This window comes from Esox lucius, chromosome 5 (assembly GCF_011004845.1).
Source record: "Esox lucius isolate fEsoLuc1 chromosome 5, fEsoLuc1.pri, whole genome shotgun sequence".
NCBI classification, from domain to species: domain Eukaryota; kingdom Metazoa; phylum Chordata; class Actinopteri; order Esociformes; family Esocidae; genus Esox; species Esox lucius.
The window spans coordinates 37,947,406-38,008,353 of NC_047573.1; the positions used below are offsets into that span (position 1 = coordinate 37,947,406).

Consider the following 60,948-nt stretch of genomic DNA (forward strand, 5'->3'; position numbering starts at 1 on the left):
TCTGTTAAATTTCAAATTTCACCACCAACACAAGGGCTGATTGGTGTATATATTTGCTGTGATTCAATACAGAACCATACCCCAACTTAATAGCACTTTCTGTGGCTTGGGAAAAGAAAGGTGCTCAAGTTGAAGTACAATTCAGCATGTTTTGGGAAAATATGTGTCTGCCCGGATCCATGTCGAACGGAACCCATTACAAAAAGGTGTGCTAAAAGTTATACGGTTAAAAAGAAGAGCAATTATACTTCTTTTTCAGTATAATGTGAGGCTTGGAGAAAACTTGCTTTTCAGACCCACAGAAAACACTGAATTGCTACCCGCCCAATAACAGCTACACCAGCTTGATGATTTACTGCATAAATGTCCTGTGAAAGTTCATGGTTTTATTGCTGCTGTGTTAAAAACCACAGTTAAATAAAGGAGTTTATTCATAAAACAATTGTTGACATTCAGTACAGAATAATACCACAACTTAATAGCACTTTCTGTGACTTCATAAAAGAATGGTGCTCAAGTTGAAGTATTATTAAGCACGTTTGGAAAGATTTCTCCCAATGTGTACCTCTGCCTTGTGAGCTGTGACACATACCAACAGTTGACCCAACTTAGAAGCACTTTTTCCATTTCAAAACAGGTAAGTATGCTTAGGTAAGGATCTCGTGCAGTCGTTATTACATGTAAAGAGACAATAAAGAACAAGTAGGTGAAATCACCTCAAAGCTACAAAGTTAACACTACCCCACAGAGTAGCATTCATAAGCATTGATCTCAACTCATGGTTTCAAACACCTGAATGTGTTTTAAACTGAGTTGCAATGACTTTTGAATTATCCAATAATTTGTTGTAGAATAAGTCACTTCAAACTACCCCAACAAGTAGCACTTACTGCATTATATAGACAAGTCAATACTCGTGTTAGGGTACCAATTGTGACATGTTTAGTAGAGGCAAACCCCAAAGAGCAACATGTTGCTGGAGCTAAATCCATGTTTCTATTACAAGAAAAGTAAAAAACAGAGAAACACAGCATGGGAGCAGCTAATGTGTTTTAGCTTTAGGTAATCTACAGCACATCCTTGTGGCAATGCACAGTAATACTACCCCAAAGAGAAGCACTTACTCTTCCAACCTAAAATGAATGCTTCTATTTAAGGTAACATTAAGGTGAAGTTATGGGAAAAGATCCAGATCATGAACAAACAGTTGACCCAACTTAGAAGCACTTTTTCCATTTCAAAACAGGTAAGTATGCTTAGGTAAGGATCTCGTGCAGTCGTTATTACATGTAAAGAGACAATAAAGAACAAGTAGGTGAAATCACCTCAAAGCTACAAAGTTAACACTACCCCACAGAGTAGCATTCATAAGCATTGATCTCAACTCATGGTTTCAAACACCTGAATGTGTTTTAAACTGAGTTGCAATGACTTTTGAATTATCCAATAATTTGTTGTAGAATAAGTCACTTCAAACTACCCCAACAAGTAGCACTTACTGCATTATATAGACAAGTCAATACTCGTGTTAGGGTACCAATTGTGACATGTTTAGTAGAGGCAAAACCCAAAGAGCAACATGTTGCTGGAGCTAAATCCATGTTTCTATTACAAGAAAAGTAAAAAACAGAGAAACACAGCATGGGAGCAGCTAATGTGTTTTAGCTTTAGGTAATCTACAGCACATCCTTGTGGCAATGCACAGTAATACTACCCCAAAGAGAAGCACTTACTCTTCCAACCTAAAATGAATGCTTCTATTTAAGGTAACATTAAGGTGAAGTTATGGGAAAAGATCCAGATCATGAACAAACCTGCTAAAATGCATGTTGAACCTATCCCAACATAAAACATTACTACACACAATACTTTTTCTGTTAAATTTCAATTTTCACCACCAACACAAGGGCTGATTGGTGTATATATTTGCTGTGATTCAATACAGAACCATACCCCAACTTAATAGCACTTTCTGTGGCTTGGGAAAAGAAAGGTGCTCAAGTTGAAGTACAATTCAGCATGTTTTGGGAAAATATGTGTCTGCCCGGATCCATGTCGAACGGAACCCATTACAAAAAGGTGTGCTAAAAGTTATACGGTTAAAAAGAAGAGCAATTATACTTCTTTTTCAGTATAATGTGAGGCTTGGAGAAAACTTGCTTTTCAGACCCGCAGAAAACACTGAATTGCTACCCGCCCAATAACAGCTACACCAGCTTGATGATTTACTGCATAAATGTCCTGTGAAAGTTCATGGTTTTATTGCTGCTGTGTTAAAAACCACAGTTAAATAAAGGAGTTTATTCATAAAACAATTGTTGACTTCTTTTTCGGATGCCTCTGGAACGCCTTCCTGGGAAGGTGTTCCGGGCCCGTCCCACCGGGAGGAGACCCCGGGGAAGACCTAGGACAAGCTGGAGGGACAATGTCTCCCGGCTGGCCTGGGAATGCCTCGGTGTCCCCCCGGAAGAGCTAGAGGAAGTGTCTGGGGAGAGGGAAGTCTGGGCATCCCTGCTTAGACTGCTGCCCCCGCGACCCGGCCCCGGATAAGCGGAAGAAGATGGTATGGTATGGTAATTGTTGACATTCAGTACAGAATAATACCACAACTTAATAGCACTTTCTGTGACTTCATAAAAGAATGGTGCTCAAGTTGAAGTACAATTCAGCATGTTTTGGGAAAATATGTGTCTGCCCGGATCCATGTCCAACGGAACCCATTACAAAAAAGTGTGCTAAAAGTTATACGGTTAAAAAGAAAAGCAATTATACTTCTTTTTCAGTATAATGTGAGGCTTGGAGAAAACTTGCTTTTCAGACCCGTAGAAAACACTGAATTGCTCCCCTCCCAATAACAGCTACACCAGCTTGATGATTTACTGCATAAATGTCCTGTGAAAGTTCATGGTTTTATTGCTGCTGTGTTAAAAACCACAGTTAAATAAAGGAGTTTATTCATAAAACAATTGTTGACATTCAGTACAAAATAGTACCACAATTTGATAGCACTTTCTGTGACTTCATAAAAGAATGGTGCTCAAGTTGAAGTAATATTCAGCACGTTTGGAAAGATTTCTCCCAATGTGTACCTCTGCCTTGTGAGCTGTGACACATACCAAATGTTGACCCAACTTAGAAGCACGGATGGATCTTTGATCTGCGAAACTGTTTGTCTGTTACAGCCAATCGGATATGGCGATGAGTTCTCCAACCAAGAAATGAGGGTGTATCTCAGCAACCGTTCATCTGAAAGTCATCAACCTTGGTATCCATGGTTTGAAGGATTAGTAGACGAGGCATGCAATGTTTGGCACTAATCGTCATCAGTTTAAGCTCCTATAGTCCCCCAACAACCAGTAAAAATATGGATGTGATCGGCCATTGACGGCGCTATAATGTATTGTCAAAGTTGAGGAACTTTGTTGAATGTTGGGGAGGACAGCCTGTCCCTTGGTTAAAACCTACGGTGAGTGAAAAACTTATTTGATCCCCTGCTGATTTTGTGTTTGCCCACTGACCAAAAAATTACAATTCTATAATTTTAATGGTAGGTTTATTTGAACAGTAAGAGACAGATTAACAACAACAAAAACAGAAAAAACATGTCAAACATGTTATAAATTGATATGCATTTTAATGAGTGAAATAAGTATTCAACCCCTCTGGAAAACATGACTTAGTACTTGATGGCAAAACCCTTGTTGGCAATCACAGAGGTCAGATGTTTCTTGTAGTTGGACACCAGGTTTGCACACATCTCAGGAGAGTAGTAATGTATGGTATATTGGACAGGTGGGCGGGACATCCGGTTCGCAGGGTATTACTTCCGGCGTGACGTAGGGACTTCCTGTATGACGTGTGTTAGGACGGAACTTCTGGAATGACGTATTGTGATGGCACTTTCTAAAATCCAAAGTTCTATGAAAATGGTAGGTAAGACAGGAGAAATCAATTGCGCAATAAACAGTTTTAATCTTGCTTGCAAGGAGAAAGTATACAGGTTACAAAGTAACAGTGGATAGTCTCTAAATAAAAACATCATTTCGATAGTATTTATTACATAGGAAAAGGGGTGTGGTAAGATGCTGCCATCTGTTTCATGTCAATCAAACACCTTTCCCTTTGTTCTATCACACAAGTCAAATGCTATCTTCCCCCACCTTATCCTTCCTGCCATAATGTTTACTGTAGTGTTTACCCAAAGGGCCAACTGACCTTACTGCCCCCTGTTGTATCTTCTCCTATCCTGTCCTAAAACCCATTGATCTCCATCTGGACAGATAATAGATGTCCCCTATGCAAATACCAGATCCCACACATTCCTGTACCTATCTTAACAGTGGGACTCAGTCCTTTACTCAGTTAGAATACATTGTATATAGAAATTTCCACAACACGTATGCATGTCCGTTGACTTTGTAATTTATGATTACATTGATGTGTCTGTGTTTGATGTTTTCCAACGACTGATGAGCACCCCGGACGAGTGTTATACCAGGTGTATTATGTTTGATGTTTAAAAAATGGGTCTTAGGGTTCCGGAATGTTTAATTCCCAGGCAATAAATAAGTGTTATATCAGCGGCAAGAAGATTGGTGTTCAACAAATGGGTACCAGGGTCCAGCAATTCTATAAACCCCCCTGGGAATTTATGTTCTGACAAGTGCTACAACAGATGTCCTACAACTGGTGGTTGTTAACCTTTCATGTTTTATGGGATGATTGGCGTGGTCTGTGCATTTAAACCATGGTCCAATTTATATTCTTTACCTTATATGTGTAAGTGCAGCCCAACCGTCATCTTGCTCTTGTGTTTTCTATCTTGTGTTTCTGCTTAATTCACCCCTGCCCAGACTATGTGTGTGTGTTATTAATCTGTCCCCCTCTGTTTCCTGTAAGACACAAGCTTGGTCAGCTCTTTTTCCCCCAGCAACAGCCTAAATAAGAATTCCTGTTTTCTACTAGCAACTTTCAGTTTCAGCTTATGCTACAGACATTCAACATTTTGCTTCAATGCTCACAACAGTTTGACAGCTTATACATTCAGTCTATCCACAATTCCCCCTTTTGATCTCTCCCCAGAGAGATCACCCCAATTCTCCTAGCTCCAGTTCCCCCTGGTCGTGCTCTTCCAGTAGAGGCATCAGCATCCCTGGTGGCGGTCCTGGAGCCTTCTCGATGGCTGTAGAGATCACTCTCATGGCGAGGCCTCTTATACATGGGATACAACAACACACACAAGTAACCATTATAGCACCAAATGTAGATAGCGATAAAAGAACAGACATTATCAAACCTCTCCACTGGCCGAACATCGAGATCATCCATTCCTCCAGCGGATTATCTATCCCAGAATGCTCGTATGCGACCCCTTGACATAGTCCAATTCAATGCCCCCATATTTCCTCAAGCAGGTGTCCTCAGGTGGGGTCGCGAACCTCTTCGCTGGGGGAGTGGAGACCCGATGCCAACCTGGGAAACCTGTAGCAACATACAACACACATATCATTATTCCACTAATGCCCATGTACCACTTCATTCTCTTATCATCTCCCCAGACCTTTCTCTGTAACCCTGTCATCTTGGTACGAGTGTGTCCTATACCCCCTTTTGTAACAGTATTCTTCAGTTCCTTCCCGTAAAAGTCTATTCCCTTGGCGCCGTCCTTTGTCTCCTTCTTTCACTCGTAGTCCCGCAGTATCCTGGGGTCCGCAACGGGCACCGGTCCGGCTGGTTTTGGTCCTCCTTCCGTCCACACTGGGGTGAGCTCCTCCTTCCCGGTTTGGATGAGGTCTGTCAGCGACCACCCTGGCTCCTGCGCTGGTGTGCACTGGCTCCAATGGTACCACGTCTCTCCCTTGCCCCTCTGGCGGACCGCATGGCTCGTTCTCTCCACCACCTGATGAGGACCCGTCCACCTTAGCTCTGACCACTTGATGACCTTGAGCAGCACCCACTCCGCCTGGGGCAGGTTCTTCCTTTCTCCGACTCTGTTGGTGAATCCTGAAACGAGAGTTTGTAATTCATCAAAATACACTCTGTGATCTTTGGGCCATTTTTCCCCTTCCGGGACCGCAGGCCCCACGGCTGGTCCTGGAAACTGTCTCCCTATCAGCAGCTCGTATGGGGTGAAAACGGTGGTCTGGTTTAACGAGCATCGAATCGTCATGAGTGCCAGTGGCAGTGCATCTACCCAGTTCAATTTGGTCTGTGCACATATGTTAGCCAACTTGTTCTTTATATTTTGGTTCATCCTTTCTACCCTTCCTTGGGACTGTGTGTGGTATACTGTGCCAAAAGCATGTTTTAGGCACAATAAGCTCTCTACCTTTTGTAAGTCACTATTCTTATAGTGAGTCCCGTTGTCTGACCTGATTTTTTCTGTGAAGCCGTGTCTGGGAATGCACTGGTTCACTAAACACATGATCACTGTCTGACTGTCCTCCCTCCTAGCCGGCCAGGCCTCTAGCCACCCTGTGAACACATCCACACACACCAACAGATACCGGCAACCCCATACTGGATCCCCCATGTCCGTGTAATCTATCACTATCTCTTGTCCAGGTCTCGTCGTCATGGGGAACGCCCCCATTTCAGGTTTAATCGTCGGTTTTGGATTGTGGTGAGTGCAGATGGTGCATGTCTTAGTGTAGTAGCGTACCATGTCTACCATAAACGGGTGCCACCAGTGGCACAGATTTATTAGCATCTGAACTGGCCCTACATGGCCCAACCCATGGGCTTCTGCAAATGTAATTCCCTGCATGGCTGGTGGAAGTATTACTCTACCGTCTGGCCCTCTCCAGAGCCCTCGCGTCTCTGTTGCTCCTTTCTGTCACCAAATTGTTTTCTCTTGTGGGAATGCCCCCTTTTGATGTCTCACTAGCTCGTCTCTTTCAGGGCCTTCTCCCCACCCCACTTCCTCTTCTGCTCTTACCATCATCACTCACGGAGTGTACCCTGCTGCCTGTATTGCTACTGTGTCTGCTGCTTGATTTCCCTGAGCCACTACACTATTTCAGGTATCATGTCCTTTCCATTTTCTGATTGCTACCTTTTCGGGCAGCTCCAGTGCCTCGGCCAGCTCTCTCATCTCAGCCTCGTGTTTAATCGGTTTGTCCCCTGCTGTTCTAAACCCGGCTTTTAACCACTGTCCTAGCTCCACGTGCACCGCGCCTATGCCGAATCTGTGTAGATGTTTACTCGCTTCCCCTTGGCCTGCCTGAGTGCCTCTATCACTGCTCTCACTTCTGCTCTCTGGGCTGACTGCAGTCCTTGGAGTCTCTCTGCTTTGACTGTGGCTAGACCTTCTGGTGTTAGTTTCACTACCGCAAACGCCGCCCTCAGCCCATCTTGTTCGTGTCTGAAACAGCACCCATCTGTAAAGAGGTCCTCTGCCCCTTGGAGGGGTTCTACCTCCAGATCAGTTCGTGTCTTACTCTCCCTCACTACCTCTTGCGCGCACTTATGTGGCAGCCCTGTCCCCATCCGGTCTGCCATGTTTATCCCCTCGTGTGTGAAAGTCAAATTTGGAGCCCCGAGAATTTTGCTTAGGTGTTGTTGCCTGAGGGAAGTCATGGTGAACATCTGTGAGTTTACATACGCCACTACACTGTGTGTTGTGAGTATCTGAAGTTGATGTCCCATCACTATGTGTGCGCATTTTTGAATGAGTCTCGCCACCCCCGCGGTGTGCTGTGTGCAGGTGGGGTGCCTACGCTTATGTACATGAGGATGTTACTATCTCCCCCTTTTTTCCAAAACAGGACCCAGTTCATGTCTTGTCCTGTTTCAGAAACATCTAGAAAAAAGGGTTTTGTGTAGTCAGGAATTGCCAGATCGGCTGCGGTCACTAGTTGTTGTTTCAGCAGAATAAAGGCTTGGTCGGCCGGGCAAGTCCAATTGATTGTGGCTTTAACTAGTGCTCTAAGTGGCTCTGTGAGCCCTGAGTAGTTGGGGATGTAATTACGACTATACCCCGTGAGCCCCAGGAATGATAGCATTTCCTGAACAGTAGTGGGTTTGGGATGGTGGAGAATGGTTGTGCGGTGTGTCTGTGAAAGCCCCGCTCCCTTCTGCAAGATTACTCTGCCCAGAAAGGAGACCTGTGTTCTTACCAACTGTAGCTTTTCTTTCGACACCTTGAACCCTTTCTCAGCCAGTCTGGTGAGGACCGTCATTGTAGCTTGGATGCAGGTTGCCGCCGTCGGGGCTGCCAGCAGCAGGTCATCTATGTACTGGACCAAAGTTAGCCCTGTCAGCAGTGAGCATCCCTGCAGCGCTTCTCTCAGTACCTGGTTGAATATGCTAGGCGAAAGCGAGAACCCCTGTGGTAGTCTCGTGTATCGCCATTGTCGACCCCTGTGTGAAAGAGAAGATGTCATGAAGTTCATCTGCTAGTGGGAGACAGAAGTTCATCTGGTAGTGGGAGACAGAAAAAAGCATAAGCCAGGTCAAGCCAGGGAGATCCACCGTCTCCACTGAAGTACTGTGACAAAATGCCCTGTTTGTCTGGCTTTTCAGGTATCAATAGTCCCCAGTATATCTCCGCTATTTCAACCTTCACCTGTTGTACCAGGTATTGCCCTTTCCATCTGGTCTCGGCCCCCACACCGCCGACGTCCCGTCCGGTAACGTGACAGTTAGTCCATCTGGAGAACATAAAATAGTAGCTAATTTTATTGGCAAGTCTCTTCCCAATAAGTTCACTGGTGTGTTTGCCGACACCACATACGGATGGCTGAGGGCCTGTTTGCGCAGTATCGTTTTAAGGGGAAATATCACTGGCAATGTCTGTCCCACCCCTTCAAACCCCATAACCTCCACTGTCTTGGAGGATAATAGTCCTGTGGTGGGAGGGGTGGTGATAGTTGAATATGTGGCACCCGTGTCGACCAAGAATGGAAATTCCCTCCCGTCGACATTCAGGGACAGCATCGGGTCTGCCTTGCCCTCGCTGTCCCTTCCCTTCCCTGTGGACCGTCATTCTTGGTCCCACCCTTCCTCATAAGAGAGCGGGTACTGGCCAGTGGTTGGACGGCGTGTGGACTGGGAACCCGGCGCTACACCTTGGCTTGGGTATCCTCTACCCCTCCCAGCGTTCTGTGGGCACTCTTTGGACCAGTGGTTCGGGTCCCCACACGTATGGAACTTGGGCTCCTGGAGCCCCTCTGCCTCTACCCCGCCCCCTCCCGTAACCTCCCCTCGGTCGATAGGGCGCGGTGAATGCCCCCCGGCCACCGTGAGGTTGGGGTGCCCATGGGGGAACAGGGTATAAATCGAGTGTGTCAGGTTCTCCCGAGCCTAGGGCTGCCATCTGTCTATGTTTCTTTTTCCCCTTATTTACTTTCACTTTGGCCTACCCCAGCTGTAATCGCAGCAACTTGTCTTTTATTTCCTCTCTCTGCCTCTCTTTTTCTGACTCCTCGTTCTTAGCTCTCTGCAAATGGTGTACTACATGCCTCTCCCACACATGTGACTCGCTCCTTGGCAAATCTGGGTTAGCCATCAATGCCTCTTTTATTTTCTCAGGAAGTCCCTCTAACACCGCCCTTCTAAACCACTCCTGCTGCAGACCTCCCTTCCCCGGATGGTGCCCTGTGTGTTTGGCCCATGTTTCTTTACATGCTTCTAGATACAGTCTAGGGTGTTGGTCTTTTTCCCAAGGTAACTTGGGTACCGGGGCCACAGCCGGCAAGGGGAATCGTTCCCTCAAGGCTGCGGCTATGCGTCCAACCACCTGACTGAAATGGGTGTCATCAGGGTTCCACCTAGTGGCGGCCCCTTTTTCTATCTCAGTCATAGCCTGGGCGGACATGGCTCGGGCGGCTACTGCCGCTACCTTCCCCTTTTTCCGCTTGTGATCGTGTGTACCTTTTATTTTTAGTCTTTTGAGCCGATTCTACTGCAACATGGTGTAATTCTTGTTCTGGTGGGGGCGAACGCGTCAGAGTATCTACATCTACGTCTCCCTTCCCCCAGTCTCTACTACTGTCTGAGTCTGTGTCTTCGTCTGAGTCAGTCCATCTCCCTACTGCTTTCCCCGTGAGCACTACCCTTCTCTTTTGTGCCCGGTTTCCCCTTTTCTTTTTGTTTTTGGTCTTTCTCACTGTGTCACTCCAATCAGACCCCGACCCCGTGTCCTCGCCTAACCAGCCTTTGCCACTGCCTGACTTCTTCTTCCTGGCTCCTTTCACCTCATTCTGTTTTTTCTCTCCTAGTTTCTTCACTTTCTTACTCCTCTCCTCATACCTCCCATACTCTCTCTCTGCCCTTGCCTTAAACGGCCTCACTTCCTCCTCAGTGTCTGTCTTGCTCTCTGACTTTGTGGTTCTACTTAACTTCCTCTTTTCTTTCTTTCTGAGTTGGGTCTATCCTGTATACAACTGTCAGTACATTTGCCACCAGTATCTCCAATTTCTTCCATCCCCCAGTAACTGGACCCCACCCATCATCATCCAATTCTCTCTCAAACTCCCCGTCCATTTCTCCCTGACTTATTTTACTGTGAGTCCCAGACAATGATTAATGAATGATTAACGGGTCCCTGACCCAGAACTTATCTATGGGTCCCTGACCCAACACTTTATCTATGGGTCCCTGACCCAACACTTTTGGGACTCGAACCCAGAGTATCCTTCAGAATTTGGGGTATCCTCTATTCCCCGGGCCTCTAAACCCAGTACTTTTATGGGGGTTCCCAACTCCCCGTCCATTTCCTTAATAGTGTTTATCTGTCGTGTGAGATCCTAACTCAACCGTTATGTTCGAGGTGTCCCTATATCCTTGGGCCGTTCACCCGACTGATTGTCAAGACTCTTGCTCAAAATCTCCACCATCCCCGTCGGGAAGTGGTGTGGGGTATTCAACCCGAGAACAATTACCAATTGCCTCGACCTCCTGAATTTAAACCAGTACCACGCTACGTTCTCCACAGGTTCACAATTTAGTTCACAGCCAATACGGAGATTTAGATATAACAGGCTCTGCTAACCTTTATCATGAGCCGGCTCGGAACCTGTGAATCTCGTGTAGGTTGTCTGGACTGGGTCGAATTCCTTCTCCTTTATACCATCCTGGACGAGTCCCCAAAATTGTTGAAGTCTAACACTTCCCCGAGTTGGTTTGATGGAAAGGAGAATATCAAACCAGGAGTCAGGTCAATTCCAATACCGTATATTCCGTTTATTACAGAAGCTTCTGGAGACAGAGTGTCGCTGCACAATGTCCGAAGATCAGCAATCACACAAGTATTATTTATACTCCCAATACGCCTAAAAAGCGGGGGGGGGGGGGGGGTATAAATAATACTTGTGCCAATGGCACAAGCATGTGTGCCATTGGTCCAGTTTATGTTCTTTACCTTATATGTGTAAGTGCAGCCAAACCGTCATCTTGCTCTTGTGGTTTCTATCTTGTGTTTCTGCTTAATTCACTTAATCTGTCCCCCTCAGTTTCCTGTTAGACTGACACACAAGCTTGATCAGCTCTTTTTCCCCCAGCAACAGTCTAAATAAGAATTCCTGGTTTCTACTAGCAACTTTCAGTTTCAGCTTATGCTACAGACATTCAACATTTTGCTTCAATGCTCACAACAGTTTGACAGCTTATACGTTCAGTGTATCCACATTGTGAATGCGACCCTTTATGATGACATAGTGGAGACAGTTTTAACACTGCGACTAAAACGTGTGTCAGTCAAGGTTTTGAATGCATCAGCGTCTCATGCACCGCTGACCAATGCTCACGTGGCCGCTGAGAACTTTCTGCATGAGCTCAAGTTGGATCCGAGTGATACAACAACACACACAAGTAACCATTATAGCACCAAATGTAGATAGCGATAAAAGAACAGACATTATCAAACCTCTCCACTGGCCGAACATCGAGATCATCCATTCCTCCAGCGGATTATCTATCCCAGAATGCTCGTATGCGACCCCTTGACATAGTCCAATTCAATCCCCCAAATTTCCTCAAACAGGTGTCCTCAGGTGGGGTTGCGAACCTCTTTGCTGGGGGAATGAAGACCCAATGCCAACCTGGCAAACCTGTAACAACACACAACACACATCATTATTCCACCAATTCCCATATACCATTTAATTCTACTATCATCTCCCCAGACCTTTCTCTGTGACCCTATCATCTTGGTACGAGTGGTAGCCACTCGGTGTCCTATACCACCTTTTGTTACAGTATTCTTCAGTTCCTTCCCTTAAGAGTCTATTCCCCTGGCGCCGTCCTTTGTCTCCTTCACTCGCTCGTAGTCCCGCCGTGTCCTGGGGTCCGCTCCTGGCACCGGTCCGACTGGTGCTGGTCCTCCTTCCGTCCACACTGGGGAAAGCTCCTCCTTCCCGGTTTGGATGAGGTCCGTTAACGACCTTCCTGGCTCCTGCGCTGGTGTACACTGGCTCCAATGGTACCAGGTCTCTCCTTTGTCCCTCAGGCGGACCGCATGGCTCGTTCTCTCCACCACCTGATGAGGACCCGTCCACCTTGGCTCCGACCACTTTCGCTTGATGACCTTCAGCAACACCCACTCCGCCTAGGGCAGGTTCTGGTGCAGCGGGTGCAGGACCCTCCTTTCTCCGACTTTGTTGGTGAATTCTGAAACGAGAGCTCGCAATTCATCAAAATACACTCTGTGATCTTTGGGCCACTTTTCCCCTTCCGGGACCGCAGGCCCCGCGGCTGGTCCTGGAAACTGTCTCCCCGTCAGCAGCTCGTATGGGGTGAACCAGTGGTCTGATTTAACGAGCATCGAATCGTCATGAGTGCCAGTGGCAGTGCATCTACCCAGTTCAATTTAGTCTGTGCACATATCTTAGCCCACTTGTTTTTTAAGTTTTGGTTCATCCTTTCTACCTTTCCCTGGGACTGTGGATGGCACACAGTGCCAAAAGCATGTTTTAGGCCCAATAAGCTCTCTACCTTCTGTAAATCACTGTTCTTAAAGTGAGTCCCATTGTCTGACCTGATTTTCTCTGGACAGCCGTGTCTGGGAATGTACTGGTTCACTAAACACTTGATCACTGTCTGACTGTCCTCCCTTCTTGCCGGCCAGGCTTCTGGCCACCCTGTGAACATATCCACACACACTAACATGTAGCGGCACCCCCGTACAGTTTCCCCCATGTCCGTGTAGTCTATCACTATCTCTTGTCCAGGTCTCGTAGTCATGGGGAACGCCTCCATCTCAAGTTTGATCGTCGGTTTTGGGTTGTGGTGAGTGCAGATGGTGCATGTCCTAGTGTAGTTACGTACCATGTCTACCATAAACGGGTGCCACCAATGGCACAAGTTCCTCAACATCTGTGCTTGCCCTACATGGCCCAACCCATGGGCTTCTGCAAATTTATCTCCCCGCATGGCTGGTGGAAGTATTACTCTACCGTCTGGCCCCCTCCAGAACCCACTCGTCTCTGTTGCTCCTCTCTGTTGCCAAATTGTTTTCTCTTGTGGGGAAGCCCCCTTTTGATGTCTCACTAGCTCGTCTCTCTCAAGGCCTTCTCCCCCTTTTTTCTGAAACAGGACCCCGTTCATGACTTGTCCTGTTTCAGGAACATCTAGAAAAAAAGGGTTTTGTGTAGTCGGGTATGGCCAGATCAGCTGCGGTGGCTAGTTGTTGTTTCAGCAAAATGAAGGCCTGGTCGGCCAGGCAAGTCCAATTGAGAGTGGCTTTAAGTTAACGCATTCCCTGGTCTTTAACTAGCGTTCTAAGTGGCCCTGTGAGCCCTGAATAATTTGGGATGTAATTGCGGCTGTACCCCGTGAGCCCCAGGAATGATAGCATTTCCTGAACAGTAGTGAGTTTAAGATGGTGGAGGATGGTTGTGCTGTGAGCTGGGGAAAGCCCCGCTCCCTTCTGCGAGATAACTCTGCCCAGAAAGGAGACCTGCGTCCTTACCAGCTGTAGCTTGTCTTTTGACACCTTGAACCCTTTCTCTGCCAGTCTGGTGAGGACCGTCATTGTAGCGTGGATGCAGGCGGCCACCGTCGGGGCCACCAGCAGCAGGTCGTCTACATACTGGACCAAAGTTACCCCTGTCGGCAGGCAGCATCCCTGCAGCGCTTCTCTCAGTACCTGGTTGAATATACCAGGGGAAAGCGCGAACCCCTGTGGTAGTCTCGTGTATCGCCATTGTCGACCCCTATGTGTGAAAGAAAAAATATCACGAAGTTCCTCTGCTAGTGGGAGACAGAAAAAAGCATTAGCCAGGTCAATGCAGGTGAACCAATTTTGATACATCTTACAGCTGGGTGAGTACAATATGTTTGGCGCCTGAGTGAGTGTCCAATCAGTACATTCGACCGCCCTTTTAACCATGGGCCCCAGGTCTTTTGCTTGGTGTTTAGGATGCAGGGCCAGTGACACATACGGGACGGACTCCTCCGCCATCATGTACCACTGATCCTGCTCCTCTGTCAACTGTACATCTGCCGCCACCCCTTCAGGGCCTACATATATGAATTTAGACTCGACCTGCCACGTGTCCCCAAACCCCTCTCTATACACCTCATCGCCCTGCCGATCATAAAATAGGGTTACATGTGGGGGGGTCTGGCGGAGGAAAGTACGGCTCGAGGAGGGAGACCCAGGGCCTCCACTTGAAGTTGATGTCCCGTCTGGTAACGTGACAGTTAGTCCATCTGGAGAACATAAGATATTAGCCCCCAGTTTTATCAACAAGTCTCTCCCCAATAAGTCCTTCCCGTCGATATTCAGGGACAGCATAGGGTCTGCCTTTCCCCCACTGTCCCCTCCCCTCCCTGTAGACCGTCATTCCTGGTCCCACCCTCCCTCATAAGAGAGTGGGTATTGTCCAGGTGCACTAGGTGTGTTGGGAACTGGAGCTGCCCCCTGGTTTGGGTATCCTCTGCCCCTTGCAGTGTTCTGTGGGCAGTCTCTGGACCAGTGGTTCGGGTCACCACACGTAAAGCAGGCTCCGTATGGGACTTGGGCTCCTGGAGCCCCTCTGCCTCTACCACGCCCCCTCCCCCTACCATAACCTCCCCTCTGAGTCCCTGGTCGATAGGGCGCGGTGAATGCCCCCCGGCCACTGTGAGTTTGGGGTGCCTATGTGGGAACAGGGTATAAATCGGGTGTGTCAGGTTCTCCTGAGCCTAGGGCTGCCATCTGTCTGTGTTTCTTTTTCCCTTCATTGAATCTCACTTTGGCTTCACCCAGCTGTAAGCGCAACAGGTTCTCTCTCAGTTCCTGTATCTGTTGGTCTTTCTCTGTCTCCTCATCTTTAGCCCTCTGTAAATGATGCACTATGTGTCTTTCCCATACGTGTGATTCGCTACCCGGCAAGTCAGGATTTGCCATCATTGCCTCTTTTATTTTCTCTGGAAGTCCCTCTAAGACCGCCCTTCTAAACCACTCCTGCTGCAGACCCCCCTTCCCCGGGTGGTGCCCTGTGTGTTTGGCCCATGCTTCTTTACATACTTCTAGATACTGTCTAGGGTGTTGCTCTTTTTCCCAAGGTAACTTGGGCATCGGGGCCCCAGCGGGCAAGGGAAATCGTTCCCTCAGGGCCGTGGCTATGCGCCCGACCACCTGACTGAAAGGGGTGTTGTCAGGGCTCCGCCTATCTCAGTCATAGCCTGGGCGGACACGGCTCGGGCGGGTACTGCCCTCCAGTCCCCCAGTGCCAACATTTGACCAGCTGTGAGTTTATCAAATTGTGACAACCATAGTCCACCTCCTTCTCCCATCGGGGGTAATTTATCTACCAGTGCCTGTACGTCTCCCAGCCCCAATGGTTTATATATCAGACATAGAACAATACCTCACAAAGACGCCCAGGAACACAGGAACTAATATAGGCTACCTAACGAGGGAATGGACACCATGTGTGTGCAATAACAAGACATGACAATGCTGTGGGAGGAGGAGCGGCGTGACTAGAATGCTGGTGACAAGGCACGCCGAACACCGCGCCACCACTCCCACGCGAGTTCCTGTTACACCAAAGGACCACATTCCTAAGAAACAAAGGACTGATACCTTTCTTGGTCTACGTAGGAAAACAGATGGTTACCTAGTGATGCTCTGATATTATATAGACATGTGTCACAATCAAAGTAGGGATTTACATTCCAGGCAATAGAAAGACAGACATTACTCAAATGTAACTTAGTTCAAAATTTCCATAACAGTTGTTGAAGAAATAGAAAAGTAAATAATGTGTATGTCAGCTTTATTATTCAAAAATAAAATCATTTATATAACCACATCAATATTTACGTAGTATTTTTCATACAACAATTATTCAAGGTAAAACCTACACTTTGACAATGAATCACAAATGTTAAAAAAGCATAAAATAAAAACACATTAAAATGGAAGCCGTATTGTGGGGTAGGAGGTACAAAGAAAGCTTTGGTTGGTTGATAACCAGTTGCTGAGGGAGTTGCTACATCATCCATTGTGTCGCCAGACATTTGTTTATACAAATTGATTTTACACCTTACAAGCTCATTTGGAATAGTTGTAAAAGGTATGTTGAGACATGCCATAGCCTCTAAAAACACCCCCCACCCCAACGGCCTTCTATTGTCAGCAATTTTATTGTTTGCTGTCACACTTTTAACCAGATCTAACAGGTGCGAACCCTTGATTATATCTCCTTTGAAAATGAATTCACCATTTGAAGTCCATGAAGTCAAATCTTTAGACCTGTGCATTCTATTAAGAATATATTCAACATTATTCCTACGCCTCGCAGGCACATTATCTAAAATGTCATCAACAAGGTTAACATTTCGGTCAACAGTTTGCTTAGTCTCAGTTACGTTTATTACATGCCTTACATAACATCTTCAAAAGTGGTAAATTTCTACGAATGCGTTTAGACATGATCAAACTTTCTTAGGAACGTACACAACAGGCCAATCCCCTGAAAATAACTCTGTTCTAAGGCGGTAGACTTCTGGTGTTGTCAATAAGTAAATAACCATACCATACCATCTTCTTCCGCTTATCCGGGGCCGGGTCGCGGGGGCAGCAGTCTAAGCAGGGATGCCCAGACTTCCCTCTCCCCAGACACTTCCTCCAGCTCTTCCGGGGGGACACCGAGGCGTTCCCAGGCCAGCCGGGAGACATAGTCCCTCCAGCGTGTCCTAGGTCTTCCCTGGGGTCTCCTTTATTAAGTAAATAACCAAAAGCCAAATTCTTCTCCATTGAAGAATTGAGAAAAACCGGTGTATATCTGTCTGTCTAAAATACTAGGCTGCTGATTGTCACAGGGGTTTTTAAACAAGATTAGGTAGTTTGTGTTCAAGTTTATAGTTCTACTAGATTTGCCTTTAACAAACATGTATTGGACAAGGTAAATTGCACTCAGGTTACGGTGGTGTGAATATTGTGTGAAAATTCTCTCCATCTGCAAACTCTCTGATGCCATCTATAAAAGTAATCTCTCTCACCTTCCACAGTTCGTTTTAGAGCGGTTGCTGTGGATACACTGAATGTACACTGTTAGAAATTGGCGGTTTCGTATAGTGGTCAAATAGTGTAGAACCCGTACCAAATCGAAGGAGAAGTTCGCTCAAGTTTATTGGAAAATTACAGCACAGTTGTCATTCGGTGAACGTTCCATTATCTTCTCATTGTAATGTTGTTTACAAACTGATATATACATTGAAGGCATTTCTAACTAGCAAAGACCATGTTTTTAGAAGTCAACCCCCCATGCCATATGGCCATCGTAAACATTCCTCTGGTCATTCAATCACAACCTACAGAGAGATAATCTAAACAGAGAGGTTTCTGTTGTTCTCATTATCTAGGCACATGCACTTCCAATGAAACGTACATTCATATTGTAATTGTAAATGCTCAGATTCCACACTCCCCCCTATCAAAAATGTAAAGAAGAACATTACATGTTTGATAAAACATTACAAGTACAATTCAAATCCTAATGAAAAGAAAAGGCCCATACACTAATGTTACAAATGACTAAAATGAAACAACAAAAGGAGTATCTGACCAATCAGGTCTTATTTTCCCTCAAATGAAGATTAATGTAAACAAGACAATTGACACACCACATTCTTGACACATAACTCAATGCATGACAGTCATCAATCCCGTCCCCACCTCAGATTATAAGGGTTGAGAAACATTGACATCTACAGGTTATTACCAGTGTTAATGGTGTTCAGCAAAAAAAATCAGACTCAACATGACATCATGATTAAAACATTTCCCCCAAAGTCCATTGAACAATCAAACCCCCCTTGTCCGTATCATGATCCATGCGACAATATCAAACAAACGATGTATGCATATCCAGTTGTACCTGTGACAGATTTTACCTTTAAAATAGGGAAAACATCTACCTTTGACAGGGACCACCTATAATAGGGAACAATTCACTGTCCAAAAATACCATGATAGCCATCATAATGTAGATCATTAAGCATCATCACAAATACGCTGAAGTCCAATATTGGGATTGTCACCGTATAGAGTTTCCCACCTGTCTTGCGAGAAACAAACCTTCATACATATGAAATCACCATATCAGTTTATTTAGGAAAGTCTTAGATTGTAAGGAAAGAAGTTAGTTTCCAATCAAGTGTCCTTTAGTATTTGTCTTCAGTTTTCTTTGTCTTGCATCAGTGATGAAAGTTCCAAAATCAGTTATTGCAGTCAGTGTGATGTGGACCCAGCAAATTGCCTGGTTGTCCTAACAAGTCAGTGTAGGTGTATAATGGAACAGTGAGTTTCCAACACTTCACTAATTCAAGATTAACACCACAACAGTGTCTTCCACTGTGTTGGGACCATGTGACCTTTCCAGTCAACTGGCCCGTGGTACTCTGACCTGTAGTATGTGGAGTCCTTCCAGTCAACTGTCAACTGAACAGATTCAACCAGTGTGGTTGTAGAGGTCCTTTTTGAACATGTTGCTGGTACTCACACACTCAGTTTTGTCCAGTCAGTGATGTGATGTATCATCAGAAAAGGGTTTGTGATGTCCTGATCTGTTGAAAGCATAACTGCAAAACAACGATTAGTGTGGTTCAACAGTCCATCGGACCTTCATCCACTGGGTATGGTTCCGTCAGCTCTCAACAATGAAGACAATAGATCAGTCCTGAAACTTGTGGATCTCAGAAGTTCCATCTTCAGAGTGAAGCATACACCCTATTCAGACAAGTTTCCATAAGTCTATGTCAAAGTTCCTTTTCCATCCAGAACTGGCTTGGTTGTTGTTTGACTCCTTGTGCTATATTAATACCCGATAGCAACTAGCAGTGGAATAAGATTGTCAGACTTGACTTTGCTTAGCCAAATCAGAAATGGTTAGATCTATTCTATTTAACCATTAAAATGTTAGACCTTACCTCAAACAAAACAATCTCCAAATAAACCAATTAAAAACATCCTGTAAATGGAAAATGGAAAACATAACAGATGCCAATGCTCTGTTATAACTATGCAAACAGGAAAAACTAAATTTTTTACAAAACTCCTTATACATTTGATTTGCCTTGAGCCTTAAGCTCAACTCTTTCCAATCATAATCAATTATCATATCATACATCCCCCCTGCCTTCACTTCATTAAGTCAATGGAAAGTGACACCATGAGTGAATGCAGAACAATGACAAATACAGCCACAGGAGGCGCCATCCTGAACCTGCACTGGCCATCTTTTCAGGACAGACATGAAAAATAACACCATCAAAGACATCAATGTGCAACACGGTCGCTTGTGAGAAGGAATTATAAACCATATAACCCATTAACAAATTTTACATCATAGCTAAACAGCGCTCAAATTTGACATTACCACAGTACCATCACACAGGTCTATGAAATTGGCTATCATGCATTTATAATATCCTGTAGTTTCTTGGCACATGCCTAACTAAATTGTTTGGCCCCCAGGGGATAAGCTGTGCAACTATATTGTAGGAGTGAAAAAACCCCAGCCCATGTGGAGTGGTTTACCTGTTGCAACCACCAGGGCAATTGTATTAGCATAGCTACAGCATACAAATTTAGCTTTTTTTTTTTACAGGCAACAGCCAAACTACCTCATTGCAAACAAAGTGTCTTGATTAACCTCCTAAAGTTTAGGGAATTCGCAAAGTTAGATACATTTTTATTCCAAATAGTGGCGGTCAGCCAAACCCTAAATAACAACTTTTATGCTTTATCTTTGTTCTATCATCAACAATGGGGGATGACTTTAGGTCTCTACCCTCACTTCAGTTGGTTTCAAAATCATACATTTCAACATTAAAGCTAATGAGAGGAAAATATATTTAGCTTTCACTTAATGTTTGTTTATCCCAAAAGTGTTTATGCTTGTGTTGATAAAATTACCATAGATGAGACCAGACTGAACACTCGAATTTAACCCTTAGTAACAGGGCTACTCTGATGTAATGGGAAAGGTTGCTACTCTGAGCTCCACCCATTTATGGTAAGCCATTAAAAAGGCCAAATGTTTGTTTATGGTCCTCAGACTATCCTATCAATTTAGCCGACATCCTTTGTTAACTGGAGATTTTGATTTAGTGTCCAACCCATCTAATATTTTCGCAGTTTGTAAAAATGTGCTTATCATTATCTATAAAACAACTCAACATTAGGGTGGAAATTAAGAAACTCTTAAGAATGGCAATCCAGTCAGAAAACAGTACTATCCCAGTTATTGTTGGTAAATACAAATAAGAGAAACTATATTATTGAACCAAACTAGGTCATTTAATTTTGTGTGGAGTAAACTCGCTTTAACTGTATTACCCCTTTTTTAAGGCTATGACTATTTTGGATTCAAATTCAGTCCTCATGGGACACAGCGTGTCTCCTTAATGTTAGACTATCACCATGTGGATTCTTCATTATACCACTTATACAATATATAATGAGAGCGAAAACACAATACATCAACCTTTTGTAAGACAACCACAAGACTATTTTACCAGATTAGAAAATCATGGTATCAAATTCTAATTCACCACTAGGTTTCAGACGTACTCACTTGTGCTAGCGAACAGCTCAGCAAGCAACACACAAGTACCACGTGGTGGGCCTTGATTAAGGCCTACCTTCATTGTCGTGAGACCCCCCTTGAGGCCTTACGGTTTTAATCATTATCATCAATGCAGTAAATACGTTTTACTCAAAATTACATACGTACACATGACAAAGCACAACAAAACAGGTTATTTCTTGAATACCTATTAAAAAATGTTCAAGCATGACAGAACAAAACAGGCTATTTCGAATGCCTATTGTAGATGTATTGATTGTATGAGTTAGTGAACTGTTGTAAGCTGTTGTAACCAAGCGTGCCGCACAAGCCCTGAAAAGTGAAGCCAAAACGTCTCGATCGCCCCCTGGTGAGTGGTCCCAGTATAGGTCATAAACCCCGCCCTCCCCATGTTATTCAATGGGACGCGAGACCAACTAAACAATTAAATTACCCTTCAATTATCCTTTTTCCGAAGCTGGTTTCTGTCATTTACTGTAGTTTGTATCACGCTAATGTAAATTCAAGAGTTTGTTTTTAAAATAAGTTGGTTTTTAGTTAGTTATTTAATGCTCTAAAAACGGTGGTGTGACATCGTGATTCACAGCTTTGATTGACAGCTATCTGAGCCAAGGAGCCACTGAAGCGCCATCCTCCTTCGGAGGACTGAGGAGATTGGAGCTTTACATTTAATCTCTAAATTTCTATAATTGATATAATTTCACACGGACATAATGGGTTGTTCTGCAGTACATTGTGCTAACCGATCTGGCATTTCCAATCGATCTTTGAATTTTTTTCGGTAAGTTAAATGTATAAGCTATTTAATTAGTAAATAAATGTAATGGGCTAGCTAACGTTAGCTAAAAGACAACAAGCCTCGTTAATAGCCATGTTAATAGCTAGCAGGGGATTGTTAGCTAGAAGTTACCAATTATTTTTGTATTAGGCCTATTCTAAATTAAGGTTAAACATGATGTAAGTTAGGCTATAACATATCGTCTAGGTTTAACAAGCAAAGGTTGTACTGTACTTGGACTTGCGATTGATTACGGTATGCGCATTCTGCGAGGGAGAGTGAGGGCGGGGCACAGGGGAGGGGCCGTTGATTTCGCGGCTTTACGGCTTTACTTCCTGCTCGCTACTGCGCATAACTACTGCGCAGAACTGGTCCCAAGATCGCTATCTGCGCAGACGCAAGTCCAAGATGTCCGCGCCGTATCGGGACACTGGTGGCTTCATTTTTCACCAATGGAAAAGAGCGAAAGGGCGTCGTCCATTTTATATACAGTCTATGGTTGTAACCAATGAAACAAAATATTAAATGTTTGTAGTATGAGCTGAAACTGAAGGAGCAAGTAGGAGAATAGGAAACCCTGTTCAAGCGGTTGCCGGGGAGAGAAAGATTTAGTATGTCTGTCTTTGGAGAAACAGGACACGGTTAGAGACACACACATAGTCTGACAGACAAGACAGAAACCAGATGGGGGGGCAAGAAGATGTTTGCATTTACCCTTATAAGGAATAGAACTGGAAATGGACCAATAGCATACTGGCTTTGTGAATTTAACGACTCTATCTTTTGGGCGTAGTAGAAGTATAAAATGATCTGTTGAATGTTGATCCTTAGACATTGTGCGGCGACACCTTGTCTCCAAAAGCTTTTGTAATAAACAGAATATGCGGTATGATAATTGACCTGACTCCTGGTGTTTTATTCTCCTTTCCAACAAACCAACTCGGGGAAGTGTTAGACTTCAACACTATTAAAACATGCTATATAACATTCAAATGCTTCTCAAAATACATGTAATATTAAATTAAATAAGCTTGGCTATTACCGAGGAAGGTGATCAGGTTTCCTTGATAAGTTCCAGCTTCAATTAATGTTTAGATACAATACATTTTAGAAAAGGAACATTTAAGAACTCTGAATCAATGATTATGAAAGCTCACATCAGTTTCTAGTATCGTCTATGATTCCAGGATCCCATAAGAGGTACTCCATCTTGAGATTACTGTCGGTCAGCCAGGTGGTCAAACAGAATGAATCTTCGTCCATTTCGATTGTCTCCTTTATTGCCTTTCGACTGTTGTCCTTTCTCGGCCATCTTAACTTTCCTCTGTCTTCTCTCTTCGTCTGTACCACACGCTCCACCTGTCCATATACAACTTCCTCAGAATCCATCTTGTTTAGCCGGAAAACTTTCTTTTTCTTTCTGTCCATTTCGAGTCCAGGCATCGTTGTTAATGATCCTTTTCGTTCTTGATGGTATCCTATTCGCGCCTTGCTTTTTAAAAATGAACGCGTCATGCCAGAGGCTGCACTCTTCTTCCCGTCGTATTTGTAAAACTGGATGGCATTATATTTTACTTGTACAAGTCACTGTATAATCGCCTAAAGCAATTCGCATTGTCAACGAAATACAGTTTAGCTCTAATCTCCAATTTATCCACCCCTAGAGATTTTTGCACATTACACAATGTAATTCGTGGCCTAGTCAGGGAGTAACTAGGTCTTCTCTCCAATTTATCCACCCCTAGAGATATTGTACACGATTGCAATTCGTGGCCTAGTCAGGGAGTAATTAGATCTCCAATCACTGCTATTGAATTACTCGATTTGTTCGTTAAATGGTGTGGATTTCAGACTCACCAACCATTCAGCTGTTCGCAAGAAATAGGAACAAAGACCGACTCGGTTGCGGGTGCACGCAGCCAGCTTCGTCTTAGGACAATTTTTGGTAAAATCTAAATCTCCAACCATACGGCTCACAGCACCAAGTGTTAGAAATCGGCGGTTTCGTATAGTGGTCAAATAGTGTAGAACCCGTACCACATCGAGGGAGAAGTTCCATTATCTTCTCATTGTAATGTTGGTTACAAACTGATATATACACTCACCTAAAGAACATCTGTTCAATTTCTCATTAATGCAATTATCAAATCAACCAATCACATGGCAGTTGCTTCAATGCATTTAAGGGTGTAGTCAACCATGCCACGCTAAAAATTAGTTAAATCACCTTTCTTTCCCATTCTGACATTCAGTTTGGAGTTCAGGAGATTGTCTTGACCAGGACCACACCCCTAAATGCATTGAAGCAACTGCCATGTGATTGGTTGATTAGATAATTGCATTAATGAGAAATTGAACAGGTGTTCCTAATAATCCTTTAGGTGAGTGTATGTCATTTGTTCTTCAGGAATGTGTCCGACTGTCTTTTACGATGTTCCCCAACCCACTTGACAGTAAACACCTAGGGCAGGAAGGATAAGTTGGGGGAGCATAATGTCCAAGAATTTCAGAAAGAGCCACAAATATTCAGATTTCTGTTCTAATAGCCTCTTTGCTTTCATCACACCAAGACGCTACTGCGTTGCATACAGCATCGTTATTACCATGATCCATGTATTCATCCATATTCTCACTCAGTCTCTGTGTGATGTACGGCTCCGACTTGAGTTTGTGCAGAAAGTTCTTAGCTGCCATGTGAACTTGAAACCCAGATGCATTCAAAGCCTTGACCAGCACGTTTCAGTCACAGTGGTAAAACTGTCTCCACAATGTCATCATAATGGGTGTAAAAAAAATTATTAGGCGGGTCCAGACTTGAATGTCTTCTCTGGCTTGGGTGGTCCACTTCACATCGGATGCATGCTTTGTGGAGAATAGCCGCAACAAAGTTTTGTTGCTTTGATGATCTTTATAACCTGCGGTGCTAGGTTCTTCAAACTCCGGTTGGTTGTATTCTTGAGACATGTTTCGTAAAGTCTGCGGGCTGCTTGATAGTCACAGGTGGACTGTCTGTTTTTATGCTGTGTTGAGGAATGTGTTAGCTTAAGGCTGTGCTTCAGGATTGTATGTCAATCTAACAGTGCAGTCACACTCTAACACACCGACATTGTCAGGAAACAGTTCCAATCTAACAGAGTCATACTGCTTCATTCCGTCTATTATTCTAAACAGTGCATCTACGTGTTAATTGTGCCCTGCTTTGGGCCCAAATAAAACACTTTTTGAAAGGTGGTCCATAAACTAGCATTGAAGACCATTTGAAATGTTATGACCCACGGTTAAACATCAAACATCTTGCTAAAGTTATCACACTTATCAGTTGTCTGGGGGTTTATCAATTGCAAAACATCAAACATGAACACAACAATGATATAATATATTACCAAGTCCTCGGACACGCATTTGTCATTCCGGACGTTCTGCCCTAACACACAGGAAGTCAATACGTCACACAGGATGTCCCACCCAACAAAACAGAAGTCCCGCCAACCAAACCAGATGTCCTGCCCACCTAAACACTAGAGACCCAGTGCCATTGGAAGCAATGCATGCCCATGCCATCACACTGCCTCCACAGTGTTTTACAGATTATGTGGTATGCTTCAGATCATGAGCCGTTCCAAGCCTTATCCATACATTTGTCTTCCCATCATTCTGGTACAGGTTGATCTTACTTTGACCTGTCCAAATAATGCTGTTCCAGAACAGCATTGGATGTTTTTTGGCAAAGTCTAATCTGGCCTTTCTATTTTTTAGGCTTGTGAATGGTTTGCATCTTGTGGTGAACCCTCTTTATTTGCTCTTGTGAAGTCTTCTCTTTATGGTAAACTTGGGTAATGATATGCTTACCTCCTAGAGAGTGTTCTTCACTTCTTCACAGCTGGATGTTGTGAAGGGGTGTTTCTTTAGAATGGATCCTACGATCATCCGCCACTGTTGTCTTCTGTATACGTCCAGGCATTTTTGTGTTGCAGAGCTAACCAGTGCACTTTTTTTCTCAAAATGTACGAAGCAGTTGATTTGGCAAATCCTAATGTTCCAGTTATCTCTCTGTGACACTCACAAAAATAGGTTTTGTTGTGATAATTATCTTTTCTTTTATTTCAAGTTAAATACTGTTGAGAGAATGCACAGAAGCATGCTATGACATGCTGTTGCACAGAATGGACACAAGGTGGCAGTACCTTTCAGCCGCGTCACTCTGGGACCCATAGCGAGACGCAGAGGAAGATAAGCTCATATTCCAGTTGAATGGAAAAAGAGCAACAGTTGTTCCGCGTCTCTTATAACGGTGTCATATTTCCAATATTTCCAGGTTTGTTGTACATCGTTTATATGACTACAAAGGGTTATAAGCTAATATGAATCCCCAGTGATGTGTGTTTAATAAGCTAAAGGTACGTTAAGTATGTAAATAGTCAAGTCCAATGATAACGTGAAGTTGAGAGGAAATGGAGGCCGACGGTCAGGCTAATGTTTTCTCTTATCTATTCATAACTGCTCGGGGATATTTCTGAGTTTATTACTGTGGATGTGTAGAGCAACTGTGTGTGTAAGACTATGCATTACGGGTAAGAAATAAAGTTTACAGATAAATAAAAGCAGTTTACAGATGTAGCTTTGAGTGAAACGCACGTGGTAGTATTAGACGCATGTGGTAGTATTAGATTATAACACAGTTTCGGTTCATAGAAATTAAGTGTAAAAGTTATGAGACAAATATGTTTTATATTGAAATTTGTACTCATGTAATGTAAATACAATTTAACTTAATATAACAGAATAAATCCCATTTGCAGTTAAGTGAACACTTACAAAATGTATAGTGAATACAGAAATACTTGCTAATGAGAGATAACAGAGAATTTGGTTTAGAGAGAAAATGTGTGTTTATGGTTTAAGATAAAACTGCGATAAGTTAATTTTGAGGAAATATGTAATAATACATTTATGTGGAAATGTACTTTTGAAGAGAATGTGACTTCATGTTATCCAATTGTGGATGTTACCTGTGTTTCAATACAGAGCAACAAAAGATAGCAGTAATAATTCTTGATTGCAGGTATAAAGTTGTACGGAGCCCCCCTGGGGTCAGCTGAGAAAAAAAAAATCAACTGTGGGCACAGAATTAAAATCCATTCCTTCAGTTTTATGAACTGTGTGCACGGTTTTGCAATCAGTGCGCATTGTTTTGTAATCTGCGTGCAAGTTTTGGTCCAGAATTAAAATCTATTCCCTCAGTTTTATAAACTGTGTGCACGGTTTTGCAATCAGTGCACATGGTTTTGCAATCAGTGCGCACAAATTTGTAAACGTGGCAACATAAAATGCGCGAAAGTGTGTACATTCCAGAGAAGAAGACGGCACGAGTGGCGTACTTTCAGCAGCGTCTGCATCCGACAAGTAAGTCATATTTATCTAGATTTAAGGCTAAATGTAATGCTATATTGTGTATTGGATTATTCGTTTTACTGCTTTCTTAACTTACGTTGCATTTATTGAGCTTTTCACCCACTCCAAAACCTTACAGTTAGCTAGGCTGACGTTCTGTGAGCACCAAAGTAACGGCTGCTGCTACAGCTAGGGAGGAGGTCTTGGTGGGGGTTTTTGTTACCTTAACATAACTGTAATGTCCAGCGAAATGACCAGCAGCTTGCGGGGCCCTGTACCCAGTTTAAAGTAACCCTATATCGGGTAAACTGAATTACCAACTCCCGACAATACAGCGACATATCATGGAGCTGTGTAGCCGCCTAACAATAACATATTTTCGGGTAACTCAACTACCAACTGCTTCTGATTCTTACAGGGCTCTGTAGTCTGGTCTCCTTTTTCGTAAGATTTCATTTGTTACATAATTTTTTCTACCATATCTACAAACATGTTCATGTGAATGCGCTTGCCCAGTAATGAAGATTCCAAGGCAACTTTGAGTGTCTAATTAGTTGAGCAGATTTTCGTGTCTTTATATATTTGTAAGCTAACGTTACGTTGTTTGTATGTGTTTTTTATCTGGCACTCCTGACTGTAGATGAAGTTTCCCATTCGAGATTCTAAAGTGACTGAACTGGGGCAAACATGCACGCACGTGGCGTAGTGCTGCATGGGTCAGCTGGTATGGTTATGTAGCCTTTATTTTTATTAATGTACAATGTCAGTCATGCTCCCAATCATAGCAAAGGTCTGATTTTGATTGGTACCTTCATCCAAATACCTGTTAACATTTTCTAAACAAAACAAACTTTATTCTTAATCAACACAAATACCAAACAGTAGGCTATAATCATTGCTTGAATAAAAAAGCTATAAGCAGGGGCAGACATGTAGGCATAAAAAAGCTACTCACTTTTTATTGGATATGATGGTCTATTACTTGAATTCTGCCCACACACAAAATTATGCAGTATACTGAATTAGGCCTTTAAATAACGGGAAGCAGCAGCACTGACAGTTATGAATTCTAGACTAGACCTCAGACTTTCTATATGGGAAAATGTATGTCAGGACAGGTAGGTCTATTTGAATCTCAGATAGCGTATGGGTGCTAAAATAGACCTTGTGCTAAATAGGACAGAATGAAACCTACAGTAGACTGCCATAGTCTCTAATGATGTCCTAATAAAATTCATGAGCCTTGGCTTTGTCTTACTGGTGTAGCAGCTATTGCATTGTTTATTACCAGATGTGAGGACAGGGCAAAGGTAAATAAAGGAAACTATATATATGGGTTATAAACTATATAACCAATATAACTTAAATCAATTGAACTTGATTCTCACAAGTCTGAGTTTCGATTCAGTTTTAACCATTAGGCCACATACCATTAGTGACATGTTACATATTGAACATAAAATGTATTAGTTCATAATAATTTGATTATGTTTGCCTGGCATTAAATCATTATTCTCCTTTGATAGAATGGACCAGAGTTTCCACATGTTCCTTCGAGAACAGCGGAGGTTAAATGAGACAGTGATCACCACCTTTATCAACGAGAAAGTAAGTTATATGCCCCAGTAAAAACACTAGACCTGTCCAAATAACATAACTTATTACTCGATGCAGTCAGACATTTTACTATTCTCCGTTAAGATAGGACTGCAGCGTGTCAGTGTTCACACTGCATAAATTAGGCAGCAGCCAGTAAATGGTAAGAATCTTGGGAAATCTTGATTCAGGATGCATGTAAATTTTTCAGCTAGGCTTATTTTAAGATGCACAATAAAGCAGGGGTTCACAGACTTTGAGAATTGTATTTTTTCTGCTTAAAATTAACTTTGTATTGGACTCTGGTGGGTGCCGGACCTTTGTTGACGTTAGTGAACTCCATTTATAAGGTAATGTTAGCTAGTTGATCTCACTGTTGAAACTGTAGGCCCAGAAATGTTTGGCCCTCATCCTTTGGGGCTCAGTTTTTTGGGAAAGAAAGACTATTGGTTTATTATATATATAACATTTCATTAATAATATACAGTTAAATTTATAGAATTCTGTTTATGCCATCTTATGTCATTTCATAAACTCCCTTGCCAACACGATATTTCCAGAAGAAGAGCATAAAGCAACAGTTGGTTGTTTATTGTTAAGGCCATATGGTCAAATTAAAATAAATTACAACTTATAACAATAACATAATTATATGGCTGTTTCACAACAACAAGAATCACTCAATGTCAAAATGGTATTTTACAATAACTTTGTATGCACCACAAGGCTGTCAGCATTTAAACATGTTAAAGCCAGATAATGGTTCTAGCTAACAGTAGCCATGTAGTGCCTCACATGCAGCGATGCTTCTTTAGCCTCTTATGTCTGTTTCAGAACACCAGAGAGCAGTGCAGACATTTTAGTGGCACAGAACTTAAGCACTGAAATTACGGTTGCTGTTCGGTCCTATAGATAGATACCAGTCGATTAGGCACCAGTCTGGTGTTATATTAACACCATGTTTCAGTACCCAACCCTAAAATAAACTGTTATTTATTTGCGGGTGTGCTGGTCCACAGCCTATAGTTTGAGAGGCTGTTGTTAGGGAGCTGAAGAAAGGAAAGGTACTCAGGAGAGTGCATGGACGTCTCATCCTTTCTCAAAGTCTCAAATTTCCTAAACAAAAGTTCCAAATCCTTTAAGTAGAAATCATTCCACACACTATTGCAACAGAAAAAGTTGTGGAATGTCTAAGTTTTTAGTCATGTTACAATGTGTTTACACAAATGAGCAAATAGGACTGTGCATAGAATTACCCTGTGCAGCTGCTGCTTCTTATGGAGCTGCTTCAACTACAGGAACAACCTGTGGATCTGATTTCACAACTGGAACTCCCAGAACAAAGGCTAGCACATGTGAACCTACAGTAACTTTCCTCTCAACAGAGAAGGACATTTTTGAAGAGGGTGATTTGATTTCAGTTGATGACGAGATTGTGATTGGATATGGTTCTTTTGAAGATAACACTGTGGACATTGATGATACCCTTCCAATGGACCTGCTCCCAAAAGAAAGTTAATTTACATTCCAGGAACCTTGTCAACCATTTAAGAACACCAAGCTAAGGCTTCACAGGGGAAATGTTTTCCAAGATCTCATTGCTGCCTTCAAGAGTGGTTCTTAGAGATTGAGATGGTCCTACCCAATGGTGTCACAAAAAAAAAGGAGAAGACAATTTGTGGAGTTCTGCGTGATGCTCTAAGTGAGTACTGGGAGACTTTCTTTATAAAATGCACTGCCAGAAACATACTGAAGTTACCCATGACAAGACATGACATGAAAGATGAGTGGGAAAATATAGAGAAAGTCATGGTCCTGGGCTACAACATGGTAAAGTACTTTCCCATATTATTGGCCAAGCCCTTCCTCTCCTACTGTCTTGGAATTGAAATCATGGAGGATGAGCTGTTTGCAGCTTTCTTAGAAATGGTTCCCACTTACGAAAAGGAAATTGCTGAGGAAGCAATGAAAGACTTCAAAAATTGTCAGAGGAAGAGAGGAATGGTTGGATTTCCTCGAGGTCCATGACGTTAAAGTTCTGATCACAGAGGCAAATGTCAGGAAAACCTTAGTTGAAGTAGGACATAAAGAAATTGTGCAGGATCCTGCCTATATTACTGAGTGTTGGAGCAGTGTCATGAAAAGGCTGAAACTGCCCCCAGGAGGATTAGATGAAGTGCTGGCCAGCCTCACTCATACACACAGGAAGGTTGTAGCAATGCTACAACATGAAACTCTTGACAAGAGAGAAAATCAGACTCTTGATTTCCTCAAGAATTTCATTAGAAACTGCAGTGAAGTTCGGCTGAGGAAATTTCTCAGATTCTGCACTGGTACCTATTTAAGATCATTTTGATTAATAGTCATACGATTTGTGGATTAATCGAAAATGTATTTACTCTAAATTGGTATTACCCATATCATTGTCCCCTTAAAAGGGATAATCTGTGATTTATTTAGTATTATATGAAATACTTGCCCTTAGTGTAGTTCATGCATAAGCATTACCGTGCAGTCCCATAGTCAGAGTTCTGGCCAGGTTCTGATTGAAATGGTAAACTTGCGACAGGCAGTAAACAGGGTCTACTAATTACTACCAACTACAGTAAATAACTAAAAGGTTTTATTTGACCAAGACTATAAAAGACTATAAAAAAACATTATTATTCAGAGGAGGAGACCCCGGGGAAGATCTAGGACACGCTGGAGGGACTATGTCTCCCGGCTGGCCTGGGAACGCCTCGGTGTCCCCCCGGAAAAGAGCTGGAGGAAGTGTCTAGGGAGAGGGAAGTCTGGGCATCTCTGCTTAGACTGCTGCCCCCGCGACCCGGCCCCGGATAAGCGGAAGAAAATGATGATGATGATTATTTTTCATGTCTTCCAATAGGTGCAGACCTCCTGGTTGCCAAAGAAATCCATGTCCGATTAATTGAGCCTGAGAGTACGTTTACAAGAAGACCCCAGTCCCACACATGCGGATGTGTTTTGGAAGTCCCAAACAACTATGTATCATACCCTGAGTTGGCGGTAGAGTTCACTAATGTCCTTGATGCAAACGTGGGTGATGGACATTATTTAGTGGTAAGTGATCAGAGTTCAAGACAAAATTAATTACAGAAATTCTGCATCTATGCAGTGAAGTCCACTGTATTTGGATTATCTGTGCAATCTAAATACAGACTAATAATTTAAAAATTTTTATTTACACATTTTGACAACCAGTATTTTGTCTGTGGGAGCACCAAGAAAGACTTAAAAGCAGGTTACTGATACTCTCAGAAAGGGAAGTCTCTTGGTCGGGTAGGTGTGACAGAACTATCTGAAAGGCTGAAAAGACAACTCAAAGAACAACAAGACATAAAAACGTGCCAACTAAATGTATTTATTAAGTAAAAATTTGTCGCTGCATTTGAAAACTCTTAACTTTTATCAGCATATGTTTTGCTCAGTGTGTGTGTGTGTGTGAGATGATCTACATCAGTCATTGTGGTGTCTGAAGACTGTGTCCGCTCTAGTCTCCTAAGGCCGGAAGCCTGCCAATGCTGCGCCTTGTGTAGCTCACATGATGCATTTCAGTAAGTGAGGACTTGGTTAGACTACTTTTGAAATGCCTCTGCTACTACCTATCAATGTTTAATATTGTAGTCAGTTCTTCTCTCAGGGAAAGATAGAGGGCAATGGCCATGTATGCATCCACAGGAACATGGAGGTTGTTTTAGGCCATTAGGTAGGTGCAGAGGGTGAACACATCTTCATCACAAGCAAAGTCACTGCGGTGGATGCAATCTTCCTCAGACACCTGACAAAGATAGTCTTCTGTGTTATATAGTTCTGGGATAGCATACATGGCATCAGGCCGACCATGGGGAACATGTTTGTTCCTTGATGGACGAATCAGGTGGCTGTTCCAGGTCTCCTTGGTTGAATCCAAATCATCCTGCAAATGTGAGTAGTAGAGTATAAATGATGAAATCATATTCAATTAATCATGATTACTAGGGAAAAACAATACCCTGGAAAACCTGGAAACAATTCAATTTGAGGGCTTGATTGCCATATATACTCCTAGATGAATGCAACAAGGACAAACGTCAGTAAGATTACACTTTTTGGCTACTAAAATCCAAAGTGGGTCATAAATAGACCAATTATGTAGGGGAGACCCAATTATGTTTTGTGTCTCAGTCCATTGGTAGATTTCAAAACATGTTTGATGTTAGACCAACTGCGAAGCCCTTTTTTAAACTCTTCGGTTGATTGTGAACAAATTGTTTATTGAATTCCTTTATTAAAGTCCTTTTATATACCATTCACATTTAGGTATACTTTGTTTTACTATATGCCCGGGTGAAATTGTGACCCCATGGCCTCTAATGTAGTGTTACCATCAGATCAACATTTAAATTTTCACACGAGCATATGCCCTGATACGTGGGACATCTTTTTTACTTGATTAAGGGGCATGGTTAAATGGTGTGATAAAGGATTTGGGTCATTATCAAAAATGTTCTTTTTTAAATTGTGATTTCCTGGTTTTAAGTCCATGTAAGTAAACAAAAAATGTAAGCAACTGATCTTGGAGAACAATGGCGTTGTGAAGTCTTTCCTTCTAGCTAATTTTAATTTTCACCATATTTTGAGCCATAGGTAAAAATACATAATGAACCAAGAGAACCAGCATGAAAAAGCTATATGGAAAACAGACAGCTTATCAGAGTTTATCAGATGAAGTTATATTGTGGGAGTGACTTTTATTTATTTATGGCCTTTAATTGTAGCACCACTACCTGGCCAATCAGGGCAATCATTTTGGCATGCTTTTGCACACCAATATTTACAATTCTACAAAATGCAATGTTTATCTGGTGTAACATGTCACAGAAAATATTTCTGATATTGGGATGGGCTGCTGATTTTAGCAAAAAACAAGACCTATAGGGTAGGCTACCTCATTCATTGTCTATTGATGCCACTTGCCTGTATCAAACTGAGGAAGCAGAATAAGATGAGGTTCTTGTCCAAGAAGTCCCCAGCAAAATCCCCTTCATCTTTAAGTCCGTGAAGGTGGTAGAGCCAAAAGTCCACACACTCTTTACGGAGAAAGCCCCACCAGCTTTCTAGTCTCTGATTTCTGGTGCTTCTTCCATAAATGAAGCTTTTATCACCCCCATGGGCATCATCATCATTGCAACGAAGGTACCGTTGCATATCTCGTATAGAGCTGTTTTCTGTCTCCATATCTGACCTCAGGATACGGGCACATCCACCTTGTTCCCCTACTGTCTCGAGGAAATAACCTCCTATAACTTTTGGGTCGCTGCTGGTACAGTAAGCATTCAGCCATAGTACCCTTCTTGAGAACCCATCAATGGCTCCATTGATGCATATACCGTACGGCTTTAATTTGTTTTAGGAATCGACATGCCATACAAAATTTGGCCCCTTGCTGAAGTATGCTCGTCTTTTTAACCTCCTACTTCTTCACATTTCAGTTCCCTCTGGATCAAGGGTGGATAGGATGAGGCGGACATCTACTTTTCGTACATTTAATCCTCATTCTTTGCATTTAGTGTGCATCCACCTGTAGCCATGCAAAGCCCCTGAGCCTTGGAGCTCTTCCCTTATGAATCTAACAGTTTCTGCTAAATCGTCAAAATGTTTCCGGCAAAACAGTCCCCTCTTCCTTAGGGTACGTTTTAGGGTTGTAAGGGTGATCATGATTCTGTGCTTCAAACTCAAAATATGAACAATGTCTTTATATTTGAGTCCCACTTTAAAGTACAGTTCGATCCTGCCTACTTCTCACTGACACACAGACTGGAGAGAAAAACAGACAAGGGGAAAATTATTGGAGACTTTAATAAACTCAACACATCATTCTAGCCATTTAGTTCTAGTAACTGAGAAATCAATGCACTTGCCAGTATTTACTATGATGTGACTTATGTCCACGCTTGAAATGAATCTGATTTTTCCAAAAAATATTGGATTATTTTGTGTGTGGCCTGACAATAATGTCAATAGAGTATCATCAACCAATGCAAAAAGTTGCTTTTTTTTGCCTACATGTATGCACCTTAAAAACCCCCTTAATGAAGAATAACATTTTGAGTACCGTGACGTCGCCCGATATGGCGCAGCCGGGGCCCCACCCTGGAGCCAGGCCCGGGGTTGGGGCTCGTATGTGAGCGCCTGGTGGCCGGGCCTTCCCCCATGGGGCCCGGCCGGGCTCAGCCCGAACGGGCGACATGGGGCCGCCCTCCTGTGGGCTCACCACCCACAGGAGGGACCATAAGGGGCCGGTGCGAAGAGGATCGGGCGGCAGTCGAAGGCAGGGGCCTAGACAACCCGATCTCTGGACCCGGAAACTGGCTCTAGGGACGTGGAATGTCACCTCGCTGGCGGGGAAGGAGCCTGAGTTAGTGCGTTAGAGGTTCCGATTAGAGGTAGTCGGGATCACCTCTACGCACGGCTTGGGCTCTGGAACCACACTCCTTGAGAGAGGATGGACTTTTCACCACTCTGGAGTTGCCCATGGTGAGAGGCGGCGGGCTGGTGTGGGTTTGCTTATAGCTCCCCAGCTCTGCCGCCATATGTTGGAGTTTACCCCGGTGAACGAGAGGGTCGTTTCCCTGCGCCTACGGGTCGGGGATAGGTCTCTCACTGTTGTTTGTGCCTACAGGCCGAACGGCAGTGCAGAGTACCCGACCTTCTTGGAGTCTCTGGGAGGGGTGCTGGAAAGTGCTCCGACTGGGGACTCTATTGTTCTACTGGGGGACTTCAACGCCCACGTGGGCAACGACAGTGACACCTGGAGGGGCGTGATTGGGAGGAACGGCCCCCCCGATCTGAACCCGAGTGGTGTTCAGTTATTGGACTTCTGTGCTAGTCACAGTTTGTCCATAACGAACACCATGTTCAAGCATAAGGGTGTCCATCAGTGCACGTGGCACCAGGACACCCTAGGCCGCAGGTCGATGATCGACTTTATTGTCGTCTCATCTGACCTGCGGCCATATGTCTTGGACATATTGTTAGCCCCCCGGCACAGCTCCTGCAGCCGGGCAATAACTTTCTCTTGGTCACTGGGAAGAAATGCCGTCGACCAGTTAAACCTGAATCGTTGCTAAAACCAACTGAGACTTTGAACAGGTTTTCCCCACTGGAGTCGGAGTCAAGGCCCGAGCCGTCTTCGGAGGGGAATGGTCGGCAGGCATGTTCTACCGGTGGACTTGAAAAACTGAAAACTTTAGTCATTGGCGATTCCATCACACGCAGTATTAGACTAAAGAATCAGCCGGCGATCGTACATTGTTTACCGGGGGGCAGAGCCACCGACGTAGCCGCAAATCTGGGGTTGGTGCTAGCGAAGTCTAAAACTGGCAAGTATAGAGAGTACAGAGATATTGTTATCCACGTTGGCACCAACGATGTTAGGATGAAACAGTCAGAGGTTACGAAGCAGAACATAGCATCAGCGTGTAAATTAGCTAGAAAGATGTGTCGGCATCGAGTAATTGTCTCTGGCCCCCTCCCAGCTAGGGGTGGTGACGAGCTCTACAGCAGACTTGCGCAACTCAATCGCTGGCTGAAAACGGAGTTCTGCCCGTCGCAGGAGGTAGAGTTTGTAGATTACTGGCCTTCTTTTTGGGACTCTCCCAGAAATAGGGCCAGGCCTGATCTGCTGAGGAGCGACGGACTCCATCCTAGCTGGAGTGGTGCTCTTCTTTTGTCTAGGAACATTGACAGGAGTCTCACTCCTATAGCTTTAACATGAGATAGGGTGCAGGTCAGGCTGCAGGCTGTTAGCCAGCCTGCTAGCATAGTGGAGTCTGTCAATAGCATAGCCAGAGTAGTTAGTACAGCTTTACCTATTGTCACTGTGACTTGTTCCAGGCTGAGAAAAGTTAAACAAGGTAGTGCTAACAAAAACAACCTTATTAAGATAAAGCCTTCCTCCACCTCGGTCAAAAATAAAAATAATTGTATCACTTCGCATCTCAAAATGGGACTCCTAAATATTAGATCTCTTGCTCCAAAGGCAGTTGCGGTAAATGAATTAATCTCTGATCATAAACTAGATGCTATTGGTTTATGTGAAACGTGGCTAAAGCCTAATGAATTCACTGCCTTAAATGAGGCCTCTCCTCCTGGCTTTACTAGTGATCATATCCCTCGTGCGTCCAGAAAAGGAGGGGGTGTCGCTAATATTTATGACAGTAAATATAAACTTACTCTCAAACATATCACAGAGTTTCATTCTTTCGAAGTTTTACTCATGAAAGTTAACCAGGCCGATAAATCATTTTACATAGCTACTATTTATAGGCCCCCCGGGCCATACACATTGTTCCTCAATGAGTTTCCAGAATTCTTGTCTAACCTTGTAGTCATGGCAGATAGTATTCTAATTTTTGGCGATTTCAATATCCATATGGAAAACCCCAATGATCCTCTTCAAAAAGCCTTTCAAGCCATAATCGACTCAATGGGTTTCATCCAACATGTCTCAGGTCCAACACATTGCCACAATCATACCTTAGATTTAGTCCTGTCACGAGAAATAGATATTGTAGATCTAATAATTTACCCCCAAAATCCTGGATTATCGGATCACTGTCTTATTACATTTACCATTAAAACAAGAAATCCACTTGCCCCCCAAACAATGAGTTTCAAAAGCCGTACTATAAATTCTCGGATTACAAATAAATTCCTTGATATTCTTACTAGTTCGCTCATAAATGACAGAGTAAATAAATCTGTAAACGATCAAATCGAGGATCTAAACTCAATACTGCGAAATACATTAGACATAGTTGCACCACTAAAAACTAAAGAAATACGCAATAAGAAACTTGCTCCTTGGTACACCGACAATACTAGAGCACTTAAGCAAGCCTCCAGAAAATTGGAGCGAAAGTGGCGCTCCACCAAGTTGGAAGTATTTAGACTAGCCTGGATAGACAGTACAGTACAATACCGAAAATCACTCACGTCTGCTCGATCAGCTTATTTCTCCAACCTGATTGAGGCGAACAAAAACAATCCAAAATTTCTCTTTGATACAGTTGCAAAGTTAACAAAAAAGCAAAGCTTAGCAAGTGAAGTGGGTCTTCACTTTAGTTGTAATGAATACATGAACTACTTTGATGAAAAGATCGTCACCATTAGAAAACAAATAACTGAATCCTTAAATAGTTATGGTCCTAAAAATCTCAGTTGTCCAAAAAATTTCCGGAACCTCCCTGATCAGGTGTCAATGGGGACACTTGAGTTTTTTGATACTGTATCGCTCGACACATTTACAAAATTTGTAATGAGTTCTAAACCCACAAACTCTCAGCTAGACCCGATTCCTACAAAATTACTTAAGGAGTTATTTCCTGTGCTAGGTCAGCCAATGCTGAACATAATAAATTGCTCCCTTTCCTCCGGATGCGTACCAAACTCATTAAAAATTGCGGAAATTAAGCCTCTTCTAAAAAAATCTAATCTAGATCCCGACATATTAAACAATTATAGGCCAATATCGAACCTCCCGTTCCTCTCAAAAATCTTAGAAAAATGTGTTTCCCAACAACTGAATGCCTTCCTAAAGACAAAAAACATTTATGAAATATTCCAGTCTGGTTTTAGATCTCATCATAGTACTGAGACTGCACTCGTGAAGGTAACAAATGACCTTCTAATGGCCTCAGACAAAGGTTCCGCATCCGTCCTGTTGCTTCTTGATCTTAGTGCTGCTTTTGACACTATTGATCACTCCCTTCTCTTAGAGAGACTGGAAACCAATATTGGGCTACGTGGACATGTTCTAGCCTGGTTTAAATCTTATTTATCTGAAAGATATCAGTTCGTTAGTGTGGATGGCATATCCTCTGACAAGTCAAAGGTATGCTTTGGAGTTCCTCAAGGCTCGGTTCTGGGCCCATTACTTTTCTCACTATACATGCTCCCTCTGGGCGATGTAATCCGAAATCACAATATTAACTTTCACTGTTATGCTGATGACACACAGTTATATATTTCAATGAAGCATGGAGAAGCCCCTAAATTAGCTATTTTGGAAGCATGCGTTTCAGATATTAGGAAGTGGATGACAGAGAATTTCTTGCTCTTAAACTCAAATAAAACAGAAATGCTCCTTTTAGGACCCAAAAAACAAAGAGCGTTGTTAGCAGATCTCACTGTGAACCTCGACGGCTGCATGGTCGTATCCCAAAAAACTGTAAAAAACCTTGGCGTTACCCTTGACCCTGACCTCTCTTTTGAAGAACATATAAAATATGTCTCAAGAGTTGCTTATTTTCATCTTCGAAACATCGCAAAAATTAGAAACTTTCTATCAAAAACTGATGCAGAAAAATTAATTCATGCTTTCGTTACTTCTAGGTTAGATTACTGCAATGCTCTTCTCTCTGGTTATCCAGACAAATTAATAAATAAACTTCAATTAGTGCTGCACACAGCTGCTAGAATCCTAACTAGAACAAACCTTGTCGCCACTGGGATGCCCTCCCTCCAATGCCCTTCGGGGGAAGAGTCACTGGCTTGTTGTTGACTCTCTATTGCGCACTTGTGCAGTTGGGCTGTACGCTGCTAGCAATACTCGGCCCTCATTCAGGGGGGTTGCGGTTGGTGGGTGTCCCTTTGGTTGATGCCTGGCAATGTGGTTGGATTGATTTCCTGCCTGTTGGGCCCTGTCCGGGGCCTCCCCCGGGTAGGGCCACAGTGTCACCGGACCCCCCCGTCTCAGTTTCCAAGGTGTTACGCTGCTATATTATTGTGCTGGGGGACATGAGGGATGTACTACTAACTTTTCTCAGTTTCCTCCAATTTTAAATTTTAGAAGGAGATGAGGTCCTGGTCCACACCTGCGGATTACCTGGTTTGGGGGGACCGTTGCTGTTCCTGTCCTTGTCCACCTGGTCATACTTCTGACCTAGTCTAAAATCGAATATACTCTGGATTTAGCCAAGAGAAATGTATTTATTATTCCAATTGGACTCTTAATATCTCACCCGGCACAGCCAGAAGAGGACTGGTCACCCCTCTGAGCCTGGGTCCTCTCTAGGTTTCTTCCTAAAATTCGACCTTCTTAGGGAGTTTTTCCTAGCCACTGAAATTCAACACTGCTGTTGTTTGCTCCTTGGGGTTTAAGGCCGGGTGTCTCTGTAAAGCACTTTGTGACAACTGCTGTTGTAAAAAGCGCTTTATAAATACATTTGATTGATTGATTGATTGACACTCGGGTGAAGAGAGGGGCGATCCGATTGGATCCGATGGCGGGGGAGGAAGATGGACAGACTCGGCAGGCCCAAGCGTACTGTAAGGGTCTGCTGGGAACGTCTGGCCGAGTCTCCTGTCAGAGAGATCTTTAACTCCCACCTCCGGCAGAGCTTCGACTGGATCCCGAGGGAGGTTGGAGTCCGAGTGGACCATGTTCTCCACCGCCATTGTCGAAGCGGCTGCTCGGAGCTGTGGCCGTAAGGTCTCCGTTGCCTGTCGAGGCAGCAATCCCCGAACCCGGTGGTGGACACCGGAAGTAAGGGATGCCGTCAAGCTGAAGAAGGAGTCCTATCAGGCCTGGTTGGCTTGTGGGACTCCTGACGCAGCTGACGGGTACCGACAGGCCAAGCGGGCTGTAGCCCGGGTGGTTGTGGAGGCAAAAACTCGGGCCTGGGAGGAGTTCGGTGAGGCCATGGAGAAGGACTATCGGCTGGCCTCGAAGAGATTCTGGCAAACCATCCGGCGCCTCAGGAGAGGGAAACAGTGCCCTACCAACGCTGTTTACAGTAGAGGTGGGCAGCTGTTGACCTCAACTGAGGATGTCGTCGGGCGGTGGAAGGAGTACTTCGAGGATCTCCTCAATCCCGCTGACACGTCTTCCATTGAGGAAGCAGAGGATGAGGGCTCAGAGGTGGACTCGTCCATCACCCGGGCTGAAGTCACAGAGGTGGTCAAGAAACTCCTCGGTGGCAAGGCACCGGGGGTGGATGAGATCCGCCCTGAGTACCTCAAGTCTCTGGATGTTGTGGGGCTGTCTTGGTTGACACGCCTGTGCAACATCGCGTGGCGGTCGGGGACAGTGCCTCTGGGATGGCAGACCGGGGTGGTGGTCCCTCTTTTTAAGAAGGGGGACCGGAGGGTGTGTTCCAACTATAGGGGGATCACACTTCTCAGCCTCCCCGGGAAAGTCTATGCCAGGGTTCTGGAGAGGAGAATACGGCCGATAGTAGAACCTCGGATTCAGGAGGAACAGTGTGGTTTTCGTCCGGGCCGTGGAACACTGGACCAGCTCTATACCCTCTACGGGGTGTTGGAGGGTTCATGGGAGTTTGCCCAACCAATCCACATGTGTTTTGTGGATTTGGAGAAGGCATTCGACTGTGTCCCTCGCGGCATCTTGTGGAGGGTGCTTGGGGAATATGGGGTCCTGGGTCCTTTGCTAAGGGCTGTCAGGTCCCTGTACAACCGAAGCAGGAGCTTGGTCCGCATTGCCGGCAGTAAGTCAGACTTGTTCCCAGTGCATGTTGGACTCTGGCAGGGCTGCCCTTTGTCACCGGTTCTGTTCGTAATTTTTATGGACAGAATTTCTAGGCGCAGCCAGGGGCCGGAGGGTGTCAGGTTTGGGGACCACACAATTTCGTCTCTGCTCTTTGCAGATGATGTTGTCGTGTTGGCCCCTTCTAACCAGGACCTTCAGCATGCACTGGGACGGTTTGCAGCCAAGTGTGAAGCGGTGGGGATGGAAATCAGTACCTCCAAATCCGAGGCCATGGTCCTCAGTCGGAAAAGGGTGGCTTGCCCACTTCAGGTTGGTGGAGATTGCCTGCCTCAAGTGGAGGAGTTTAAGTATCTAGGGGTCTTGTTCACGAGTGAGGGAAGGATGGAACGGGAGATTGACAGACGGATCGGTGCAGCTTCTGCAGTAATGCAGTCGATGTATCGGTCTGTCGTGGTGAAGAAAGAGCTGAGCCGCAAGGCGAAGCTCTCGATTTACCAGTCAATCTACGTTCCTACTCTCACCTATGGTCATGAGCTTTGGGTCATGACCGAAAAGACAAGATCCCGGATACAGGCGGCCGAAATGAGCTTTCTCCGCAGGGTGGCTGGGCGATCCCTTAGAGATAGGGTGAGAAGCTTGGTCATCCGGGAGGAGCTCAGAGTAGAGCCGCTGCTCCTCCACATCGAGAGAGGTCAGCTGAGGTGGCTTGGGCATCTTTTTCGGATGCCTCCGGAACGCCTTCCTGGGAAGGTGTTCCGGTCCCGTCCCACCGGGAGGAGACCCCGGGGAAGACCTAGGACACGCTGGAGGGACTATGTCTCCCGGCTGGCCTGGGAACGCCTCGGTGTCCCCCCGGAAGAGCTAGAGGAAGTGTCTGGGGAGAGGGAAGTCTGGGCATCCCTGCTTAGACTGCTGCCCCCGCGACCCGGCCCCGGATAAGCGGAAGAAGATGGATGGATGGATGGTATGCACCTTATAGCCTTTTAATTGAAGCAATGATTATTATAGCCTACTGTTTGGAGGCTGTAATAATGATTCAAGAAAATGTTAAACATTTACTAGGATGAAGGACAATCACAATAAGTTTTATTGGCCATGTATGTACAAATAGAAGAGAGTCAACTTTGGTTTTTCATTGCTCTCAATGTACTTATTCAGGAATAGACAAATGATAAGAACAAGGATAACAAAGCTAAACAAAGATATCGAATAAACATGAAAACAACTGGACACAAAGATGTGAAAAGATATGCTAGGTGTATACGAAAAGATAGCGTATCATTTCCAATGAAAAGTGAGTAGCTTTTTTATGCCTACATGTCTGCCCCTGCTTATAGCTTTTTTATTCAAGCAATGATTATAGCCTACTGTTTGGTATATGTGACGATTAAGAATAAAGTTTTTGTTTTTGTTTAGAAAATGTTAACAGGTACTTTAAACTGGGTACAGGACCCCGCAAGCTGCTGGTCATTTTGCTGGACATTACAGTTATGTTAAGGCAACAAAAAAACCCACCAAGACCTCCTCTCTAACTGTAGCAGCAGCCATTACTTTGGTGCTCACAGAACGTCAGCCTAGCTAACTGTAAGGTTTTGGAGTGGGTGAAAAGCTCAATAAATGCAACGTAAGTTAAGAAAGCAGTAAAACGAATGATCCAATACACAATATAGCATTACATGTAGCCTTAAATCTAGAAAAATATGACATACTTGTCGGATGCAGACGCTGCTGAAAATACGCCAATCGTGCCGTCTTCTTCTCTAGATTGTACACACTTTCGCCCGTTTACGTGGGCACGTTTACAAATTCTTGATTGCAAAACCGTGCGCACAGTTTATAAAACTGAGGGAATGGATTTTAATTCTGCGCCCAAACCGTGCACGCAGATTGCAAAACCATGCGCACTGCTTGCAAAACAATGGGCACTGATTGCAAAACCGTGCACACAGTTTATAAAACTGAGGGAATGGATTTTAATTCTGTGCCCACAGTTAACTTTTTTTTTTTCTCAGCTTACCCCAGGGGGGCTCCGTAAGGTTGAAATTAAGTTGTTAATAAAAGATATTCCAGTTGAATGGAAAAAGAGCAACAGTTGTCCCACGTCTCTTATAACGGTGTCATATTTCCAATATTTCCAGAGCACTTCGACCAGGAGTATCAATATATATCTGCTAGCCGACCCAGGGCCGGGACCCGTTACAACTCTGATGGGTTTTTTTGCAGACTAATGATGGCCTGTTTCACTTGCATTGAAAGGTCCTTTGACCGCATGTTGTAGGTTCACAGCAATGGCTTTCAAATATCAATACCATACCTTGAATGAACTCCAGACCTTTTAACCTGCTTAATTGATGAAGAAATAACAAAGGAACAGCCCATACCTGTCCATGAAACAGCTTTTGAGTCAGTTGTTCAATTACTTTTACACATGCGTCTGGATCACAGCCTTTATGTCCAACAGGAGGCAGCATGTGAGGCAGTAGAAGCAGTTTTCTAAACTTTTGACCATCAACACCGGCTCCCCTTAAGGCAACATCCTGTCCCGGCTACTCTTCTCTGGGTACACCAACAGCTGCAACCCCAGTCATCACTCTGTCAAGCACCAGAAATTCACAGATGACACCACCCTAATCTCACTTATTTCTGAACATCACCTCGCTTACGAAGAAAGCTCAGCAAAGGATGTATTTACTGCGGCAGCTGAGAGGGTGATTGGCTCTAATCTGCCGTGTCTACAAGACCTACACACCTCCAGGATGCGCAGGTGAGCGGCAAAGATTGGGGCTGATTAGAGTCTCTCTAACCCTGGAAATTGACAATTCAGAACTCTCCCCTCTGGCAGAAGGCTGAAGCCTATCAGGACCAAAACCTCTACCCACAAGAACAGTTTATTTCCTACAGCAGTAGGCCTCATGAACATGCCCACGGAGTCAAACTATAGCCCCCTCCCCACATACACACAAGCCTCAACTGGACAAATCTACAACACCTCCCCACATACACACACAACCCTTAATTGGACAATTCTTGCACCTTATATATTTCTTAGTATATTTTTTATAATTTATTATTGCTCATTCTACTTTCTTTATGCTTTGTCCAATATTCTTATTTGTTTTCATTTCGTTTGTACAAAATTGCACTAATAGACCAGAACAAATTCCTAGTTTATTGTGAAACTTGGCAATAAAACACTTTCTGATTCTGAATCAAAATGATCTGCCCTATTCATAGTAATATCTTCTTTCAAGAGAAACTCATGTTAAACGGTATGGATATAAAGGTAGGGATCGTACGCTGTAAAGACGGGTTCTGCCTTATAGGGGCAAGGGATGTGTGTTATCGTCTGCATATATTATCGGCGTAAGAGCGCATAGGTACGATCTATAGTTGCATTTCAATTCACCTCAGTAAGCCATATACACTTCCGGACCATACCCCAAACAGTTTTTAATCCACCCATTATTTTCCTATACATTTTGGATAAACCCTTATGTACAATTTGTGCTTTTTTTTTACTACCACATTTGTTAGGTGAACTTACCAGACCGCTATTGTCTCCACATGGTTAAAGCGCACAGACACAAAAGAGTTAGAACACTGCAAATGCAATTGCAAAACTCTCAATCTGAATAAAAATGTAATAAAACAAATTATATGGGGTCACTAATATGGTATGGTTTCTGTCTCAGTTAAACATCCTCTATTATGCCTCACTAGCGCTAACTGCGAGGACCACTCAGAAATCAATCACGATTATTATGGACTCTCCAGAAATTAACTCCTGATTGGAATGCCTTATTAAAAACAAATGTAGCAGGGACTTCACATGATAGGGTTCTGGCTTTAACTCCCGAGAAACACTATACATTGTCCCGGTACTAATTAAATGTCCCACTACAAACAAATGCCGTGGGGACTGTCCAGGGAACTAAAGTTCCAGTTAGAACTCCCGGGAACACAATACTGTAGGCATATATGTGTCCTGTTACCCAAAGGATATACAAATGAGAACAGACACATACCTCATCCATGTTCCTTAAGTTTCGTTCAGTAATATCTCGGTAGGACCTCCAATTGAAGGAACTGGATTTAGACCCGTTTTAGATTCATTCCAAATAGTCAATTAATTAATGTAACAAATTAATTTAATAGATAAAGGGAATATTACAATTATAGCACTATTATCAAAGATTCAAGTACTCTGGAGATTTTCGGTGTTTGCAGGAGCAGAGAAGCATGCAAATTTCAGGAAATGCAAGAAGACCGTTCCCAAACTGCACTCTGGTTAAAATCCTAAAAGTAGTGGGGATTGGTTTTATGAGTGAAGGGAAAATGGAACTAGTCCTGTAGAATAGACCCCTTTCCCATTAGGGACACATTCCGATCTGTTCTGGGGCAATCTCATCAATCAATCAATCAAATGTATTTATAAAGCCCTTTTTACATCAGCACTTACAAAGTCACAAAGTGCTTTTACAAAAAACACCGCAACCACCCTGAATGAGGGCCGAGTATTGTCAGCAGAGTACAGCCCAATTGCACAAGTGCGCAACAGAGAGACAACAAGCCAGTGACTCCGCCCCGCAAGAGGCATTGGAGGGAGGGCATCCCAGTGGCGATGAGAGCCCACCTGGCAAGACAGCAAGGGTGGACAGTATCAAGCCTTTCTGGTCACCTTCACGACCCTGGCCCAGAATACACCAGAATAGACCGTGCTGTAGAGATGAGTCTTTAGTAGACACTTGAAAGTTTGCACTGTGTTTGCATTTCTAACCTTAATTGGCAAATCATTCCACATCTTGCGATCTAAGGTTACGTGTAGGTATGTATGGCTGGATCATTTCAGCAAAGTAAGTAGGAGCAAGTCCATGTATTGATTTATAGGTTAACAACCAGCCCTAGCCCTAAAAGGCAGCCAGTGTAAAGAGTCTAGTACAGGAGTAATGTGTTCACATTTTTTTGTTCTAGTTAGGATTCTATCAGGTGTGTGCAGCCATAATTGAAGTTAATTTATTGTTTTGTCAGGGTAACCGGAATGTAGAGCATTGCAGTAATCTAGTCTAGAAGTAACAAAAGCATGGATTCGTGTTTCAGCATCAGAAAATGCCTGACGATCATTTCCCTTCGAAGGGCCTTGACTACGACTCCAGTGGGGAAAACCTGGCAGGAGCTGTGCCGGGGGGGCTAACAACACTGTCGTTTCTTCCTGGTGGCACAAATGCAGTTTTTTCCAGTTCTACACGAACATCATTCTTGCCTGACATTTGCATCTGAAGCCAAGTCTCTAACTCTGCTATCTTTACCTGAAGACGATAGTTATCCTCCGTGTTGTAGCTACAACAATTGCATTGTGATAAGGCAACAATTACATTGGGATAAGGCATAATAATACTACTTAGCTTTGGGTGTTCAGGGAAGGGTGAGTAGTTCTGTTAATTATGTCCAAATAGAGTCCCGGTGTAGAAAAGTTGGGTAAAAAATCTACAGATAAAAATATTGTGTTGGTAAACTCTTCAAGTAGAATTTAACCAATTAGTTTATATAGAGTAAATTCGAAAAAGTTTGGCTGGTAGTCGAAAGGCAACAGCAAGCAGAGTACAGGAAGTCAACCATACGTCAATCCCACAATGCACAGCGAATAGCCCATTCATATGAAGAATACAGGAGATTTTTGTCACATGTAACACACAGCCAGTACTTGCCAGAAATTCCTGCAGTTCCTTTAATGTTGCTGTAGGCCTCTTGGAAGACTCCTGACCAGTTCTTCTCATCTTTTCATACATTTTGGTGCCATATTCTTTTGTGCCATATTTTCTCCACTTGATGTTGATGTGGCTCTTCACTTTGTTCCATGGTATATGTAATGCTTTGGAAATTATTTTGTACCCTTCTCCTGACTGATATCTTTCAACAATAAGATCTCTCTGATCCTTTGGAAGCTCTCTGCGGACCATGGCTTTTGCTCTGAGATGCAACTAAGAAAAGGTCAGGAAAATCCTACTAGAACAACTTAACTTTATTTGTGATTAATCAGAGTCACTTTAATTTATGCTTTAAATCAGAGTCACTTTAAATGCTAGTTTTGTAAAAAAATTAATCTGGAGAACATACAGAGACCTAAATAAATATACCCTGTTCTTGCCGTTTTGGAAAACTGAATGTATCATATATAAAACTCAAAACTGTAATAAGTCGAGTGTGTCTCCACAGTCCAGGATTATGCTAGATAATCAGAAAAAAGGCCCCAGTTTCAAAAATACCAAACTTTTCCTTTAAGGTGTGATAATCTCTGTGGGGGTAAGACCTCTCTGGAAAGTTGTCAGACACAGTAAATATCTCAGCCCCAAGGTTTTACGCTGCTATATTATTGTGCCAGGGGGAGTAGAGTCAGTTCTCCTTCTTCACTGTAAATCATTGTAAACCTAAGGAATGCACTCTCTAAAATGTTCTTGTCTCCTGCTCCGTTCAAATTTAGGAGGTCATGAGGTCTGGACCTGGATTAGGTTTCATAGACTCTAAATACATTTGATTGATTCAAAATATACTAAATGTTCAAAATGTTAGCCTCTGCATTTAAAGGATACCTATATTTGAAGAAATCTATCTTCTGTATTTCTGAAAATTATTTAGTGTCATGGAATTTCTTGAACTAATGTATTTTTATTTCTATAATTGTGTATCTGTTCTTTGTCCAGGTGTTTTGTGTCCCTAAAGACTCACAACCGGGTGCAGGAAGGGATAAGGAACATGATGTTGTCCTACAGGTTGAATATGCAGATCTATCACAATAACTGTAGTTGTTATTATTGGTCTTTAATAAGTTCTTGCCCCTGAGGGCATTCATACAGTATATGAGACAGATTATAAAGCAAGCCAATAACCATGCATTAAAAAAATATCTACTGTTACTTGACTCTCCAAAAGTTGCCACACATAATTTTTAACAGAAAATGCTATTGGCATTTACACCAAACAGAATTTGTTTAGTTGCATAATGTTGTAACAGGGAAATTATGAAATAATATCTAACATATTGTTACACATTTGTAGTGGGATATTATACCTATATTTTATTACAGGGAAAGGTTATGTGGATTTTATAAAATCAAAAAGAAATAGTTTTCATTTGATTAATTTGTAAAACATGTCATTGCTGATATTGCTCAGTTTGCAGATTCCGGCCCAGTACTCCCAGCTTGTGTCAGTTGCAGAGATCAGACGTGCAGCATTCTATCTGCACACTTTTTGGAGAATTTACTTTACAGTCCTTTTCAGTAGCACATTTTCTCACTTCACCATCTGAAATTGAAGGCATATAAATGTACTTAATAGAGAAATACACCCAAGCTGTACCATGTCGGAGTAAATTACATTAAATAAATAATTAATATAAAAATAACGATTGAAACAACTCAAAGTCATTGAAACAGAATAACATAAATATTAGTTTGTTTCCACATCTTCCTTCATGACATGGCATTAAAACATTTTCCATGTTTGGCTTCATAGTGTATTTTGAGTAAAAAAATTGCTGCAGTGTAATGTGCCAACATTAGCAAATCCAGTAACTAGCTCACTCACAGGCTGGTTTGTGGAAAACAATTCTTGCACAGCGGGTGAAACTCACTCCACAGTCCACCTCTGTTATGTCACTCTTGCTGCAGGTTGGATCACGTTGATCAATGTTTGTACATTTGTGACACCTTAGTGCCTCAGTAGCTAGGAAGGAGAATGTTTTATGAATGTTATCTTCTGCATGTGAAAAATAAATATTGTTACTATTTGAATTACATGTATTTATCTCAGGAAGATTAATGTATGAGAACAATTATATTTCCAGGTGCCAGTACCAAAATCATTAAACTATATTATGTATTACTGTTAGTTACTTGGAGTAAGAGAATTTGCTAAATTGCTTAAATGTAAAGGAGTTAAAGGTACTTTTGAATATCAACTACTGAGAAGTGCCAAACTGAAAAAGCATACAAAAGTCAGAGGCCCTAACTGAATATCTTTTCTACAACAATTGAAATGATAAGTATGATGTCAGCTTGCATCAATTTAAACTCACCACAGAAAACAGCTACAAGCACAGGTAATACATTTGTCAGGAACGCCATTGCACCTACATCAAAAATACATTTTATGTAATCATGAGATATTTTATAAATAGAAAAAGCAAATACTTTCCTCCACAGTTGCTCATTCTTTATGCATTATAATACTATTGTCTACCCAACATTACATAATACTTCCACCTCAAAGCAGACTTAAACAACCAAGATTGCTTTGTACAACATACTTTTTGTTCAAAGAAATAAAAGCCAAACTGTTCAACAAAATTATTTTTTACAATCTGCTAAGTATCATAATTTGTTTTAAATTAACTCACTTGGATAACACTTGTAATTGAAATAGATTTCGGATTCTTAAATGTCAAGAAAAATCAAGGTTTTTTATACAGAGGCAAGGGAGTTCTTACCTCACTGGCTACCTGAATGTCTGGTTTCACGGCAAGCACCTTCCTTATTCATATAAGACATTCAATACACTGAACCCTCCCCCCGTGTTCATTTTAGCCAATAGTTGTGTTACATGTATTATATATGATATGGCCTACACCAGCAGTGTGCTGTGAATGTGATTTAAATACCAAATCTGATGTTTGTTTTAGCCCAATTGCGAGACCTGACATATCAGTTTAAATATGTGTATGTACAACCAGAAAATTAGCCACTGTCTACCCTGAAGTTTTTCGTTGATCAAGGTAATTATAAAAATTAAATTTCCTCACTTGAATTGTTTGTTTCACTTCTCCAAACGAAGCAAGATTCAAAACTTCCACTCTGTGTTTTCTGATTAAATTGGAATTGGTAATTTGCACATTTGTGTAAAAATATCTTTACTAAGAATCAGTATCCATTTCCCTTGAGCACGATACTGTGCATGTGATCATGTCTTAAACCCATAACTTGTTTGGGCAACTGGCTTTGCCTACTTCTGATGCCCTCTGCCAGAAAGCAGAAAGGGAAGGACGAATATCACCTTTCAACAGAACTACAATGCCAAGCACATAGCCAAGTCAACAAAGGAATAGCTGGCATGGACATGGCCTACTTAGACCTCAGACCTAGATTCTATTGAAAATCTTTGCACAGGGGATAACTTTGCAGCTTGACAGAGCTTCAACTGCTCTGCGGAGTGGGATAAAATTGCAAAATCCTGCTAATTTAAGCATTTGAGCAAATCTACATATACAGTATCTCACAAAAGTTAGGACACCCCTCACATTTTTGTAAATATTTGATTACACCTTTTCATGTGACAACCCTGAAGAAATTACACTTTGCTACAATGTAAAGTAGTGAGTGTACAGCTTGTATAACAGTGTAAATTTGCTGTCCCCTCAAAATAACACAACCCACAGCCATTAATGTCTAAACCGCTGGCAACAAAAGTGAGTACACCCCTAAGTGAAAATGTCCAAATTGGGCCCAAAGTGTCAATATTTTGTGCGGCCAACATTATTTTCCAGCACTGCCTTAACCGTCTTGGGCATGGAGTTCACCAGAGCTTCACAGGCTGCCACTGGAGTCATGCTCTGCTTCAGTATGTCGCAGTACATGTTGGCATTCATGGTTCCCTTCAATGAACTTTAGCTACAGTCTTTTTTTCAGATCCTCAGAGAGTTCTTTGCCAAGAGGTGCCATGTTGAACTTCCAGTGACCAGTATGAGGGAGTGTGAGAGCGATAACACCACATTTAACACACCTGAGACCTTGTAACACTAACGCGTCACATGACACTTGGGCCTGATTTGTGGCTACTTGGGCCCAATTTGGACATTTTCACTTAGGGGTGTACTCACTTTTGTTGCCAGCGGTTTAGAGATTAATGGCTGTGTTGTGTTATTTAAAGGGGACAGCAAATTTTTATAAAAATGTTATACTTTTATACAAGCTGTACACTCACTACTTTACTGTCACGTTTCGTAAAGGGAGACGGAGGCAGGCGCAGAATTACGAGGCGTTACTCTTTTAATCCACACAAAAACAAAGAAAGCAAAACAGAGGGCCGGGCACTACAAAATACTCAGAGGTTCAGGAGTTCAGGAGTACATAAAACATGACAAACATAGACGCACAATGACCAACAGTGACAGGGAGAAAATGGCAGAACTAAATACACAGACTAACGAGGAGAACAGAAACAAGTGGGAGCTAAACACAGGTGAAATTAATATACAGATTAACCGAAACAAGAACAGGAAAGACCATACAAGGATAAGACAAGGCCAAACAGAAAACATGAAGTGGAACGGTCCTCTCAGGCTGGAATCATTACATTTACATTGTAGCTAAGTGTCATTTCTTCAGTGTTGTCACAAGATATAATCAAATATTTACAAAAATGTGAGAGGTGTACTCACTTTTGTGAGATACTGTACATCTGTGCGTGAATCAGCATGTGATAATTTCTACACGTAGTGTGTGATTTATCATGTGAGCATTTGCTTGAGAGTGTTCATAAATTTAAGCACAGTCACGATCATCCTTACACACAGTGCCAGGTGGTGGAATAAGGGAACTGCTTCAGAAATGTAGACTAGTGAATGTGGAAAGTATATATTCAAAATGTATGAAGTAAATGTTTTGATTTCATTGTTTTTCGATTGAACCTTTCATGCATTGTTTCTTAAAAGGCTATGGTAATCATGTAATTTAACTATGTCAGTAATTTTTTTATGATAAGAACCCATATAATGTGGTAATTAGTTAAATTATGCTTGCTTCATGTTCAAACTCGTTTCCCAAAAAGTTGGGATACTGTGTAGAATGTTAAGAATGCAATGATAATTAAATGTAACCCTTTGATGCATACAATCACACCAGTGTGATCAGGCTAGAGTTGTCCCTGAAGCGTACGATCACACCAGTGTGATTAGAACGTATTCCTCAGAACGCACAATTAGAACGCCTAGGTACAAGTGACGTAACAATGGCTGGTCAGACCGTGCTGTTATTTACTCACATTTAGCTCAAACAGTGTTTATAACTTTATTTCCTGATTGTAATTGTTTCAAGACCACACTATGATATTAACCAGGTAGCAAGCATTCAAATCGGGACAAGAAGTGTTACTTACGTACCAACAGACAGCCAACACTAGCAGTTTTATTTTTCTACAATAAACATAATACACAAAAACGAACGATTTTAGCGACTACATTTCCTGGAAGAACTGACAACCGGTCAAAATCATTGGTTAAAAACTTTCTAGAAGTCACGTTACCCGTTGTGGGCGCTGCTATGCTTTTTATATAGTTTATTCATTTTCACTGCACTGAATTACAGGTCACGCTTTGTTAGCTAGCGGTTAGCTTACGTTTGCTAGCTAGCTACAGTTACACATCAACCAGCTTTTGCAGCTCTTTGAATTTGAAATTAAGTCAATGAGAGAAGCTTGCAATGCAATGTATGTAGTGTTTCTTACCTGGTGTGGATGCACTGAATGTATAAGCTGTCAAACTTGTAATGTTTCTTATCTCAATGAAGAAACTGTTTGTAATCAAACTTATCTTTTATTTTACTTTCAGGTCGCAAGCAGGAACAGCAATAACACCTGTGCTCTTCTAACTTCCTGTCTGTATCTTCTGCAGGTAAGTGTAATAATACTAACACCTAGTGGTTAGTGCCTGTATAGCAAACTATACTATCACTACAAAACTGTTGTGAGCATTAAGCAAGATATTGAATGTACGTGGCATAAGTTGAAACTGAGGTTGCAAGTAGAAAACAGGAAATCTTATTTAGGCTGTTTCTGGGGAAGAAGAGCAGACTAAGCCTGTGTGTCAGACTAACAGGAAATAGACGGGGACAGATACATAACACATACACATAGTCTGGGGAGGGGTGAATTAAGAATAGGCACAGGATAGAAACCATAAGGGTAAGATGATGGTTGGGCTACACGTACACATAGAAGACAAAGAACATAACAGGACGAGTGGCACACACGCTTGGCTGCCTCCGCCCTCTGCTTTCTAGGCGTATTCGTAGTATAAATAGTACTTGTGACACTGCTGATATTCAGACGTTGTTGGGACTGCCACTTCATCTCCAGAAGCTTCTGTAATAAACAGATGATACGGTATTGGAATTGACCTGACTCCTGGTGTGTTATTCTCCTTTCCATCAAGCCAACTCGGGGAAGTGTTAGACTTCAACACTGGCAAGGTGACTGTTCAAATTCTGGAACTCTGAGTGAGTACTGAACTCATGTGCAAAAAAACTCACGCTGGGGGGCCGTTAAGGAATATTTGAAAAGGTTAAACCCTATATTCAACAGAACATTTTACAAAGTCAACATATGAATCGTTGAAACTGAGAAATGTTATTGTTCCTTCAAAGGCCAGGATTTATTTTTGTTAGCTGGCCTCACTAAACCTAACAACCGCAGTCCCGCATAAGCTGTATCATGACGGTGGTTATCAATTTGATAAATCAACCTAGGTTTTTCCAATCTAGCGACGAGCACATTCAAATAAAAGGGGCAGTGTTTGCACCATATCACCAATCACAAACATGGACAAGTCTACCAGACTACCGCATATTTCATTCAAGAGGAGCAAACAATCATTTTAGAGAAATATGAAGAACATATTGTGATTGCAATTCCATCGGTAGGAACTCTTTTAGGAGTTAGTACAGAGACAACATTCTCTTGGCACAATTAACAGTTTAATTGCTAATAGAGATACGCATCAAAAGCTTACAAAATAATCTTCTGAGGTAGATACGTGAACAGTCAGTATTTATTACAGTTAAAAGGGGTGTGGTAAGTTGCTGCACAGCTGACCTAACTCAATAGAACACATTCCCTTTGTTCTATTACTACCTAGGCTTCGCACATGGGCAGGCTGTCCTTCCCCACATGGGTAACCTCTTCAACTCTAAAGAGGACAGACAATAGATGCTCTGATGAGATGGGCAGATTTACGAGAAACCCTATAATCTGCCGATACCAGTCAATGATGCCCCCTAGGCAAATACCAGACCCCCCTCTCCTACATTCCTAAGGAACAAAGGACAGATACCCTAATTGGTTTAAGCAGATAAACAGATGGTCAGAGTACCTAATAATCCTCTGATATTATATAGACGTGTGTCACAAACAAAGAACAGAGTTACATAGCAGGTAATAGAAAAGCACACATTTCTCAAATGTACCTTGGTTCAGGAATTTCCATAACACTATAGAATTTCCATAACACTATACTAAATATTCTTGAACTACGGTACATTTGTTTGTGACACACATGTCTTTATAATATCAGAGGATTATTAGGAACACAGTTGCTGCTGCCAAAAGCAGGAAGGAAAGCTGACAAAAATGTTGCCAACTGTGTAAATGCGTAGTTAAATGGCTTATCAATATCCCAGCCCCATCATTAAGGAACAACTAGATCTGACTATAATTACAAATATGTCGTGTAAGACAATTATTTGCCATATTCTATCAATTGCAACCCTGTTAGTAGTATGTGTCTTGGGAGCAAGTAGCCTAAAAAATACATATAACAAGTGAAAAGGTGAAACATCAATATGCTTTTGAAAAGACTCAAATGCACATGCACAGGTTGGGGAGAAAGATAGTCCAACTGTGACACCTGTGTTTTATATTTCTATGTGTGCTATAAAGGAATTACCTTTGATTGTCCTGCCTACTGCTTTTCCTGAAAACCCTTGGTGTCCATGTAGGCAGTGTACCAGTTTGACCAAACTAGGACTTTGCTTATTTGTCCTTTATCTGAACGTTTTCCTTGTCATGCTTCACAGCCTCATTTTCATGATATTCACAAATATACTGTTCTTTAGCATCATTGTCAACCACTAATGGTGGGAAGCCGCTAGCTTCCTGCTTGTGCTTCAGGAATGTTCTCATCTAATCTGCAAAAAGATTATCTGTCCTGGTGAAATCCCAGTCTTCGCAAATTTTCACAATGCAATAACCTTTCTCAACAGCCTTAACCAGCTCAATAGAAACCCAGGTACCAGTTAAAGCACTTTCTGAATCAGTATGTGAACAATCAGTTACCTGGTTTTCAGACTCTGCACATAATCGACACAAAGCAAAGCTTACCATCGACCCTGTGTGGTTAAATGGGGTGATAAAGGCCTTTTGGCAGACACATGGTAGCCCCAACAATACCAAAGTAGGTATCTAGTAGTTTGAAGTCTCTAAAGATTTATTTTGGATACCCAATCGAATAAGTCTTAGTCTTGCAGAATGGGAAAATACTACAGATGTTGTTATACAGAATACTCTCGCCTTCTAGAACCTTAAACTTAAAATGAATTGCATTGGTCCAACCGCCAAAAAGAGCATCCCGAGGGTCCAGGCACTCTGGAGCATCAAAGTGCTTTAAGAAAGCTTGGACATGTGTGGATTTGTTTTTAAGCTGATTCCACTCACACTCCCATACAGATGTCATTCATTCCAGCGGTTCGTGATGAGCCAACTTTGCGCGGTGTACCGCGGCAAGTTGCAGTGCTGTGCGGCATGGACAAAAACATAAAATAATTAAAGCTGCAAGCAGTGTTTCAGGGGGCCAAGCGGGGCATAGGAAGCATTTCACTGCATGCTCTCACTGGAGAAATGTTTTGCTATTTAAAAATGCCCAATGCCGCTAGTAGTCAGGATGTCCAATCGAAGGAGAGGAAATCAAAACAAAACAAAAAGACCTTGAAACCAGAAAAGGAACCAGGCAATCTTAGTTCAGGCGATTAGGAGGGATGAATAATTGTTGTGGCTGGCAGGTTTCAATCCCTGGTTTTCTATGTGGCAGACTGTCTTTAATCATTACACTATTTAAACAGCAGAATGCAACTTTTACCTCAGTCATAACATTTTTGCTGAAATAACGTGGACAAAATAACATTTATTAACGGAACTAAAGAGTAGTCTTGCACAAAGACTATATAGCTAATAGCTATACATCCTATTTATAATGAAAACAATGACTCAGTGTCTTTGGAAAACAATAACAGTATATAAGGGTCACGTAAAACAATTATTCTCCTAAACATATGAGAATCATGGTATTATTGTTGTGTGAAGGGTGGAAAGTACCAAGTGGATATACATTTCTGAAATACAATATTTGGAACATCTCAAAGGGGAATTGAACAAGGGTCAGAATATTGTAGAACAGGGATGTCCCCACTACACCACAGGGGCTACTGGTTGTCCCTACAGCTGTCTATCCTCTCCAAATGTAAATTTTACCCCAGCCATTACAATTTTGCTGAGATAAAGTTGGCAACAAAACTTTTGAACTTCGGAACTAAAGTGTACTGTTGTACAAAGATTATTATAGATGGCTAGCTAATAGCTATACATCCTACTTATAACGAAATCAATGACTCCAATCACTCCATGGCTGGTTCCTTTCTTTGGAAAACAATAACAGCAAAAAAGGGTCACGTAATACAATTGTTCTCGCAAATAAATGAAAATCATGGTATATCAGATATGTATTGTGGAAAGGCATTTAAGAGATATCGAATTTGGAATGTCCGAGAAGGGAATCGAACTGGGGTCACAATATTGAAGGACCGGGATGTTCCCACTACATCACAGTGCCAGCGGGCAGTCTGAATAGCCTCATCGGGTTGTGATCTATAATACCCGAACTAGCACACAGATGCATATTTTGAAAATCCACCAGAAACATTTACAATAATATAACTTTTAAAGACAATGGTCCAGTCGTCTTTTACACCAATTGTCATCCAAATCCATTCAGCTGTTTCGGAGGAAATGTCGTTTAAGTGTGTTTTTATGGTGAGAAACATTGGTGATGGTTATAGCGCCCCCAAGAGATATTTCTGTATGGGACTTTTTCTGTCCATTCGTGACAGACACATTTACGTGTATGTTTCGTTTCATAGCTGTTTAATGTTCCATTTGGGATTAATGGACTTCTAAATTCATAGACCCGCCCAACTCTATTTCATTCACTGATTTCGGCCATACTATTTGAGATATAAACTTTTCTTATATAACTTTTAAAGATAATGGTTCAAAGGTCATTCACACCAAACGGCATGCAAATCCGTTCTGCGGTCTCGGAGGAGATGTCGTTAACGTTTTTCACCAAATTCAAAATGGAGGAAAATCAAAGGGGCAAATTTGAAAGACACCAGAGACTTATTTGGTCAACATGAGAAGGGGCATGTATGGAACTTGGCTGCATGACTCTACGACATTCGCTTCATGAGATATGCATGTGCAAACCTTCAACATTTGACTAAGTGCTACAGCGCCACCATGGGGTGTATAGGTATAGTAATGGCCGAGGCCCTTCGGGCCTCTCATGGCAACAAGTATGCAAAGTTTCATGCAAATTGAGCCACATATGGTCGAGTTACAGGCCTCTGAAAATGGGGCCGGAGAAAAATAATAATAATAACAACAATAATAATAATAATAAAACCAACAAAAACAATAGGCTACCGTACCTACGGTACTTGGTCCCCTAATAATAATAAAACGTACAACTATAAAAGGTTTCCAGCAACTTCGTTGCTTGGCCGCCTAATAATAATAAAACTTACAAACATAAAAGGGTTCCAGCAACTTCGTTGCTTGGCACCCTAAAAAACAAGAATGGCCACCAGGAGGCCTCTGTGAGAATGTCGACACCCACCGGAAACTGCTGTTATTCAAGCCTGTGTCTGTACTTCTATGGGCAAAATAAAACATTCAAATCTGACATGAAGGACTTGAGTTCATTCAATAGATTTCTTTCTAAAATGTCTAATAAAATGGTCTTTGAACAGAACATGCAATTCGTTTATTTACTGTATAATGGCCTAAAGTCAACAAATTACTGTTAATTACTCCACATTAACCCAAAGAGAGACGAGTGAGACAAAGTGACTGTTACAATACTTGTACTCTCACATGCCTAATCAGTTATTATGTAGGAATACAATGTAAAACAAATAGTAATTAGTCTCTAAATAGTTTTCATTTTGTGAGTATAGAATTCTGACAAGGGAATGTATATGCTACACCTTTTTAGGAAAAGTCACAGAAGGAGTGGGTTCAAAATGGAATGTTCCAAATCAATTGCATTAACAAATAAATAAAAGTTGTGTCTAAATTTCAGTATGTTTAAATCAAGTTTACTTTTGCAATGCCGCAATGTAGCGTAATTTTGCATTATTATTATTAGACAAGCGCAGTCTCTTATTTGTCTTATCAAAACTGCCAATTTGGCGTTAAAATTCCAGAATTCCAGCCATACAGAAGAGCTGCCGGACATATATTTTAAATAGCCATACTGTATATTAGCCTGCACTTGAACAGTAATAAAACACAAACTCTGTGATCCAACAAATGTTTTTTATTTAAATTACTCACCAGAATTAGCTCTTTACAATCTTTGAGAACTGAGCATACTGTACACCAATTATTAGCTACATAATTGCCTGATCTAAATAATTTGAGTGCTTGGTGCTTGTTGAACAATGAAACTTTCGGTGACTCTGCCAGAAAAAGCCTAGAAAGCGTTATGGAAATTTTGAACTAAGATACATTTGAGAAATGTCTGCTTTTCTATTGCTTGGTATGTAACTATTTTCTTTGATTGTGACACACGTCTGTGACCATCTGTTCCGTTGCTTAAACCAAGAAGGGTATCTGTCCTTTGCTCCTTAGGAATGTAGGAGAGGGGGATCTGGTATTTGCCTAGGGTGCATCCTTGACTGGTATACGGCAGGTTACTCATTAATCTGCGCTAATAAATACGAACTGTTCATGTATCTACTTCAGAGACTCCTCTGATGATTATTTTGTAAGCATTTGACACGTCTCTCTATTTTCAAATAATCTGTTAATTATGCCAAGAGAATTTTGTCTCTGTACTTACTCCTTTATGAGTTCTGATTGATGAAATTGCCATCACAAAAGTCATAGGCTGTGCACACACCATCGCGTTCAGCATATCCATCAACATAGTAGGAACCGATTTTATCCCATTTCAGGGCATGCTGTATTGACATATTCTCATCAGAGGCCCCATATTCAAGCCAATGGATTGAGCTGTTTGAGAATGTCTTCTGACAATTATTGTAGTTTTCTGAGGGGACCAATGCAATTTTGTCTTTGGTGAGGAATCTGTTGCAAAAGACATTCCTAATTGAGCGGGATGGGTCAACACCACCACATTCCAGGAACTGGTGTCTGTAGCGCATACAACCCTCTCTCAAGATGACCACATCATTCATACAGTATGCCTTTATTTCATCTTCCATATCAAAGGTGTCTGTGGAAACCGTTTCATACCATTGCAAAAACTCATCCTTTTCTTTAGCCATCATGGTATTCGCCCCGTTGTAATTTGGTTCCGGCTGGGGGCAATATAGTTCTCATCTCAAGTTGTAAGGAAAGTAGAATTTTTTAGAATCCTTGAAACCCATTGTTTACCCATACAGATACCCTGTGTATGTGCGTTTGTGTTTTTCCCCTCCTGCCGTTTCCCCAGGTGTCCTTTATGTTCCTGATTGTGCTTGTTGGTGTTTCCCACCTGGCAGTCATGAGTGCATCCAGACTGCTGAGGTGGACCAATCAGAGGACACCCCTCCCAATTGCAACACCTGTTCCTTTTTCCATTACCCAATCACATCACACATCCCTGGTTCTCCCAGAGAGACTCTTTTGCTTTACCCCACATGGACATAGACACTCTTGAGATACACATCCTTTTTGATAGACAGATACTTTGTGCATTCATACGTCACTTAGTTTAGCACATACTCATGCATCTCACTTTTTTCCTATTTCATGTGAGAATGTATTGCTGTGGGGTTTTGTTTGTGCTTTGTCTAGTCAATTATTTGCTGTTTAGTCCTTGTTCAACCTGTGTGTTTTGTCCCTGTGTGCCTGGGAAAAGGGGTTTCATAGCAATTTGCCCTTGGGCATACACGACCCGTAGGAAAACGTTGTGAAAAACACTAGTTAGAACTGAGCGGACCACACGCTGTATTTTTCTATTGGTTAGTAGTCAGCTAAGCGGTTCTTGAGGCAGGCAAGTTCAGTTTAGGGGTGTTTGGACTATATTATTTCATTTATTGGGTCCAGCTCAACCCCTTTTCCTTAACCCCTTTACAGTGTGTTTATAATATACTTTTTATGTTAGACGGTAGCTTTGGTTGTCTGTGTCGTTTGCTCTCACTGTTTATTTTCACTACACTAATTTGCATGAGTTTTATGTTACGGGTCTCTGTACCAACCACCCTAGACTGTTAGAGCCACAGGGTTCGTAACACCCACAGCTCTGATTGAATGCGCTGTCTGTAAAAATCATGAGTTTGCTCGCATTAGCAATAAGTATCGCACCAATACCATTGTTAACAAGGTGTTGCATCAAGATGTAACCATTGAAACCTTTTGAGTTGTGTGCTATAAAGTTGTAGTCAGTATATTTCGGTTGCCTAAACTTTTGGAAAAAAGCAGTAACACAACCACCTTCCTACACAGACAGAATTTGCCGTGTGTATACGGTTCACAGTGTTGCAAACTTAGCGACTTTGTCGCTAGATTTAGCAACTTTTCAGACCCCCTTAGCAACCTTTTTT

The 60,948-nt window shown here is 42.5% G+C and overlaps 1 long non-coding RNA gene across 3 annotated transcripts; it reads right to left on the reverse strand.

Annotated features, from left to right (window-relative positions):
* Positions 1-48,550: 48,550 nt before the first annotated feature.
* Positions 48,551-52,922, reverse strand: LOC105009703. Of its 3 annotated transcripts, none has more exons than XR_827842.2 (4): positions 52,796-52,922; positions 49,374-49,427; positions 48,884-49,021; positions 48,551-48,601 (listed from the first exon to the last, which is right to left on the reverse strand). It is a non-coding gene; the product is annotated as an uncharacterized LOC105009703 (long non-coding RNA). The 3 variants fall into 3 exon arrangements; XR_827843.3 differs by lacking the exon at positions 52,796-52,922 and adding an exon at positions 49,785-49,817; XR_827844.1 differs by lacking the exon at positions 52,796-52,922 and adding an exon at positions 49,695-49,784.
* Between the last annotated feature and the right edge of the window lie 8,026 nt (positions 52,923-60,948).